This window comes from Ambystoma mexicanum, chromosome 4q (assembly GCF_040938575.1).
Source record: "Ambystoma mexicanum isolate Mex_15411 chromosome 4q, UKY_AmexF1_1, whole genome shotgun sequence".
Lineage (NCBI taxonomy): Eukaryota > Metazoa > Chordata > Amphibia > Caudata > Ambystomatidae > Ambystoma > Ambystoma mexicanum.
Genome location: NC_090928.1, coordinates 938,164,399 through 938,236,487, shown reverse-complemented (window position 1 = coordinate 938,236,487; position 72,089 = coordinate 938,164,399).

Here is a 72,089-nt window from a genome sequence, read left to right as displayed (position 1 = left end):
TAGATTCTCAAGAGCTTCAAACATTTCATGTGAATTAATGCTATTATTACTGAAGACTAATATGCACTCATTCACACTTTCATCCTGCTCGCCTAAATTTGAGCAACTTGCCATGGGTAAGCTATGCGGCATGACATCTAGAGCCAGACTGCCTGCCTTGAAGAAGATTCCTGTGACCTTATCAAATCTATTAATAGTGGCAGAGACCCCAACCACGTCATTCCTCCATTCGCTCATATCTGGAGACATGGTAGCAGTCTAATGAAGAGGACGGTCACTTTCTTCTGGTGCTTCTCAATCTGGGCATTTCTTAGTTTCTATTAGATTGTGAACTCCAACTCTTGGTTCATTGGGCACCCTGTCCAACACCTCTATAGTTTCTTGCTCCACCATGTTAAACATATTCAAGTCTATACTGGTCTCTGTGCTACACGTGCTATGTGCTAGGGCAGGATACAGAATATGTATTATAAAAATCAGGTGGAAAATGACCGAGTGTTAAAATATGAGCAGACATAAAAGAATTCATTATTTGCTGGCCACCTCTTTAATTTGAACCTCACCTTTAATGACCAATAGAAGGTATTTAATGAAGTTCATCTTTGTAGACAGTGTTGGAATGAGTTATCCCCTTGTACGAAAAGTTTCAAGGGCACAAAGCCCTAATCTTGCCAATGTTCCTGGGGAATCAAATAGCAGCCTGGGACCAGACAGCTAACAATGCCGTGTCTGGGTTTCTTGGGATGAGGACGCAGCTGCATGACCAAATAAGGGTAGCTGAACCGGGAAATCCAGTGGCGAGTGCCAAAATGTATCTCAAATTGAAGGTTAAGCAAAGAATGACTAATCACCAGGTGTGAGATTAATGCCAATGGAGAGTTAATGCTCTGACATGGATTAAAAAAAAGGTTGGGGATGACTCTCATTCTCAGAATTCGTATTTAAACAGCTCTGTCTTCAGCACGGGGTTGAGTTCTTGTACTTGACAATGATGCTGTGTGTGTGTCAGTCTGGCGTGAATAAACCTGATGTCCATGAACAAGCCTGTCTTCATCTCATAGTATGCTGTCTGAGTATTTTTCTGAGTGTTGAAAGCCCAGCAGAGCCAAGCAGAGCGAGCAGAGTCTAGCAGAGCCCAGCAGAGGTGCAGAGGAGCAAAAGGGGGGTCCCAGGACCTCCAGAACATATGGCGAGCCAGTCCAAGAGGGATAGGATGATGAACGACCGTCTCTTCAATCCCAAAAGAACCTGAACATTCAAGATTAAGGTGAGCTATACTGTTCTGCCAAGATGAGAGTGGAGTAAAGGGAGCAGGAAATAAGATGGGGAGAGGGCAGTCTGCAGCTGCCCTAGCCGATAGAAAAGAAGGGATAGGAAGGCAGAACAGTATGGCAGAAGGGGACCATATATTTTTAGCAAATTTTCAGGGAAAAATAATGTCAGAGTCCAGATTTGGAAAAAAGCCAAGAAATCCAAATAATGTGCAGAAAACACTGTGGGTCTTGCAGTCTTGCAGGCCTGATAACATGACAGAAGGCCTTGCCACCTGGGGATAGGGGAAGAAACTATTGGGGTACCCCCATGGAAAATGTTGGGGTACACCCCAGAAATTATTGAGGTACACATTTTTTGGGGGCGCATTTTGGGGGGCCACTGTTGGGGGGCCATTTTTAGAAATCATTAGGAGACCACTTTTAGAAAAGTATTTTTCAGTTAAAGTTTTAACAGCTTTTTAGAAACAACTTTAAAGCATTCATGGGGAACCCCCTTAAAAGGTAATGGAGGGAGGTGGGACATACAAAAATAACAACAGAGTAAGAGTACAATTTATATACAATGGGAAAATATTGACTCGAGGATACCCGAGAGATAGAGAAAATAACTAGAGGATACCCAAGAGATAAAGAGAGATACCGGGAGGATACCCGAGAGAGGAATATACGCCCAGATACCTAGGTTTTAAAGTACTGAATTAATAGGACGATATAGGAGACCAAAATGATTAAAGACATTTTGAAAGAAATGGGCTTACGTTCCATGTTGGAATAACAAATAGGGGCATGATGCATCCGAGAGAGATGGCATAAGAGGTGCACATGTATGTTGCAAGCCGAGTTTGTTTTTGTTTCTTGTTATATGTCATGTTGTTTATTTGATTTTGTTTATGTGCACTGTATGATATTGTTTATGAACAAAAAATGTATTTTCAAGATGATCCAAAAAAAACTTGGCTTTTAGCCAACATTTTAAAGCGCTCAAAATTTTAAAAAAAATCAGATGGCTAGATACTATAATTCAAAGTGAACAAAATCATCGCAGTCCTACTTTAAAAGAGCCAAGCATGTCTGAAATAAATGAAAAATAACTGTTTGCCTTTTAAGCCATTATAAATGAATTAATACCAACAACTACAGAGTTACATTTTTGACTTCCTAACACTAGGCAAGATAATTAATGAATCACGTCAGGAACAATAGAGGTTTGCATTCAAATAACTGAGTTACAGTGATTTAGAGAAGTGCTGTCGTACATGAGCGTGCAGAAACTGTGCAGAGTTGAAAGGCAGAAAGAGAGTTCAGCACCTTAAGAAACTTTGTGTGAACAGAGTATCGTGTTGGATTTACAGTGATTTATGACTAAGGAATTTAACTCTGAAAATATGAAGTGCACAGTGCTAAAGACATTTGATCAATAACATTGTGATTTTTGAAGTAGGCAAACTGGCACACGAACAGCAATTATGTTTTCGTTTGTTGCTCAGATGAAGGGGCATTAGACAGGAATGCACAATGTTAGCCTTGAGATAACATTGCAGAGTTCAGGAATTTGGCCCATTTTGAAGGAATGCAAAATGTGCATTGCGAGGCTCATTTTAATCACGTACAAACCAGTGCATCACAGACAGGCCTCAGTTATCAAAAGCATGTTCGAATGCAGATTATATATGTGAAGACTTTTGTTTTCTGAGTATTTTTGTGCATTATGGAACCCCTGCAAACACTTGAAAGTACAATAGTTTTGGAAGCATTTATAAGTGCGGTTACCCGAGCATGCCAGATGCTACGATTTGGTTATTTTATTTCGTTTTGCAATTTGTAAGCGCTGTATGAGTCAGGCTTTCTAGGAGCTGAAAGATTTTGTGACACAATGTACTGGATATATAAGGTTTGTTTCCCCATTAAGGAAAGATGGGGTAAAATAATTTCTCAAAAGGCTGTTGCCCATGAGGAAATTGTGGTAAACTGACGAGCAAATGGGAAGACATAAAAAATGAGAATTCTGCCAGGGGCGCAGAAAAAAATGCATTGTCAGGCAATAAGCAAGTTCATGAATGTTGGCATTTTGAGAACTTGTTTGATGAATTCCATAGGGGGAAGGGAAGAAAGGACAATTTTCCTTTCTGATGGTTTTTTGAGAAGTAATCAAGTCAGTCGAGAGAGATGGTGTTGTGTGGTGCGTGGGTGCACCATGTGTGCAGCTGGTTTAATTGTTGGATGGGAGCTGCTTTCTAGCGATAAGTGTGGTGCTGGAGAAGTCAGCTGGATGTGTTCAGTCAGGTGGCTGGATACTCAGACTGGGTTCTGGCTGCGTTAGGCTTGAGGAACGCCTTTGTGAGCATATATGCTGGAATGTGCTCAGCAAGTTGTGTTTTATATGTTGCATTCTTTGTGTGAAAATAAAGTGCATTACATGCAAAATGAATTTGTTGCAGAGGACAAGTAAGTAAGCTTACATGTAGGCCCAGCAATACTAAACACAGGATACACAGAGACACAAAGGAATAAAAGGTGTCAGCTTAAAAATAAGGAATACTTTTGCAAAACAGAAGAATGAATGGTTTCACAGTAGGACAGCCTCATAGGGTGACCTGATGTGTTTAGAAGTGTTAAGTGGCACTAGGGTTTTAGAAGTGAAAGGAGAAATATGGCAAAAAAGAAACATTGTTGGTCTAATGATAGACATTGGGACTGTATGTCCATAGAGCAAAGACAGAAAAAAGGATGCATAAATATTAAAAGGCTGAGGACAGCGTTTTAAGATTACAAATGTGGTGTTGTTTCAGCAGTTTTTGGGGAGAATGTGTTAGCCATGGTATAGTTGCAATAGGCACTTAACAATGGTGGTTATGTAAATGTATTGAGCACACAACAGCCCTTAAGCATTGTGGTGCTGTTACAAAGAATAGACTTGCAGGTTACAAAGAAAGTGGAGTACATAGTGGTTGCATGCCACAGCTTCGCTTATGGTTATAGGACAAAAAATATACAATGTAGTTACAGTGGATTAGTTACATGTTTAGCTTACATTGGATACAGTAGCATTTGAGTAAATACATGGCATGGTGGTTAATTAAGCAGCAGGGGGAATATTTACAGATCCTGCTGGGAGGACTCATAGGGTTAGTTGAACAGGGTAGGTTTGAGGGTTTTGTGAAAAATGAGGAGGGATGGTAATGCCCAAAATTTGCTAGGGAGAACATTCCATAGTTTGGGAACAACGTGGGGGAAGCCTAGACCTCCAGCATTAGCTCTTTCAATTAGTCGGACTTGCAGTTGGTTGGCATGGTGACTTCTTTGGGTCAGGCTGAACTTACTCTGTTGATAGTATCAGTTAGATATGCTGGTGCTGTTTGACTCATGCATTTGCGAGTAATGGTTAGGATTTTGAAATTAACGGTTCCTTCACGGGTAGCCAGTGAGCAGCTCGCCTGGCGTGACTAATGTGTACTCTTTTGAGAATGCTGAGAGCTGCACGCAGCATTGCTCTGCACTATTTAGAGCCTGTTGAGATTTTTGTTATGGTGCTTGCAAGGATGGCAGTGTAGTAGTCCAACATAACTCTGATAATGGCACAGGCGATGTATAAGCAGTTTTGTGGGGAAAGGAAAGGTTTGATGGCATTAATGAGCTTGGAGTGAGGCTGAGGCTGAGTCAATGGCACTTAATGATAAGTCAACGGAAGAGATTGTAGCATTTAACCTGGCATGACATGGACAGGGCGAGTCAAGGAACACTCCCAGGAGTTGTTTTTACAGCTACAGAGACAGTGTTGGGATTGAAGGAGGCATTGGTGAAGTGGTTCTGAGGGCATGAAAAAGTCAGAAGGCCAATGAGATTGTTTGGGTAAAAATGAAAGGATTTAATTATTGTGGCAAAGACACAGTAACATAGACAACTGTGTGACCTAGTGGAAAAATGATGAAAATATTTAATAAATTGAGGCGCAGGCCATGAACATTTATGAACAAAAGGAGGAGACAGATGACCTCCATGTAATTAGAGGCAGCCATACAGTAGGGAAATATGGCGAATGATTAAGGAGCTAACAAAATCAAATAAGAATCATGAAGGACAGTAATGGTTCAGATAAAAAGATTTAGGTTAAACAACGTCACAGGTGACGGCATACGTAGACAGGGCTTAATGGAATATAAATTGGTACTTTCCTTAAAGCATCACACAGTAAAAAGAAAGGAAGTTTGTTTTAGTATACATGACAAAAATGAAATGAATACTCAATATAAATGAAACACGATTAGAAAAAGGATTAAAAATGTTAGGTAGACTTTGGGCCTTGTTGGCACAGGACCAGAAAAAAAAATGAATTTGGAAAAGATGAAAATAATTGATTATCTTAAATAAAAAATGAATAAAGAGAAATTGAAGGAGAGAACAATTGGACAAATGAATTAAGGGATAGGGAATAAACCCAGAATCATAGAACGGGCAAAAAACCCAAAAATTGAAAACAAATAGCACGGATGAAAAACCTTGGCTGACAATAAAAAAGTAGCATAGAGTAATAAAATATATCAGTAACCATAGAAAATGAGGAAAAGGGTATGGTTGACCAGAAATTGGGACAACCAAACAAGGAAGATTGTGAACAAAGCCAATTGAATAAAATATATTGAGGTAAGTAAAAAACTATTTTTTTGAGTTCCTTTAATGATTTTGAGTTATGTTACAGATAACAATTGTGGATCTTGCACGGAAGCACAAGAGATGTCTTCATGGCTTTAATTAGGGAGAAAATGAAAAAGGTAAGTACTAGTTCACGCTAAAAGGGTGTGGACACACAGTTCAGCAGTACTAAAAGTAAGAGGATCCAGGTGAGTAACAGGAAAAGAGGTAGTAAGAGACACAATATCTTCAAGTGTGTAGCTGTTTTTCCCAAGATAGGTGCAATCAGGTGTGGAAAGAGTAGAAAATAGATGACAGCATGGTCATTTCAGACATCTGCAGAAAACAGAAGTCAAATTGAAGGTGGGTAATTATTTTTGTGTTCATAATGCCAAAGAAGGTTGATTTGACAGGGGTATACAATTATTTAGAATAGGCAAACATTGTTGTGTACGATAAAAATTGGAGCATATAGTAAAAATTGGTGCCACAGTCTCGAAAAACAGGGTAGACTAGATTAAGTTATGTAGGGACGGTGTGCAGCGAAACGCCTCTGTTTGTCTCAACAGGTTGAAAGTAAAGCACAAGAAGGAAAGACCATGGTCCAACACAACTGGGAAAAGGATGAAGAAGCAGAAAGCAGCATGAATTACTGCTAAGGAGAATGTATTCAGAGCTGACCGGCAAGAACGTTCTGCTAAGCTGAAGAAGCACATGCAGCAAACCAGAACACCACTGATTAAGTAATGCCAGTCCCCGAATGAACTATTGTCACTCTTTTGATTTTCTACATACAACGGGGATCCCCAAGAACATCTTCATCTGCTACGGATGTCCCTAGAAGACAAGAAAATAAGAAGACTTCCTTCTTTAATTGTTATTTTTATTTTTCCTTAGGTTTGGATGTGTCACCCTCAGCAGAAGAATGTGTCCCATGAAGGACTTAATGTTTTAAATGACAAAAAACAAACCAGGTTCCAGCAGACTGACACACAGTAAATTATGTGGGTATAGCTTGTCTAGGAGGCAGGAATGACCCAGAATTTTTTTTAAATGAAAAATGCAAAAAAAAAAATAGTTTTTCCACCTGATTGTGATCTCCCTTCCGCACAGCTTAGACGTCCCGTGTCCAGAACCTTGTCCTGATGATGGCTGTCCCAAAGATAAGGCTCATTTAGCCCAATTCTAAACGGCCGAAACACCTGGTGTAGACATACTACTCCCGGAATTCACAGCACATTGATTGCTGTTCACACATGAAAAATCTTATCTGTTGCCTCTTAGTTGTTTTACGTTGTCTTTAGAATTCCACTTTGAATTGTTTCACAATTGAACTGTGTCTGTTTTGACAAACCTCCACAGAGATTGGGTTTGTTGCACACACACCATTTTCAACTTTGTCCCGAGCATTGGTGGTAAATGGTGTTTTAAAGCATTTACTTTTATGTTCTGTTATGGTCCAACAAACCATTGATGATGTCTATTCTCTCTCTGTAAATTGTGTTGTTGTGTTTTTGACTCATGCAATTACAACATAAAAAGTCCTCTAGAGATCTTTCTCTATGATAACAATTTTGAAGAGTCATTTTTTCAAACCAATTGTGGGAGCCCTTTGTGTATGAGTACATTTGAACCTATTCATTGGTGTATTTTGTTTCTGATTTAACCCTCCTGGGTAAAATAGGTTCCATACCAGGAGCCCGAATTTTTTGATTCTGATGAAAAAAGCTGTCAATAACAAGACTTATGAAAGAACTTTAGAGGCAAATTCTGCAGGAAACAGATTACGAATTGGCAACAAACAAATCCACAATCTAAAATTAAAATTGGCCTTGAATGGACAAAATTCGGAGGTTAACTACGGCCCCTTGTTGACGCAATTTACAACACACATTTCAAATTCAAAAGTAGTTGGTCACATACACAAATATCCCTTTAGCCAAGCGACTCAAACCGCAAAGCGTATTCTTCTAAAAGATCTGTGTGAAATAAAAAAAAAGAAATTACCTAGCACAAAAGCATTGAAGAAGCATCAGCAACAATTTCGAAATTGGCAAAAATCAAACAATATAATTCGTGACCAAGAAAGGGGAGAACTTATATTGAACCTAATAATGAAACAGGATTCAAAACAGATATGGGCGATCCTGAACAAAGGAAACACTAAATGTGAGCCAACGATTGAAAATCAGATCTCAGCGGCAGACTGGGAAAAACACTTCACTAAGGTCTATGAGACATCGAAAACTGCATATCAACAATGCATGATTGACTGTGTTGAAGCATGGATTGTCCAAGAGTCGGCCCTCGATATATGCGTAATGATAGAACATCTAAAAAATTCACGGGCCCCAGGACCTGATGGTGTAACCAACTTGATGTTAAAAAAGAACAAGGAAAGTTGGGCGCAGTTCATGGAGGTCCTATTCAAATAAATTGGCTCACTAAAGACCACCCCTGAATCATGGTGTAAAGGAGTGGTTGTTCCAATTTTTAAAAAGGGTTGATCCTTCAAACTATCGCCCGATCACTCTTTTTGACACTATGGGGAAGATCTTTTCATTGTTCCTGCAGCAAAAACTTTCACAGTGGCAGACAACAAAGGAATGGGTGAGAGTCGTCAAACAGGATTTACCAAGGGAGTGGGGTCAGAGGTAAACCTCTGCATTCTAAACCTGCTCAAACTAGAGGCTATCAAAAGAAAAACAAAACATCTATCTAGCTTTTGTCGATATGAGACAAGCTTTTGATAGCATCAATTGTGAACTGTTGTAGACAAAGCTTGCAAGATGGAAATGCCATCAAGATCTCCTGGCGCCGGTGAAAGCTCTACATACTGACACATCAATCCAAATCCGCATAGAAAAAAACTTCACGCTATCTCAAGAGATAAAAACACCAAAAGGAGTAAAGCAGGGTTGTCTGCTGGGCGCCTTACTGTTCAAGTTGTTCATATCTGATATCCCTGCAGCTTTGAGTGAGGTGAGATGTTTCCCTCCAAAAATAAATAATCAATCAATAAGCTGCATTACATACGCCGACGATCTAGTCCTTCTAGATTGTACCCAGATAGGGCTTCAGTAATTACTAAATAAGTTAATCAACTATTTAGTCAAAAATGATCTTGAAATGTACCCTGCAAAAACCAAAATAATGAACTTAGGTCAACGGAACAGACAAACAAAACAATTCTTTCAAGTGGTACATTGCAGTAGAACAGATAAGTGTGACCACATCGATAAAATAGCTGGTGGTGGTATTTAATTCATCAATGATAGCAATACGTTATGAACTCGCTCTGAATTCAATGTATTGCTGGGTTACGTGGAAGGCCTTGGTGACAATGAGGAAAATGCTCTTGGCTAGTCCTGTTCCTGCATACAGTGTTTACAAGTAACGAGGAGACTACTCAGCCAAGCTTACTAAAAGTCTGGAAATGTAAATTGGACACGGTGTTAGAAGTAGCAGATATAAAAAGGAGATGCTGATCATGAGACCACAAACAGCTAAAAAAAGCTGGATAAATGGTTCTGGATCAACAACCTGGAAAAAAGAAAACAGCTTAAATCTTCACTAAACTTTGGCGCTGGAGAAATCTGTCTGAATATTCACCTCAAATATCTGGTGAAATGCCCCTCAAGATATCACAGAGACCAGTTTTTACATTTAAGAATAAATGCCTTAAAAACCAAGTAAATTATGTGGTTAAGACGAGACAAAGAAATCAAAGATAATGTATGTCAACACTGCCACCAGATAATTGAATCAATTAAACACCTGTTACTTGAATGTGTCGAAACTGTAGATGTGAGAGCGCAGATTCTGGGTGAATTTGCCCCCTTGAACAACATCATGGAAGAGTGGTGGACGTAAGCCATATTTGGGAATAACATAAAACTGCTATGTGCAGTAGTTGCTTACATGGACAAAATCTTAGAAAACCCCGTCTAAGTGGACTGAGAGAAGGAGAACTTTGTCAAGAAAGTGACTAACTCGCCTTAAATGTGAATCTGATTTCTTGTTAGTTTTTTCTTTTCCCTTCCTTTTGACCTGCATGAGACTTGCACTCCTGTTTACATATCTGGACTAGTTGTAACACCATTTTTGGAAACGTAACCAAAGTTTGCAAAAACTAAAGGTTACAATAAAAAAAAAATTAAGGACACACATGTTTTTGTTTTAAAGAGGATAATGTGTTAGTATTGATAATTGTAGGATTGTGATAGAATATTATTTAGATAAGTATCAAGGAGGGTGGACATGGGTATGGTTGAAAGTAATTGTTTAACAACCAAGAACTTTCAAGATGAAGGAATGTACAGGAGGTACCGACAACTGAATGCAGTGGGGGGCAGCCCCCCTCACATAAACTAGGCATAGAAATCCATGTGGGGTGATCTAGGCCTTCAAATATGCAAAAACTGAAATCATAGTGCTTATAAATGTGAGTGCTTTGAACTGTGTTATGTTCTAAAATGCTTTAAATCATGGATGGTGTAGTAAATAGGGCAGGATACAGAATATGTACTATAAAAATCAGGTAGAAAATTACCAAGTGTTAAAATATGACCAGACATAAAATAATTCATTATTTGCTGGCCAACCCTTTAATTCGAACCTCACCTTTAATGACCAGTAGAAGTTATTTAATGAAGCTCATCTTTGTAGACAATGTTGGAATGAGTCAACCCCTTGTATGAGAAGTTTCAAGGACACAGAGCCATAAGGTTGCCAATGTTCCCTGCGGAATCAGATAGCAGCCTGGGACCAGACAGCTAACAATGCCGTGTCTGGGTTTCTTGGCAAGAGGACGCAGCTGCATGACCAAATAAGGGTCACTGAACCGGGAAATTCAGTGGCGAGTGCCAAAATGTATCTCAAATTGAAGGTTAAGCATAGAATGACTAATCGCCAGGTGTGCGATTAATGCCAATGGAGAGTTCTTGCTCTGACATGGATTAAAAAAAGGTCGGGGCTAACTCTCATTCTCAGAATTCGTATTTCAACAACTCTGTCTTCAGCACAGGGGCTGAGTTCTTGTACTTGACAACGATGCTGTGTGTGTGTCAGTCTGGTGTGAATAAACCTGATGTCCATGAACAAACCTGTATCTGTCTCATGGTATGCTGTCTGCGTTTTTTTCTGAGTGTTGGGAGCCCAGTAGAGCCAAGCAGAGCCAGCAGAGCCTAGCAGAGCCCAGCAGAGGTGCAGAGGAGAAATAGGGGGGCCCAGGGCCTCCAGAACAAGCCTAATATAGCCATGTCAGTATTGATCTCATTCCCAGTGCCACCGTGCCTCAAACTTACATCAGTTTCTATCCTCCCCACCTGAGACTCCAAGAGTCTGGGTACCATCTGGTGCCCACACTGTGTAACCTCATGCTCATTGTTCCCCAAGTTTACCGGATGATTCAACCCATTGGAAATCAATTTGGTGCCTATACATGGCAGGACAGCACTTGTATAGTCAACAACAGCAGTTAACACTTGCTCTCCATCAATGGCTGCTCAGCATCTTCCCATCATTACCCCTTTCTTAGAGAAAAACTTGGTCATTTTAGACAAGTTGTTTTCACTTAATAGCCGAGGTGTGCTAATTGTCTTCAGTGCACAGGTTCTACTGGCTTGCTTGGGCTGCTTTTCAGCTGCATTGCCCATCGTTTTTTTTATTCTTGCCAGTGCCACCAGTTTCCTTCGCTGGAACGCGACTGGCGTGGGGCTCGGGCAGTTCAAATTCCATCGGGGGAGGGACAGAGGAACAGAGAGTTTGAGGACTTACAATTCTGTTGTGGTCTAATACTGCTCGCCGGTGCTATACTTAGCGTTCTTGATAGACAGATAGTCTACCGCACTTTCCTGTTTTGCTTAACAAGCTGGTGCAGAGGCACCGGGCCACCGCACCATCCACCACGCATCAAACAGTAAGACAGCACTTCCCGTGCACGTCTTTGTGCGTGTGCGCTGGTGCACGTGGTTGTGCGTTATGTTGGCGGGAGGGGCAAGGCTAAATCCAGCTTTAAGGGAAAGGAGATAAAATAGTATTAGATGGTGGGTAACCAAGCTTTTTTACTGTCCATATTGTCCATTGTCCATTTTGTCCATTGTGGTACAGGAAGTTATAAAGAACTTTCTGTGTAAAAAGCTAACGTGCGCCCAACACGGCAACACAATGTGTTGCAAAACTCCTCGCTCCTCGCTCCAACTCAAAGCAGACTGGCCAGCAAAACAGCCCTCCCTGGGCACTACTTTGTGCGTGCACGCTGGTGCGCGTGGCCACGCGTTGTGTAGGCAGCGCGGGGCAGGGCTAAATCCAACTCTCCAACACAGCAACACGATGTGATGCAAAACTCATCACTCCTGGCTCCAAGTCAAAGGAGACTGGCCAGCAAGACAGCACTTCTTGTGCACAACCCACTTACAAAAATGTAGCAACTCGATTTGCTTCTGGATGTCCTCAGTATTCAATGCAGCACTGAAACAGCCACCGTCCAGGGGGTTGATGACACTCTTCAGATTACCAACAAAGTAGATTTGTGTATGCAAGTCCCCTTGGATTTCTCAGCTGCATTTAACATGGTTGGCCATCACACACTACTCACGCTCATTGCTCGCGTGATGGGCTTCTCTGGCACCAACTTAAAATGGTTCACATCCTACCTATCGGACAGATACTAGACTGTCTACATGGCCTCACTCAATTCCAAACCCCCTCTGTCACCTGTTGAATCCCTCAGATTTCATTCTCTCCCTGATCATCTTAAACCTCTTTATAAAACTGCTGGACTCCTTCCTAGTTGACCCCAACAGCGTGATACATCCGTACACAGATGGTATGCAGCTGTATCTAAAGGTCAAGGGTCCACAGGATATCACTCAAATTTGCTCATGTCTTTCAACCATTCAAATATGGATGACAAGTGCCTACTTAAGGCATAACCCCACCAATAACGAATTTGTACTATTTGTACTCCTGCACCACTTCTCCAAGCAGGTGGCTGCATGCAATGTAGTTGTATGGGTTTAACTCGACTTCACCCACTCAGCAAAATCCCTAGGCCTCATTGTGGATATCAATCTATCCTTCCAATAACACAGAAAACAACTCAAACTACTTGGTATCAAAGCTCTCTACTTCGAACGATAAAGCTCTTCGTCCCACCACAGCACTTCTGAACAGTGGTGCAGGCCCTAGTGATTTTGCATATCAATAGGGGTAATGCCTCCTTGCAGGACTCTGGGCTGTTCACCTGGCCCCCCTCAATGTGGCCCACCATGCCACAGCTCACCTCATCAATGGCTCTAGCAAATTTGACCACATCACCCCCACCATGAACAAATTATACTGGCTCCCAGTAACAGCATGGATCTGATTAAGAATGCGTTCCTCACCGATAAGGCAACCACCATCAATATGCCGGCATACCAGAAGGCCAAAATAGAAACATTGTGTGGCACACAGTGATCGTGTAGTAAGGCTATCACCAGACTGTAAGGAATACTGGTCCACAAGGAAAAAAGTAAGAAACAGTCCTCAAGCTATGCTCCAGTCTTCTGGAACTCCATCCTCGTGCTAATCTGGACTGCTACACATCTCGTTCAGTTTAGGAAAGAACTGAAGACCTGCAACCTACATTCCAGATATCTTGTGCACCCCATTTCAGTATATTTTATTGTGATAAGTGTTACTAATGTTTACTTGATGACTTGTTAATGTCTAGATACCGATGTATTGCTCTATGACCTGTACAGTGCTCCTTTGCTGCCGAGCTAGGTTTGTGCTATGAAAATGTCTAATAAATAACTAAACATTGCTAGATCATGAACACACATTGGATGCTATTAGGTTGTAACCATGCACATATGTGGTGCAGCAATAACGACTTGTTTTTTGTTTTGCCTGATTGATGGTGGAAGCATCAGTGGCCAACCATTGTCATTGTTATGGCCAGAAGTGCATTTCATGTAAAGTTATGTGAAAAGATACACAAATACTAAAGAGTGAATATAGGCCCCCTATCCACAGTGTACGTGGTGCTGCATCCCCGCACACACCAGGCAGACTAGAGCTTCAGCTAATTATTTGTGCCCCCTGCATGGTACCCCATTTTCTTTCTACCTGATTCCCTTATCATTTCAGTGCTTCCAGTGCCCTGTAGCAAGTCTAGAGAACTAGGAAGGAGACCAAGGAGTGCATGGTGCTCCATTTTCGAGCCACACCACAGAGCATGCCTGTCTCTCCTGGTTCCATGTGAATGGTAGCAAGGCCCAGGAATTGAGTGAGGTAAGAGGAGTGCATGGACATTATACTCCAGCTTTCCTGTGCACCTGACCCTCTCTCTCTCCCTTCTACTGCTGTCCAAGACAACAAGAGTGGGCAGTCTGGGGGAACCACAGTCCAGTGTTCCTGAAAAGCTGAAACTCAACCTGCCTCCCCACTAATAATATTAAATGCAAGGATTCTAAGAAAGTGGAAAATGGGGTGTGCAGGGATGCCACACTCTAGCATCCCTGTTCAACCCCCACCTCTCTTTTTCTGTTGTCAAAGGCCAGGGAAGTGGGATGGCTGGAGGAGCAATAGCACATTCCACATCACTAATCAATGGTGTCACATCTCCCATCACTGTTCTCATCAATGATGCATTTGATGTTGATCCATGGTAATGGTTTGCATACCTGGGCATGTGATGGCCACCTCTAGCAATAGTGTGAGTATGATATGATATGACATTTATAGCGCGCCTATACACAAGTGTTTCAAGGCACGATAAAGCAACGGAGGGGAACAAAGGGAGGATAAGACAAAGATCTTACTAGGCCAGGTGAAATTGAGACCGGGCAAGTGCAGGGGAGAGGGAAGGGGAAAAGTGCCAGGGGGAGGGGAGGAGGAGCAAGTACAAGACATAGGATCAAAAACATTGATAAACTAGAAGTGCGACCAGCAGGTGGCAGTGCAGGGGTTACGTGCAGACACCAAGGGTTAGGTAAGTGCCGGTAGGGGGACTGTAGGGTTGTGTATACAGTCACAAGTGCAGGAGGCAGTGCAGGTGTGCAACTAGGAAGGCAGCGACCTGTGCCCGTGGTTCAGAGGGTAGGCAGGTAACCAGTGCATTATCAGACAGAAGATCAGCATGGAAGAGGAAGATAGAAGGCAGAAGCAAAGAGTAAAGTCTTGAGCTGCTTCCGGAAAAGCAGATGGTCCTGCTCAAATTTCAGAGAGGCAAGGAGGCTGTTCCAGAGGGAAGCGCCAGCCGAAGAGAGAGATCTGCCCCCAACTCATTGCTTGGAAAAGCGACTGACCCTCAAGGAGTTGGAGGTGGAGGAGCGAAGAGCTTGAGTAGGAAGATATTTCCAAAGAGAAAGCTGGAGATAGTTTGGTCCCAGGTCCCAGGTCCCAGAAGGCCTTGTGGACAATGTAAAGGGTCTTGAACTTGATCCTTGAAGCCACTGAAAGCCAATGGAGAGATTTTGGTGCTGGAGGGATACAATCCCTAGGTTTGAGACCAAGGACAAGTCTTGCAGTCCTGTTCTGGCTGAGTTGCAGAGGACGGCGAGTAGAAACTTTTACAGTAGTCAAGCCTAGAGAGAACCAGAGCTCTGAAGACAGTGTGCTTCTGGGGGAAGGAAAGGAAAGGAAGAATACCTCTGAGGTGGTGCAGTTGGTAATTTGACTTCTTAGAGACATCAGAAATGTGAAGAGAGAAGGAGAGTGTGGAGGCAAAGATAACCCAGAGGTTCTTAGCCTCACAGGTGGGAGCAGGAAGAGGGCAGAGGGAGGCCAGCCAGAGAGTGGCAGGAAAGAGGGGTGCAGGTGTGCTGATGAGGAGGATCTCCGTCTTACTGGCATTCAGGCAGAGATCATTGGTGGCACACCACTCCTGTATTGCAGACAGACAATCCGGGATGAGAAAAGGAGAAGAGGCGGCAGAGGGGAGCCTGAGAGCAAGCTGGGTGTCATCCGCATAGCACTTGAAGTTGGAGCAGAGAGCAGCAATGCAGTGGGTGAGAGGTGCCAGGCATGGCAGAACAACCAGGGAGAGAGGTTACATCCCTGGCGAACACCACAGGTGGAGAGAGAGATAGAGGAGAGGAAGGACCCAAGTTAGACCTGCAAGGGTCGGTCAGAGAGGAAAGAAGTCAGCCAGGCCAGAGCCTGATCAGTGATACCCATGTTATCATGGAGCCGGTTGAGCAGGATGGCATGGTTGACCGTGTCAAAGGCAGAAGAGAGATCAAGCAGGATGAGGACAGAGAGGAGATTAGAATCAAGGTTAGAGAGCAGGTCTTCATGGATGTTCAGGAGAGCAGTTTCTGTGCTTCTGGCTTCTCTGAAGCCAGACTACTGGTCATGGAGACAACCAACCGATTCAGTGTGAAGAGTAAGCTGGGAGATGGCCAGCTTTTCCAGGAGTTTGTCCAGAAACGGAGTGATAGAGATCGGGCGATAATTAGGGTTTCTTGAGAAAATGGTGCACAAGAGAGTGTTTCAGGAGGGAGGGAAAGGTTCCAGAGGCAAAAGCGTGGTTGCAGTAGTCAACCAAAGCTGGAGCGAGGGTGTCAATGTGGTCCATGATGGTAATCGAAGAACAGGCAAGTACCTGTTTTGATGAGGTTTTCATAGATCAGACTTGTCTAGAAACCTTGTATGGGGAGAAGAGAGGAAATGCTGAGAAGGAAGGGGGGATGGCCACAGGGGGCCGGAGGAAGAGGAGAGAGAGAGGAGGGAGAAGCAGGAGAAGCTGAGAGGGTGAACAGGGTGTCTCGGGTTCTAGAGATTGGTTCTAGAGATAAAGTGAGAGCTGGGGCCATAAAACCATGTAAGATCCCACTGTACAGCTTAAAGATATATTCTTGAATTTGCTTGAGCTTTCTGCAAGAGTGGTCAACTGTGGTTTACCTGTAGTTTCCTGCTCTTCCAATACCTAGAGTGCCTGTTTCTCTGCATTAACTGAATATTTCCTTACATATGTGGATTGTTGGTGTTTTTAATAGTTAGTCTGTCCTTTTAGTTAACTTAGGTCTTATTTTTGTAGAATCTTGTTTGGACATTTCTTTTATTGTGGCTGTTTTGGATTCTTGCATACTTGCTCACAACCTCTTGAAGAGTATAGCCTGCCTTCGGCTCGTGCTACCTTAAAGAGGTAAAAGAGGTATACCATTCATGTTGTACCTGCTTCAGCTTTATAACTGAGATCACTGTTGTTCTATTGGTAGTGTGGGGCTGATAGGAATTTGGAAACCACTACTCATCTCACTGCTTCTATAGGTAAGTAGTCATTTGCCACACTGGTGGCAATCGATTAGTATCCAGCACAAACTGCGCCTACAGCTTAGTCCTACAAAATTAAAACATAAAAAAAACGGTACAGGTAAGGTACGAAACAGTGGCAGGATGTTTTGTAGAATGGAGATCAACATGGATTCTTTGAAAGTTTTGGATGTCAGAAGACTTTGTAATTGGTGGTCACCATTGTGGAAGTAGCATTAGTAAGCCTGAAATGCTAAAGATCTCCAAGCTTTGGAGAAAGCAAGAATGGCTCAGGACACCCTTGAAACTTGTAGTGATTTCGAGCCACAAAGCAAGGTAACCATTTCAGTGGGGGCTTTGCAAAAGAAGAATCGTATTTCAGTTCTCACATCCAGAAAACGGCTCAGGGAAGCACACCCACATCATTAGAGAAGGCTTTTGAGTAAAATAAATCAAGCAAGGAGAGTAAGGACAAAGGGTCTCTCTCCTCTAGCAAAGCAAGAAAGGCCCCCAAAAATCTGAAGGAAGCTCCCTATCACATGGCGTGTCTGCTTGCACAGAAATGAAAAACCCTGGCTCCTCTAACATTGGAGCACCAGATTAGTTGTTCCTCAGTACCACATGAGGTTCCTCCTAGACCTGGCCTTTGACCAGCGAGACATCTGACAGCTTGTCAGCCGAATTGTACCAAAATGTTGGCCTGACAATTACGACGGCCGAAAATGCTGATTTTTATTTACCCCCCTTACACCACACATATATGTGTGGGGGGTATAGAATATAATATTAATATGGGAGGGGCTGCGGGGGGTCCCCCCCGCATATATATGTGGTATAAAGGGGTTTAAAAAAAAGTCTGCATTTTCAGCAGTTGTAATAATCACATAGATCCGTTGTCAGATCATGTTTACAGATCCCTGATGGGTGTAAAAATAAAAGAATATGTGCACTCCTGCCCACCATAACAAACTTCTGGCAAGCCAGGTGGGACAGCCCAGGCCCCATCATTCCACTACCAGTGGTTGGGCAGCTATTCAAGAGAATAGTTATGGATATTGTGATTTCTTTTGATCCCTAATCGACATCAGGTAACCAGTACATTTTAGTGTTGGTAAACCATGCCACATTGTTATGTTATGTTATGTTATTTTTCTTATACCGTGCCAAAGCCCGTAGGCATCTAGGCACCGATGCTGCACCCTGAAGTAGTCTGACCGAGGATCCTACTTCGTATCTGCCTATATGAAGACAGTGTTGGCAAAATGTGAAGTGATGTACAGGTTTTCTACAGCTTTCTGTCCGAAATCTAGTGGGCTTGTGTAGAGGTATGAAGACCCTGACAGGCATGATGGGTGGCTTGGAAGAGTACCTGAGGAGAAAGCTGAATGTTCTCCGACCATGTTTACTGTTTTCCTACAGGGGAAGTGCCACACACCAGGTTAGGGCCCCCTCCGTTTGAGCTTCTGTTTGGTCACCCTGGTCTCCTGAGAGAACAACTGGAGGGTAATCCTCCTAAATCCTACTTACAAAGTAGCAGGTTATGTGCTTGAGTTGTGGTCCTAAAACGACCCAATACATGGAACATTTTTAAAAGTTTTTGAAGGCCGTCACGGATTCCACTGCCATAACCAGTTAGTCTGGAGAGTGGTGCTTGTCAAACACAACGCACCACAGGATAGTTGTACTGAGTTAACTACGTCATTGATGTAAAGACCTATAGGCAAGTGCATAGGATATTTCATATGAACTGGATAAAACCTGATTACAGTAGGATAACTTGGTGCAGACTCTGGTGACTGACAGTGAGTCTGAGGAGGAGACTGAGTCCCATCTATGCTTGCTACACACAGACGCCACACAGACGGTCAATGGAGGGGGGTTAAAATCTCTTCTGTTCTGACAGACCAACAACTGCAAGACTGTCAGGGGCTGCTAGGCCATTTTGCAGGGTTGTTTATACTGATTTTAGGTTGCACAGACTTACGTGTCCCTGTCATTGACACAGCAGACAATACGCCTTTGAAAAGCAGAATTCACCAGCTGTCTGACAAGGTAAGGAACACCCTCAAAGAGAAAGTCTCCAAAATGCTGGCCTTTGGGGTAATTGAGCCATTATGTAGCCTGTGGGCTAGCCTCACTGTCCGGGTACCTACAAATACCAGCAACAGGCACATTAAAACCCGCTGAGTTGATTACAGATGGCTCAGCTCTGTGATGAACACAGATATGTGTCCTATACCAAGAGCATATGAGATCATTGATAAGGCAGACATTGCTGAGCACATGTGTACCTTTGACCTCACAGCCAAGTACTGGCAGATTATCTTAACTGGCAAAGTAAAAGAGACATCAGAATTTTCTACCACAGAAGACCTCTAGTAGTTTATAGTTTAAAGTCTCATTTTGTTTAGATCATTGATTGGACATTCCTTTTATTTTGGTACCTATAGTAATACTGTTGTTCTAAATACATCCTTGCTGGCTCACAACCTCTTGAAAATTATACTCTGCACATGCCCTATGCTACCTTAAAGGGTGAAGGCACTTCAATGTGTGCCTGTTTCACCTTTATGATTAAGACCATTGCTGGTTTAGAATTAGTGTGAGGTTGAGGAGGAGGTTATAATGCACTACTCATCCCTGTACTCCTGCAGCGCAGTAGTCCTTTCATCACACGTGCAATTATGATTTTAGTTTGATTTTGATTTTCTTTTTCTTAGAAACAGGGCAACATTTTCCTGAGAATCTCATGGCACAAAGAGAAAGCATATGCCATGATTATAAATGGCCAGATAATGATTTGACCATTGAGAAGATATGAGAAAGAACCAAACCGAGAGATTAACAAAAAACTGTTGAAAAGCCTGATCAGCCTGATTGTACAAGAGCATCACCTCTAACAGAATTGTTGAGTTCTGCAAAGCCCGGTTAGGGAAAAAATCAACAATTCGATGTTGGACCAAGTCATCTAGAACAGTGTTCTGTGGGCTCACTCAATGCACAATGGAAAGAAACTTCACAGTCTTTGTGTGCTCCTGGTTTTGTAGAGCTCCCCAAGAGAGTGGCTTCAGTACGTCAGTGAGAGTTAAAAGAGAGAAGCATAGTCAGAATATGCAGGACCTCACCAGCCAGCAAGCTAGGTCTGAAATACTGCTGGTGGAGTAGGGGCTGACAATACATGATGTTGCCATAAATCAAATCTGAATCACTGTTAAGCAAATAATAGAAGTAGTGAGCAGCAGTGGCAATGATCATGATGGCCATGATAGTGCTTGGACCATGGTAAAGATGTGTAAGTGGTTTCAACCCAGCACTCCAACTTAGTCAATGCCTAGCTGTAATGCCCACCTAGAACCCTTATTTATTTATTTTTATGTCAAAAGTTATTTTATTTCTGTCTGATGTGCCCTTATATAACGCCCCTCTCTTTGAATCCCCCCGGTCTCACTGAACCAAGAAGTAGGTTTGTTTTGCAAATTAAAAGATTTATTTGATGAATTGAACAATATATATATTACACTTTTATGAATATGAATAATATCTACATATCACACTTATTAATATTTCTACAATGATCAGCAATGGGTAGTATTACATAATCAACAATCTCTTTAATCCATTAGGAGTAGGAATAGGAAGAATAATGTAGCAGAGAATAACTTTATGTGGGTTCAATGAATGCAATCAGATGAAATTAATGCAGCACAGAATAAACTTGATATAAATTCAATCAAAGACAATGTAATCACTCTTTCCCCCTGTTACTACTCAATCCCCCCTAATATGCAATATGAAGAGATGGAATGAGGTCACACAGGTTTCACAAATAACAATCAACACTTGCAAGTTCAATCCCAATTCCCCCAGCAAGCTTAGAGAACAGGAATGATTTTAAACAGGTCAAATGCTTTTGAATGCAATATGAAATGATGGGAAAAATGCTAAAATGACTTTAATTCGCTAAATTGATTCAGAACTAATGAGAATTGCTTTGGATTGGTCCAGGTAGACACTAGCAATGATTGTTGAATGATTATCAGATTGAAAAAGAAATTCAGAAGTTGAAAGCAAGAAATAGCTATTTTTATGTGGAGTGAAATTGAGCCAAATGCAAATTGCGGCAAACTTTTCAGCACGTGAGAAATGCGATTAAAGAAAAACTATAAGGAATTGGAGAGTGATTCTTATTTCATTTGAAAGCTGAGGATGTTAGCTTCAAAATGACAGATACATTTTGTTCCATGTATGGTTCAGAAGTTACAGAGATTTTAGTAAAGGTAGATTTTTCTGAAAAGAGTCAAGATTTCAAAATGAAAGATGCACTGCTGAAGATTTAGAACAAAGATTGGCTTGCACTAAGAGGCTATGAAGATGCAAGATACCCGAACGGTCAGCTACAAGAACAGAGCGCCTCCGCTCTGACTTTTGCCCGCCGAGACACTTGTCTTTCTTCAGAAAATATATTTAGCGCAAAGATGATTATCACTACAATTATCACAGAAGTATATGGATTAGAGAAGGATTCAGGATAGACAAAAGAGATTCTATAATGCAGTCTGGATTTGTTGGAATGGGTTGGATTGGATTACATAATACTGAGAGATTTGCTATGGACAGTTCTATGCTAAATACTCACAACTATGGCTTTGGAATGGAATAGGCCCATCAAAGTTCTGGTCAAAGGTTTGGCTGGAATTCGCTCGCCACCGGACAGGTCTCAGGCGCTTGGTTCTGCTCTCAGCAAGGTACTCTGGTCTGCATGGCCTCTTGGACTGGATCAGACGGGTTGGTTCTGGGTACAGCTCTGCTCTACTGATCTGGATCTCGGGGTTCTAGCAAGGGTTCTTAGCGAGAAGCAGCCAAAACAGCACAGCCAGGCTGTTGAATTGGTTAGGCCCTGTGGAAGTTTGGGGTTAAATCAAGTTGCAAGATTTCAAAGGCCAGCTGAGAAGGGTTCAGCTTTTTGGATTGGGCCTTTGCTTCAGGGTTCTGGAGTCTGGATAGTTCTGGAGTCTGGATAGTTCTGGATTCTTCCTGCAGGGTGCTTCGCCAGTGGATCAGTTGATGTGTGAATGTGTGTGTGTGTCTGTCCTCAGCAGTCCCTATTTATGTATTTTCCAAGGGGGTGGGTAGGCTGATTATACTATGCCCAACACTCTAAGAATCTGATAGGTCAGAGAGTTCCCTCTCCCCTGACTTGAGAAGGAAACAGTCTGTCATAATGTGTCATGATGTGTCAGAGTGACACTGTGTTTATGGTCGAGAGAAAAATCCTCCCCTTTGTTTCTACCCAGAAAATCTATTTTTCATAAAAAACATATTTCCAATATCACAAACTTGTTAATATTACATATTTACATTACAGATTACTTAAGCTACGTTTCTGTTTAAGTCTCATCTTCCTACGAGTTTTGGTTCACAGGTGACAGTTTTTCGTGCTTTTGGTTGGTTACACATTGTCGGATCTGTACAATTTTTTTTACATACATGCACATGACATCCGAGTATATTCCTGTACATTTTTATATTCCTAACATTATCACAATAGCTAGAATATGAACATTTTCGTGGTTCAGTCTCTGAACATCGCACAGATTCCAGATTAGTTTTAAACTGTGAGCGATCTTTTCATTTTAATAACCTCTAAATTTCATATTTTTACCAGTTCAGCACAATTAGCTTTAACTCTTTTTCTCAAACATACAGTTACTTCAGTTTCAAATACACATTTTCAGTCTGGCCCGCCTCCAAGGCTTGGCTGAGCCAGAGAGTAACATGAGCTTGTTCCTGCCTGGGCTGGTTTCTGCTGACGCCCTAAATTAGCATTTCCTTTCAGTTCAAGAAACCCATTGTCTCTTTACCAGAGCAGCAGAGCAAGTCTCCTCCTCTTCTCATTAGCATCCAAATGAGAGATCCTCTCCTTTTGGTGGGAAAGAAAAGGGTGCTGTGTTCTCAGTGGGGAAAAACCTCTTTGAAGTTTTAGCTGAATCAGGGTATTTTACAGTAAATTGTGACATTGTTCTTTGTCAAATTTAAGTTACATATTTAAAAATAAGCAACATATCTTCAATTCCAGTCTTTTTCAACATGAAAATTAAGTAGTGGCAACCTATCTTGCCTTTGATAGGAAGTCTCTTCTTTCCCCACACTTAGATTTTTAGACACAAGTTAACATGACAGGTTTAGAGATCGCCAGCTTCTGACACAGGCGAGTAGCGGTATTGCGCCCATTTTCACCATATTTTCCAAGCAAGCATCTTTAAATGTGGATTTTCTTCTGATAAATGTACTTCTGCTAACATTGTATTTATGTGGATTCTTGAAGTAGAATGGTGTTTAACACCCAACAAGGAGGTTGCATCTTTTGTGTGGTTTGTGAACCATGATTTTTGAAAATTTGACAGCCAAGAAAAACAGATTTTCAAACAGCTCTGTGTTTCTTTTGCCATGCAGCATTACTTTTTCTTTTCCAGTAGTTTCCTTTGACTTTGTGGGTAGCCAAATGATAGGTTGTGGCAGTGGTCTTCTGTGTTACCACTGACATAGGCAAAGTGGATTGGCGGCCGATTCTTCAGGTTTTCCTGTGCACTTCTGGGTGATTTTTAGGGTGCATAATGCTTTCCAGCGGCCATTCTGATATTTCTGATGCAAACAGCGCACAGTAATGTTGCAGGGCATGGACTAGTGGGTTAAAACATCCCACAAGCCCCCCTCTTTTGCGATTTGGCCTTGATCGTCCATTAATGGGAATTCGCAAGACTGGGATTTCAGTCTCATCTCTTTTGATTCCACAAATGGCAAAGTTCATCATCTTTTCCTCCATCAAGGGTGGATCGATTGGTTCTCCTCGCCCAGTCCTGATGTGAGTATGGAGCGATACTCTGGGCCCCTTGGATCTTCCCTCCGGTCCCTGGGTAGTCCTCCTTGGTCTTAGTTTCTATGGTTTCCAATCCTTGGATGACAAAGCGAAAACATACTAGTAGACATTTCCCCACCACTATTAATGTAGTGGGTGGACACATACATTTCGATAAATCAGGACACAGTTTTATATTGTAAATCATGGACTATAAATTTAGTATTTTATAGTTTGAGTTTTACGGAGCTGGAGTGACCCCCTCTGGGGTTCCAGAAGAATCCTCCAGTTGCTGCAGAGTGTGCCTAGGATGGCAACACTTTAGTTGGTTAATATGGACCCACTTATCTTCCCCCTCTGCCAAACTGCCTTTGGGGATGCAGACTTTGTAGGCAACTGGTGAGATTTTGTCTACAATTTCAAAAGGACCCCTCCAGGTAGGCAAAAATGTGTGCTGTTTGGCCTGGTTCCTTTGGAAATTGTATAAGTAGACTCGGTCTCCTACATTGTATTCTTTCCTGATAGGCTTTACGTCATGGTGGGTCTTCATGCTGTCTGCTGATCTTTCTAGATTTCGCTGAGCATAGGCAAAAGCATGTTGAAGATGTTTTCTTAGATTTTCAATATACTCATGAGTTGTGGAAGAATTGATCAATGGGTTCTGTAGAGCAGATGCTGGGGAAGCACCATTCTGCGTCCAGTCATCAGCTCAAACGGTGACATTTTGGTTGCAGATGAAGGGGTAGATCTGATGGCCATTAGGACAAGAGGTAATTGAATATCCCAATTTGGCCCAGAATCTGCCACAAACCTTTTTAATATGCTCACAATTGTTTTGTTGTATCTCTCCACTGCACCACTAGAGGCTATCCGGTAAGCAATGTGTAACTTCCTTTTTACTTCAAGTATCTCCCACATCTTTGTCATTTCTTCGCTGGTGAAATGGCTACCTCGGTCTGACTCGATCCTTTGGGGTAGTCCAAAACGCAAAAAGATGTGGTTGATCATCAGGGCAGCTGCTGTTTCTGCCTTGCAGTTTGGGTCCGGGAGACATTCCACCCATTTAGTAAACAAGCACGTCATGGTCAACATGTACTTATTTCCCCTAGAGTAGCGAATCACGGGCCCTATGAAATCGACTTGTAAATCTGACAATGGCAGTATCATCCCCCTCTTTTGGAGAGGCGTACGGTGTGTGAGGGATGTTGGCTGAAATTGTGCACACACAAGACACCCCTTCAAGTATTGGTCGAGGTCCTGCCCCATGTGTGGCCAGTAGGCAACCTCTCTTAAGATTTCAAGTGTGGTATGACACCCCTATGACCGGCTGTGGCTGCTTCATGGGTGTGACTTAACATAAGGCTTCAGAATGAGGTAGGGACCACCCACTGATAATGGCCAGCTATGGATCTCCTTACCAACAAACCGTCTTGGATTCGGAACATTTTTGGACATTTCATCAACACTCTGAGGTCCTCTTTCCCCATGTAATCGGTATCCGTCAGGGGAAAGTTCTCAGGGTCCTCAATGTGTTCATAAAACTTACCAATTATTGGATCCCCTTTTTGAGCCGTAATCAAATCAGCATCTGGGGTCTCCTTACTCCATTGTGCAGTTGAGAGATCATTGTGAGCACTTGTCTGGGACCTAGTGATAGCAGTGACCTGGATTTCCCCCAACAGGGACTCGATCTCTATTAGATCCCCTTGGATGGCCCCGGTTTTGGCCAGCTGATCAGCTAAGTCATCTGCTCCCTATTCTTTAGAATGACCCTTGATCTTTTTCCAGTAGATGGTCATCCCATTCGAGGTGACCAGATCATCATTATTTTGAATTAATTTCCCATGTTTCAAGGGTTTGTTATTAGCACATAACATGCCTCTGGTTTTCCAGTTCACCAGGTGCTGCACGAACCCGTTCCGTACATAATCCGAATCAGTGATTATGACCCGTCCGTGGAGTTGATGTTGGACAGCAGTGAGGATGGCTTGATTCACAGCCATCAACTCTGCCCTTTGACTACTTCGGGGATCAATCTTGTACCCAGCAGAGGGTTTTGGGGTCTCATTCACTCATGCATTCCCTACGCCGGCCACAAGTTCTTTTTCCCTGTTGCTGTCAACATGGTAAGAGCATCCATCCACATAGACAGTGGGCATTCCCTCACACTTGTCTTCTTCAAAGGCTTTGTGTGGGGAATTGAGGTATGCCTCCATGTTGTCCTTGATTTTTAGACTTTCATCCTTGAGACAGTTTTCTCTAGCACAATCATGCAAGTCAGCCAGACCTTGCGCGAGGGGACTATTCTTGTTTTGGCCATATCTGACCTCCATAGGAAAGCCTTGCATTGACAGAATCCATAAAGTAATTCGGGAATTACTCGCATTTCTGTCACTTTGGAGATATTGCAGAGGCTGGTGTGGAATCTCCACTATGATGTGTTCCCCCTGGATAAACGGGCAGGAATTCTTCAATGCCCACACCGTTGCCAGGAGTGCATTCTCACAGTCGTTGAATTTTTCCTCCACAGAGGATAAAGTATTACTCGCAGAGGAGATTACGTTATTGACCTTGTCATGCTTTTGGTATAACACTGCAGTCAATCATGTATTAGAGAACCCTGTCTCCAAGAAGAACTCCTTGTTTCTGACAGGGTAAGCGAGACAAGGTGCTTGTGAGAGGCTTCTTTTGAGTTGTCTTACTGCCTTGGCTTGTTCTGGACCCCACTCCCACTTGACCCCCCCTCAAAAGATGAATCAGGGGTCTTGTGATCTCTGCATAGCCCTTAATGAACTTTCCACTGTAATTAGTCAGACCAAGGAGGCTCCTTAGTTCCCGCAGAGTTGTGGGGTCTTTCAATTTCTGGAGTGCTTCCACTTTCTTTTCCTGGGGACAGAGACCCTGAGGAGTAATCTCATGCCCCAAGAAATTGACATGGTTTCTACACCACTGTGCTTTTTGAAAGGAAAGTTTTGCTCCGGCAACCCTCAACTGCGTCAAAACATAACAGATCTCCGCTATGTGTTCCTCGACACTTGAGCTTTTGATGAGAACATCATCTACATAGGCCAAGTTACCCCACTCACCCAGGTCGGGCATGGCCTTATGTAGAAAAATGTTGAATTCATTGCCGGAGTTGATGTATCCGAAGGGAGTCCGGGTCCATGTGTACTGCTGCCCCCCAAAGGTAAAGGCCAGCTTGTATTGGTCCTCCCTACTGACAGGTACAGTCCAGTATCCCTTGGTCAGGTCTATTGCGGTGAATACCTGTGACCCCTGGATCTGGGCCAGCCCTTGGTCAATGTAGGGAAATGGCCATCGGGAAGTATGGACCCGTTTGTTGAGCTCCCTAAGGTCAGCGCAGAGTCTCCACTGGCCGGTTGGTTTCAATATCCCCAGCACCGGATTATTGAAGGTGCTGTGGACTGGACGGATTATCCCACGGGAAACAAGGTGCTTAATTATTTCAGTAAGGGACTCCATTGATGCGAGAGGCAAGCGATATTGCTTCACAAACACTGGAGTCATGCCAGGGTCCGTGGGAATTGTTGTTGTGTGGATGTCGGTGCGACCAGAGTCACATGAGTCCACCGCAAAGAGATCTTGAAAATCCAAGAAAACTTGTTTCAATTTTTGCTTCTGCTCCAGAGTCTCACAGGCATCTGCTAGGTTGACTCTCTCTTCAACCATCTGCCTGAAGCCTGGAAGGACTTCTGGTTTCGCTATCTCAGCAGCCTCCTCCAGCTGGGTGGAGAAGTCCCTAGTCACAGTGCTGATTTGAACTAGTGGCTTCAGGTGGGGAAGGCAGCCCTCATGGACCTGGAAAATTACATCATCCCTCCTGAAGTCACAGGTCACATCTTCCTTACCATAAGGGCAGGAAGTGTACACCAGGAAGTTCCCCCCATGCCGGATAAAGATCCTGTCTGGTGTTGTGTTGTCATCACTATCACTGTCAAAACAGTCCTTGGGGATTGGTCCTAACAGTTCATTGCCTAAATATATGGAAAAATGTTGGTCATCAACCTCCATTCCAATAAGGGTGCCTGCGGCTAGAGTGATACTCTTTAAGTTGCTGTTATCCACCTCTATTGGAATGGTGTCATGTTCTATATTAACTAGTGGTGTTGGTTTTACCCCCAACTCTTGCTGTTGGAGAGAAGCATTTAGATGAATATAGGCATCAGGGTTTTTCAATTTCTGTCCTCTTTTAACTTTCACTTCGAGGGAGAATTGCCGGGTCCTTTCTGGGATGGTGACTTCCTCTCCAATTTGAATTTCAACTGCATAAGGCAGCAGTTGAGCTGACCTAAATGCTTTCACTGGGTCATCAAAGCCCATGGGATTATCTGCTAATTGGGACCAAGCTTTGAAGTTTATTAGGTCCAAACTAATGGCAAAGCGATTGAGATTGTCACTGCCTAAGTAAAAGGCGGCAGTGACGACTCGCACGACCCAACAATAATGGATTAAGCACTTGTTGCCTACGGAGATTTTGAGCATACACCTGCTTGACAGGAGATGTTTTGAATTAGGTTTTTTCAGGTCCATTTCCCATTTGTCTATGAGTCTAAATGTGGGAATGGCTGGATCTTTTGGGAGTCAGCGGAAAATGGCTTCGCTGATGAAGCTCTTACCGTTGTTCACACCCACTGTGGCGAGAACAGAGTCCTTCCCTTCATTTATCTGAACAGGGATGAACAACTGCTCTCCAATTTGCTGAATATCAGCCAGGTTCTAAGCTGATTTTTCATCTTTCTGGACTATAAGAGCGGGAACGTCTGATTGTGGATTGATAAATAATAATAATAAGGTTCATTTTCAGAAATAGAGAGGACCCCCCATCACCAGTTTGTTGTCCTACTGCTATTACTCTGACGTCTGGGATTTGGTTGTTCTGGAAGTGAAATTCTACTTGGTCAGATTTTTGTTCAACCATGTGGCAGGTGCCGTTTAAACTAATATGGTTGACACTCTGTTTTAATTTTATTGATCGGCTAGTCTGGGTCCAGAGGACCTTGTTTACGCAATCTATTAGGGGTGACAATCTTTGAAGGAGGTCATTCCCTAGTAAACAAGGGGTGCCCTCTGGAGTCACAACTATGACCGGGTGCTTCACTTTGTGTCACCCAATTTTAATGTCCAAATCTGCAGTCCCCTCGATGTGTATTTCCTTCCCGTCAAAATTCTGAAGTTGTCCAGGAAGAAGGGTGAGAGGAAATTGGTAATTCTCCCCCCTTCCTGAATTCATTTCATCAAAGGCCTTTTGGGACAGAAGGGTAGCTTGGGATCCAGTGTCCACCAGTGACAAAATTGTACCCTTCCCCTGTATTTGTACCGGGGCATAGAACCTTCCTTCCTTCTCTGCAAGGGGGCACAGATAATGCCCATTTTTGGACAACTGGTGGGTTCGTTTTCTAGTTTTGGACACTGATAGAGAAGAGATTTGTGCAGAATTCTGTGGGGAGTCTTGGGAATCTGAAAGAAAAAGGTGGCAACTGGAGATGGAAGAAGTTTTGAGTTCCCCTGGTTGCGGTGCTGGGCCGCCCCACCCTTTTTGGAGGCAGTCACCAGGATGGGTTTGAACCAGGGGATTTTTATGCTGTTGGTTCTGGGATTGGATGATGGGCGGCGCTAGCTCAGTCCCCACATCTACCCAGTCTGGATTTGAATGCTGTGGGACCCATTTTTCTTTGGGAGGAGTTCTCCCATCTCTGAAGGAGAATGTAACGCTCACCTGGTATCCACGGGGACGTCACTCAGCCTGTTCTGACCTCTTACGACCCCGAACCCTTCCCTGGAGGCTATTCGACTGAAGACTGGGCCTGAAACACAGGATTGGTAGAGTTTAACTCCCTATTTTCTCTGTGTGCTTGAACCCCTTCTTCCCCGGGGTCCAACCCTTCCCTTTGATCCACAGCTCACCTTGTTTTCTTGGATAGTGTACTCTCCGTCCTGCTTTCAGCACAGGGGCGCGTTAATTGATGCGGGCTCGTTGCTGCCTAGTTACTTCACTGGAAAGAATCTGACAGGTAAGTATAATGAGTCTTTTGAACAGTTCTCTAACTTCGTTCCTTTCCTTCCTTAGATGATGGCCAGGATTCGGGGATGGCGGCATGCTGCTGAGATGAGTTAGCGCTGAAGGTGAGTGAGAGCGGGATGCGCGATGCACCCCTTTCGTATTTGCATTGAAGTGAGTTCTTTTTCTGTGTCTTTTAGGTGCCGCAACGTTTTCAGTTTGGATGCCAGTTATGAAGAACAAATGCGGTGGGTAAGCGCGGTATGCGGCGCCTCTAGATGTTTCCATGCTAACCTGGAGTGTCTTTTCCCTCTTGCAGATGGATGAGACGTTCCGGAGACAGAGTTCCCCCAGAGCGGCTGGGATTCAGGTAAGCGTTTGCAGCTCGTACAGTATTTAAAAATAAGCAAAGATTTGCAGAAGGCTTGCTAATGCCTTTTTTTCTGTTCTTTTCACTTTTCCTTAGGAAGCGGCGAGTCGGGATGGGAATGACACCGCCGAAGATGCCTGCAGAACAGAAGGAGCGATGAATGATGGTCTGAATCGCCGCAAGGTAAGGCTGTTCCTAACAGTGTTCTTGTTCTTGCAGGAGCTGAGCGCAGAAGAAAGATGCAGGCCTACTGGAGATCGATCCGAACACGGTGAGAGTCACGCTGCAGGTGCAGAAAACGCAAAGCATGTTTCTCAGCCTGGGTGTGGCTTAAATAGCCTCTGGGTATCCCAGGTGTCTCTGGGCTGAACCACAGCCAAAAGACTAGACCGCACATGCAGTTCCCGGAACCGAAATATGTGGGGGCTTCCATCTTGTCCCCATGAATGCACTACAAGTCCAATCCCCAATGTTATCCTATGGGAGTGAGTGAGTCTGGTGCCACAAGCGCCAAGTCTGACTCCAAGTGGTTCTTTGGAGGGATGGAGAGGCCCTTGAGGGCCATGTTGGTGATTGAGGCCTTACTCCAGCCTGACATCTTGGAGGGCTGGGGACATGAGGGGCAGGAATCATGACAGCACTCCCCCCCAAGGCCCCTCTCAAGGTGGCTCTTCTGTCTGGTCCTGGTTTGGTTGAATGGTTTTGATGAAATTGTCTAAGCAAGTGAGGTACATGGATGTTCTCACAAGGCTCCCATGTTTTGTCTTGTGGACCATACCCCTTCCAGTCTACTAAGTAGTATCATTTGGATCTGACGTACTTTGAATCTACGATGTCCTTGACTTTGAATTCTGGCTCCCCGGCGACTACTACTGGCTGCGGTGGCGTTGCTACCCGGGTCACAGGTTGAACAGGTTTAAGGAGAGTCACGTCGAAACACAGGATGAATCTGCATGTTAGACAGCAAAGCTAGTCTGACCGCAACAGGAATTATCACGGAGGAGACGGTGAATGGACCCAGGTATCTTGGACGGAAAGTTCGGGCTCCTTTAATGGACACCTGTTTAGACGCCAGCCAGACTTTGTCTCCCACTTGGTAGTTGGGGGCCTTTGCTCGGTGTTGATCAGCAAACTTCTTTTGGCGATTCTTAGCTTGAAGTAGGTGTTCAGCTGCCCTTTTAAAGGTTTGAGAAATGGTCGTGTGCAAGGTTTTGACTGCTGGCATTTCCAGGGTTGTAGGAACATCCAACTCAGAAGTACGTGGGTGCCTACCATACATGGAATAAAAGGGTGTCTGCCCAGTGCTGGTGTGTAGGGAATTACTATACGCATATTCAGCTATCCATAATAGGTCGAACCAGCTTCCTTCAGCTTGGTGTAACATGCAACGCAGATACTACTTGAGCGTCTGATTTGTCCTCTCAGTTTGACCATCCATTTGGGCATGGTGACTGGTGAATAGCCGGATGTCGATCTGGGCCATAGAGCAGCATTTTCTCCAGAAGTTAGATACGAATTGAGTACCTCGGTCTGAGACCAAAACTGAAGGAAACCCATGGAGCCGTACGATGCCTTCAAGAAATACCTTTGCCAGAGTGGAAGCATTTGGGAGCCCCTTAAGAGGAATGAAATGTGCCATTTTTGTCAATAGGTCAACGACCACAAGAATAGTGTTAAACCCTTGACTGGGTGGTAAATTAGTAATAAAATCGAGGGACAACTTGTGCCAGGGTGCTGGTGGGATTTCCAATGGTTGTAATAGCCCAGCCGGTTTCTGCTTGGATGACTTGTTTTGAGCACACACTCCACAAGATAGGATGAATTGGATAATGTCTTTACGCCACGTGGGCCACCAATACTTTCGTTTTACCTTGGCTAGGGTTTTAGCGATTCCGGGGTGGCCCTCGATCAAGGAATCATGATAACCGGACATGACTTGTTCTCGTAGTTCTTGGTTTGGTAAGAATAAACGATTCCTGAAGTAGGGCAACTGATCTTTTATCATGTCATTTTCTCCTTGTGCACTCCACGCTTGTAATTGCTCCGGACTCATCAGGTTTTGGATTTCTTCATGTAATTCTTTCTGAGTTATGGTTGCTGTGATTCCTAGGATCTTGTCACTCAGGATGATTGCTATTGGGTCAGGGGTCTGATACCCTTGCTCTTCTACCACCATACGGGAAAGGGCATCGGCCTTCCCGTTTTTCAACCCTGGTCGAAGTGTAATCACGTAGTCATATTCAGCAAAAAAAGAGCCCAACGTAGTTGTCTTGAGGATAGGGCCTTTGCCATTTTTAGGTACTGGAGGTTCCGGTGGTCGGTTATTATGGTGATTGTGTGTCTGGTGCCCAAGAGGTAGTGCCGCCATGCCCTAAAGGCTGACTTAATGGCCAGGAATTCTTTGTCTGTGGAAGCGTAATTGAGTTCAGGGGGTGTGAATTTACACAACCAGAAGGCAACAGGGTGTAACTGGCCCGTTTCGGGGTCCTTTTGTGAGAGGACGGCGCCCATAGCATGCTTGAGGCATCCGTTTCCACCAGGTATGGGAGATCAGGGTGAGGGTGGCGTAAGATTGGGGCAGATGTGAATCTTGCTTTGAGATCCTGGAAAGCCTCCTCGTCTTCTGTTTTCCACTGGAACTTTTTGTTGCTTTTCCTCAGTAATGACGTGATGGGATGCACGATTTGCGAAAATCCTGGGATGAACCGGCGGTAGAAGTTTGCAAAACCCAGCATACTTTGAACCCCCTTGAATGAATTTGGGGATGTCCAGTTCAGGATAGCATCTACTTTGTGTACATCCATTCGGATTCCATTCGGGCTGAGAATAAAGCCCAGGAATTCCACCTCAGAGACGTGGAATGAGCACTTTTCGAGCATGGCGTAGAACTGGTGTTGACGGAGTTTCTCCAATACGGATCGGACGTGTTTAACGTGGTCCTGCTTTGATGCAGAATATACTAGGATATCATTGATGTACACTAGAGCACAGACATCAATCAATTCCCGTAGGACATCATTCATGAAGTATTGAAATGCAGCAGGCGCGTTACAAAGTCCAAAAGGCATTACTTGATATTTGTACAAGCCGCATTTGGTGCGAAAAACAGTTTTCCATTTGTCCCCCTGTTTTACGCGAACAAGGTGATATGCCCCCCTCAGGTCTAGATTTGTGTAGATTTGGGCATCTTTGACTTGACCAAGCAATTCAGGGATCAGTGGCAAGAGGGATTGATTTTTTAACGGTAATCTGGTTCAGTGCGCGATAGTCGATGCACGTTCTCAAGTCTCCCTCCTTTTTCGGTACGAAGAATAGAGGACTGGCTGCTGGAGACTTTGAGGGATGGATGAACCCGTTGGCCAGGTATTGGTCAAGATAGGCCGTCAGGTGCTGGTTTTCTGGTTCCGTGAGTGCGTAAATACGCCCACAAGGGATTTGTGCGCCAGGTATCAGGTCGATTTGGCAATCGTGTGGCTATTCCGTGGCAGGGTATTAGCCTGTTCTTTCTGAAAGACATCTTGAAAGTCCTGGTATTCAATTGGTAGGGTGCCGATTGCCACAGTCGGAAGCGTGGAGGTTCTGGTGTCTATTGGTTGTTTCTCTTGGCGATAACATGTGTGGGCGCAAGTCTCGGGAAAGGCCAATTTTTTTGCTCGCCAATCGATTCGAGGATTGTGAGCTACCAACCATGGCATTCCCAAAATCAACCGGAACTGTGGTGCCTTAATGAGGTTGAAAACAATAGATGCTTAGTGTCCATCCTGGCACAAAGGGATAAAGCTGCAGTGCATTGCGATATTGGACCAGAAGCTATTTCCGTGCCATCGACAGTGGTATCAGTGTCGGTGGTTGATTTAGGGCGTAACGGAAGCCCCATCTTTGCCGCAAGATCCTGGTCGATGTAATTCCCAACGGCTCCACTGTCTATGTTTGCTCTTACTGCGTGCATCCGAGATGGTTGCTGGTGATTGATGAAGACCACAATGCAAAATGGGAGCTCTGTAGTTCACTTTCTTCACTCGACAAGTGGACCCCTACACTTGCCGGGCTGGGGTGTTTTCCGATTCCTTGATGGTATCTTCCTTGTCTGTGGCCCTTACCATCCTCCTCGGTGGCTTCACAGGGCACTCTTTAAGGAAATGACCTGACCTTCCACAGTACAGACATAACTGCTGCTGTCTCCTTTTATCCCTTTCCGCTTTAGTCAAGGTGGATCTGTCCTCTCCGATTTGCATTGGTTCTACTGAACCTTCCGTTGTTCGGGCAGTATTGTCCTTTGAACGCACATACATAAGGCGAGGGTCTGGTCTGGTTCGATCTGCTCTTCGGTCCTGCAACCTATGATCCAGTTGAACAACAAGGTCAATGAATTCTGAGCAGTCTTTCAGGGGGGTTCACTACTTGTGCAAGATCATCCTTGAGCTCCCCCCGCAACCCCCAATGAAATAACGTGGCTCTCTTCTCCACTGGCCATTCTGCTTCAACTACTATTGAACGTGGCTATGTATGTTAATAGGTCTTGATTGCCTTGGCGTAGGGACAGAAGTTTGTTGTCTAATGCCTGCCCATGAGTACGACGGGCGAACAGCTTTTCCATCTCCTGCTGAAAGCCCCTGAAGTCATGCAGCAAAGGATAGTCTTGGGCCACAAAGGGTACAGACCAGTTGCGGCACTACCACTCAGGTAGGATAGCACAAAAGCAGTCCGTGATTGGTCATTTGGAAAGGCCCCTGCCCTACAAAGGAAGTGCAGGCGGCACTGGTTCATAAACGTTGCAAACCTCTTGGGATCCCCCGTAAATCGTTCAGGCGGGGCCAAGGGAACTGCCCCAGGAAGGGTTATCTGAACGGGATTGGCTGATGGCGCTGGTATCGAGGGTACGCTTCCCAGGAATGGTGCATGACCTGCTTGTGACTGGAGAAGTTGCCGGCTTAAATCATCAGTGCGTTCTTTGGCTACTATCAGCTCTCTCCTCAGGGTGTTCGTCTCCTGCCTTGCTGCATGTACTTCGGAACATAGCTGCCCCAATATGTGGGCTAACTGGTCGGTTTCTGACTTTTCCATGACGCCCTGGTGGATTTTGATGTGAGTCTTTGCGTTCTGTAACGCTCACCCGGTATCCACGGGGACGTCACTCATCCTGTTCTGACCTCTTATGACCTCAAACCCTTCCCTGGAGACTATTCGACTGGAGACTGGGCCTGAAACACAGGATTGGTAGAGTTTAACTCCCTAATGTCTCTGTGTGCTTGAACCCCTTCTTCCCCGGGGTCCAGCCCTTCCCTTTGATCCACAGATCACCTTGTTTTCTTGGATAGTGTGTTCTCCATCCTGCTTTCAGCGCAGGGGCGCGTTGATTGATGCGGGCTCGTTGCTGCCTAGTTACTTCACTGGCAAGAGTCCGACAGGTAAGTTTAATGAGTCTTTTGAACAGTTCTCTAACTTCGTTCCTTTCCTTCCTTAGATGATGGCCGGCGTCCGGGGATGGCGGCGTGCTGCTGAGATGAGTAGTGCTGAAGGTGAGTGAGAGCATGATGCGCGATGCATCCCTTTCGTATTTGCATTGAACTGAGTTCTTTTTCTGTGTCTTTTAGGTGCTGTGACGTTTTCAGTGTGGATGCCGGTTATGAAGAACAAATGCGGTGGGTAAGCGCGGTATGTGGTGCCTCTAGATGTTTCCACTCTAACCTGGAGTGTCTTTTCCCTCTTGCAGATGGATGAGAAGTTGCGGAAACAGAGTTCCCCCAGAGCGGCTGGGATTCAGGTAAGCGTTTGAAGCTCATACAGTATTTAAAAATAAGCGAAGATTTGCAGAATGCTTACTAATGCCTTTTTTCTGTTCTTTTCCCTTTTCCTTAAGAAGCGGTGTGTCGGGATGGGAATGACACCGCCGAAGATGCCCGCAGAACAGAAGGAGCGATGAATGATGGGCAGAAGCGCTGCAAGGTAATGCTGTTCCTAACGGTGTTCTTGTTCTTGCAGGAGCTGAGCGCAGAAGAAAGATGCAGGCCTACTGGAGATGGATCCGAACACGGTGAGTGTCACGCTGCAGGTGCAGAAAACACAAAGCATGTTTCACAGCCTGGGTGTGGCTTAAATAGTCTCTGGGTATCCCAGGTGTCTCTGGGCTGAACCACACCAAAAAGACTAGACCACACATGCAGTTCTGGGACCCAAAATATGTGGGGGCATCCATCCTGTCCCCATCAATGCACTACAAGTCCAATCCCCAATGTTATCCTATGGGAGTGAGTGAGTCTGGTGCCATAAGCGCCAAGTCTGACTCCAAGTAGGTCTTTGGAGGGATGGAGAGGCCCTTGAGGGCCAAGTCGGTATCGTGGCCTGGCTCCAGCCTGACATCTTGGAGGGACAGGAATCATGACAGAGAAGATCCTTTTCCCAGGATCTTCTGAGGATCCTTCTCCTTCAAATTGGAAGATCTGTACCTCCTCCACAAAATGGGTCTGTTTGGGTTCTTTGTTTCTCCTACCCCCTCTCTGCTCCTTGGGTGCCAGACTTTCAGGGGCAGGAGATTTTGGTTCTGGTTCCTGGGTTTCCAGGGGCTTTCTACAAGTGGCGAAGGAAGCTTCCTCCAAGGCTTTATACCCCCCTTCCCCTTGTGCCTCCTCCCTGGGAACCAGTGGGTTGACAGGGTGCTGCCCTGTCATTGTTCTGGAGCACCAGGTCCGGAGTTTGAGGCATTCTGTGCCGACATGCTCATCTGAAGGTTCTGCTGAGCCCTCATTATGCGACCCAGATCCTGTACCATGTTTTGGACGTGGGGCTCTAGCTGTGACACCCGCTCAGGCTGATACGAGGTTCTCATTTCTCCCCTGGGCTGATCCTGGGAAGGGTAGCTATCCCTTCTCTGATAATACCCCGGGTTTGGAAGATTTGGGTACCCCTCCACCCTTGGCCTCCCCTCTCCCGGATAAGGTTGTCTGGGCTCAGGAAATTGGGGAAAGAAGGATGGACTGGTCTGGGGTTGAAAACTTTGTGGATACCTGGGGAAAATGTTCTGCCCACGATGTGGGGAATTTCTGCCCTCCTGTGGAAAGTGAGGAGGGAAGTTCCCTGGGTTCGGTGCTTGGTTGGATCCCCCCCCTTGGGCTGGAGGAGTCCACACATAACCCAAGATGGGTCTGTTCCCCTTGTTGTGGGGACTTATATAGTCAGGGGAGTGAGGGATCCCATTTTTGGGACTACCTCCTTGGCTCTCTGTCTGTGACTGGCCCGAGGGCCTTCTGGGCTTGAAATTGCTCTGATTTTGTGCAGGCGGGTTTTTAGGCCCCCCATCTCCAAATCCAAAATGGGGGCAACCTTCACCTCTTCCACCTTAGCAGCAGCAGGGGTGTTGGTTAGTTTAGGGGTTTTAGGATTATTCTTGTTTTCTATGGGCTTTTGTACCTCATAGATTCGGGTGGCCTGTTCAATGACCCAGTCTAGTGATCTTTTCTCATGAAAATCTCGCACTAGCTTGGTCATGATGTACTTTGGTAGAGCGTGGAAAAAAGTATTGACATATTCTTTGCTGTCCATGCACACCCTTCTGGTAGTCTGCGCAAAGGCACGCTTTAATTTCTGGACACATTCTTGTGGGGCCTGATCCTCCCCACATTGCAAGTTGTAGGCTGCCTTGCGAGCCTCTTGGGGATTTCTGTGAACAGAAAAATGCTTCAAGATGGCCGCCCTATATGTGGACCATCTAGAATGATTTTGGTCCTCCAGCCCCGCAAAGAAGCTGGAGTATTCCGGTGAGAAGGTCCATTTCACATACTGAATGCAGCTTTTGCTGTCTTTTAAATGGAAAGTTTCCATCATCTGCTCAAAGAGCTCTAAGTGCTCCCAAACAGAATACTTATCGTTCTTATGATAAGGCGTGATGACGCTCCTTATCGCCTTGATTTGTTTTAAGGGATCCTTAAGCAAGGTCCTTTTTGCCTTATTGGCCTTCTTTGTTCGGGTAACCCTGGTCCAATCCTCCTCTGACTCAGTGGAACTGCTCCCAGAGGTGCCTGTCTGGTCTTCTAGGTTCTCTCGGATTCTGCGAGCCTGGGAATGGCTGGCAGAATGTGGGGACCTAGTCTCCTGTGTCCCGGGGCGCTCAGAGGAGTCTTCTGATTCCTCCTTGCTCCCAGGATTTGATGGGTACCCCCCACTGTCCTAGTTGGGCAGAGGTTTTTAGGATGCCTTTAGTGGGCCTACCCTCATGTGGTTCCCCGCTAAATCTTACAGTACTTGGGAACCCATACCCAGATGCCCGCCCATCCATTCCTGGAAGGTGCTGGTCTATGAGCCCCATACTTCTGATTGGATTGCAATCTGCCCTCCCCGTGGCCCTGGGCTCATGTGCGCCAGTGGACAAGGGGGTGGCAGAGTCCAGGGACTGGGAGAGATGAAGGCCTCTGGTACTGGGGTTCCTGAGGTTATGCTCAGGTGTCTCCCTTTCCCAGCGAACCTCATCTCGATTAGCCCCTGCTCCCTGTTGCCATGCAAGAACCTGAGCTTTCTGTTCCTCAATTAAGGTCTTACTAGTCTCTATCAGTCTCTCTTGCCTGGCTACCTGCAAGTGGAGCCTGTCATTGTTCTCACAGAGAGCCTCATTTTCTCTCTGTGCTTACTGGGTTGTTTTTGAGTACTGGGCCAGTCTTTGCTGCAGGAGGGTTACCTCCTGAGTCCTGTCCAGACTGGCCAGTTCCTTCCTTGCCAGAGCAGCTTCCACCCTCCTGGTGTGCTCTAACAATCTTTCATGCTCTTTTTGGAGGTCACCCAGTCCCTGAAGAGCCAGGTGATTTTCTTCTACTTTCCCTTTTAGGTGACAGACTTCCTGGCATAAGTTGTCCCTTTCCTGAGCAAGAGCCTGCCTCTCTGCCGCCAGGTCATCCCTCTGTCTTTGAAGGGCACCAGCTTTCTGGCGCTCTTCATCAAACTCTGCCTGGATATCCAGGGTTTTCAGAATTAATGTATTGCTTTCCTCTTTCTCTCTATCTAATTGGCTTTGCAGGGTGACTACCTGCTCTGCGCATGCCCTATTAAAGTGTATTTGTTGCTCCAGCTTTTTCTGGCTCTGCAGTAGGGAGTCCAAACTTTCTGCAAGGCCAGAATTCTGATATTCTGTTCTGCCTTTTCCTGCTGCAGGATCCCCAAGTCCTCTTTTATTTTGACTATATACTGCCTTCTCTCATTTTCTGCCTCCTGCCTCCTCTGCAACCTCTGCTCAGAAGAGTCCAGATCAGTTTGGGCCTTTTCTAATGCCATCAGTTGCCTACTTGCCAGATCTTGGCCTTCAGCATATTTATCCTGTATGGCTCCAATAGATAAATATAGATATGCCGCAATCTTATTTTGGTTATCCTTGGGTTTAGGGGCCATATATAGTTCACTGAGGGCCACATGTAAGGGACCCTGGTCTTTCCACGTATCTAACCCTGTTGCAGTGATCTGTTGTGTGATTGCCTGCAACTACACATTCTGATCCTGCTCTGTCTATTCACCTCTCACAAATAACTTATGTAAAAGGTGTTCTCTAGCCATATTGATGTCTCCTAATGTCGCCATTCCGGAAATATTAATTTCCTTCCTGATTTACAGAAGTTTTCTTTTATTTTTGCAAAACAGACAGTTTCCTTAGAGCGTTCCCTTTTGAGGGGTGCTTTTACAGTGTAACACAGCGTGGTAGCCCAACAGGATTTATGTATCCTATTAGTTATCACACTGTGTTAAGCTGCCACAAGTGGTATATCTAATCCAGAAATCCCACTACGAGCCCCCAATCTGTAAGTGGTTTCAACCCAGCACTCCAACTTAGTAAATGCCTAGCTGTAATGCCCAGATGGAACCCTTATTTATTTATTTTTATGTCAAAAGTTATTTTCTTTCTGGATGATGTACCCTTATATAACACCCCTCTCTTTGAATCCCCCTGGTCTCACTGAACCAAGAAGTAGGTTTGTTTTGCAAATTAAAAGATTTATTTGATGAATTGAACAATATATATATTACACTTTTATGAATATGAATGATATCTAAATATCACACTTATTAATATTTCTACAATGATCAGCAATGGGTAGTAATACAATAATAAACAATCTCTTTAATCCATTAGGCGTAGGAATAGGAAGAATAATGTAGCAGAGAAGAACTTTATGTGGGTTCAATTAATGCAATGAGATGAAATTAATGCAGCACAGAATAAACTTGATATGAATTCAATCAAAGACAATGTAATCACTCTTTCCCCCTGTTACTACCCAATCCCCCAATATGCAATATGAAGAGATGGAATGAGGTCACACAGGTTTCAGGAATAACAATCAACACTTGCAAGTTCAATCCCAATTCCCCGAGCAAGCTTAGTGAACAGGAGTTATTTTAAAACAGGTCAAATGCTTTTGAATGTAATATGAAGTGATGGGAAAAATGCTAAAATGACTTTAATTCGCTAAATTGATTCAGAACTAATGAGAGTTGTTTTCGATTGGTCCAGGTAGACACTTGCAATGATTGTTGAATGATTATCAGATTGAAAACGAAATTCAGAAGTTGAAAGCAAGAAATAGCTATTTTTATATGGAGTGAAATTGAGCCAAATGTAAATTGCGGCAAACTTTTCAGCGCACGAGAAATGCGATAACAGAACAACTGTAAGGAATGCGATTCTTAGTTCGTTTGAATGCTGAGTTGTTTGCTTCAGAATGACAGTTAAATTTCGTTCCTAGCATGTATGGTTCCGAAGTTACAGAGGTTTTAGTAAAAGTAGATTTTTCTCAAAGGAGTCAAGATTTCAAAATGAAAGATGCGCTGTTGAAGATTTAGAACAAAGATTGGCTTACACTAAGAGGCTATGAAGATTCAAGATACCCGAATGGTCAGCTACCAGAACAGGGCGCCTCCGCTCTGAGTTTTGCCCGCCGAGACACTTGTCTTTCTTCAGGAAATATATTTAACGCAAAGATAATTATCACTACAATTATCACAGAAGTATATGGATTAGAGAAGGAATCAGGATAGACCAAAGAGATTCTTTAATGCAGTCTGGATTTGTTGGAATGGGTTGGATTGGATTACTTAACACTAAGAGATTTGATATGGGCAGTTCAATGCAAAATACTCACAACTATGGCTTTGGAATGGAAAAGGCCCGTCAAATATCTGGTCAAAGGTTTTGCTGGAATTTCGCTCAGCACTGGACAGGTCTCAGGCACTTGGTTCTGCTCTCAGCAAGGCACTCTGGTCAGCACGGCCTCTTGAACTGGATCAGACAGGTTGGTTCTGGGTACATCTCTGCTCTACTGATCTGGATCTCGGGGTTCTAGCAAGAGTTCTTAGCCAGAAGCAGCCAAAACAGCACAGCCAGGCTGTTGAATTGGTTAGGCCTCGTGGAAGTTTGGGGTTAAATCAAGTTGCAAGATTTCATAGGCCAGCTGAGAAGGGTTCAGCTTTTTGGATTGGGCCTTTGCTTCAGGGTTCTGGAGTCTGGATAGTTCTGGAGTCTGGATAGTTCTGGAGTCTGAATAGTTCTAGATTCTTCCTGCAGGGTTCTTCGCCAGTGGATCAGTTGATGAGTGAATGTGTGTGTGTATGTCTGTCCTCAGCAGTCCCTATTTATATATTTTCCAAGGGGGTGGGTAGGCTGATTATACTATGCCCAACCCTCTAAGAATCTCATAGGTCAGAGAGTTCCCTCTCCCCGGATTTGAGAAGGAAACAGTGTGTCATGATGTGTCATGATGTTTCAGAGTGACACTGTGTTTATGGTCCAGAGAAAAACATTCCCCTTTGTTTCTACCCAGAAAATCTATTTGTCATAAAAAACATATTTTCAATATCACAAACTTGTTAATATTACATATTTACATTACAGATTTCTTAAGGTACGTTTCTGTCAAGGTCTCATCTTCCTACGGGTTTTGGTTCACAGATGACAGTTTTTCGTGCTTTTGGTTGGTTACACATTGTCGGATCTGTAAAAATTTTTTTACATACATGCACATGCAATCCGAGGATATTCCTGTAAATTTTAATATTCCTAACATTATCACAATAGCTAGAATATCAACATTTTCATAGTTCAGTCTCTGAACATCGCACAGATTACAGAATAGTTTTAAACTGTGAGCGATCTTTTCATTTTAATAACCTCTAAATTCCATATTTTTACCAGTTCAGCACAATTTGCTATAAGTCTTTTTCTCAAACTTACAGTTACTTTGTTTCAAATCCACATTTTCAGTCTGGCCCGCCTCCAACGCTTCGCTGAACCAGAGAGTAACATGAGCTTGTTCCTGCCTGGGCTGGTTCCTGCTGATGCCCTAAATTAGCATTTCCTTTCAGTTCAAGAAACCCATTGTCTCTTTACCAGAGCAGCAGAGCAAGTCTCCTCCTCTTCTCATTAGCATCCAAATGAGAGATCCTCTCCATTTGGTGGGAAGGAATAGGGTGGTGTGATCTCAGTGGGGGAAAACCTCTTTGAAGTTTTAGCTGAATCAGGGTACCTTACAGTAAATTGTGACATTGTTCTTTGTGAAATTTAAGTTGCAAATTTTAAAATAAGCAACATATCTTCAATTCCAGTCTTTTTCAACATGAAATTAAGTAGTGGCAACCTATCTTGCCTTTGATAGGAAGTCTCTTCTTTCCCCACACTTAGATTTTGAGACATACGTTAATATGAGAGGTTTAGAGATTGCCAGCTTCTGACACAGGCGAGTAGCGGTATTGTGCCCATTTTCAACATATTTTCCAAGCAAGCATCTTTAAATGTGGATTTTCTTCTGATAAATGTACTTCTGCTGACATTGTATTTATGTGGATTCTTGAAGTAGAATGGTGTTTAATAATTAACAAGGAGGTTGGATCTTTTGTGCGGTTTGTGAACCATGATTTTTGCAAATTTGACAGCCAAGAAAAACAGATTTTCAAACAGCTCCTTGTTTCTTTTGCCATGCAGCATTACTTTTCCCAGTATTTTCCTTTGACTTTGTGGGTAGCCAAATGATAGATTGTGGCAGTGGTCTTCTGTGTTACCACTGACATAGGCAAAAGTGGATTGGCAGCATATTCTTCAGGTTTTCCTGTGCACTTCTGGTTGATTTTTAGCATGCATAATGCTTTCCGGCGGCCATTCTGATGTTTCTCATGCAAACAGCGCACAGTAATGTTGCAGGGCATGGACTCGTGGGTTAAAACATACCACAGAAGATGTCATCAACAGGAGTGTGCCGGAATTTCTTGTGGTCTCTTTTGCTCCCATCTTAATCTGACAACTTCTGTGACCATAGTGTTGGCTGCAGGGTTCTTTGCGGGGCTCCATTGCACTTTGTTAGCTTCCCTGGGTCACACCGTGGTTCACTGTTGCTAATCCTCAGTGGAGAAAATATATTTGCATGCCTTTAGGTCTGCAGCAAGGCCCATGGCATTCATGCCACCTTCACCTCTGTTGCTCCACACTCCTCTTCACCTCCAAGTCAGTTCTTCACTGTACATTGTCATCTCCTCCAACACAATGAACTATGTTGACATTGGAAATCTGCAGGGAGACTTTGCTTACACTCTCTATAAGACTTGTGAAGTAGTGTATATGTCAAACCCTAACATGTAGTGAAAAAGGTCTCAAAAAAGGAAAAGACTGAAAAACAGCTATTAACTTCAGATGTCTGCAAGTAAATATAAATAGCAACACAAAATTACCATACGGCAAGACCCTGTAATGGTATGAATGCAAGTACTGGGACGCAGGCACGCAAAGCACTGGGTAGGAATATAGCAGTGTTAAGTATTTCAATCAGGCAATGTACTCTGGTCTCAATCTAGTATACAGTGCACAATCAAAATGCTTATTTTATTTTATATATATATATATATATATATATAGGTTCAATATTTTGAGTGATACAACACTCATATCACACCCCTTTTCAAATACCTAGGGTCACGATGGACCAGGAATCCGGCTGGTTGGTAAAGGTAATATTTATTTATTTAAAATTCAAATCAAGCATAAGCTTTTTAATAGGGAGCAGCAATCACCAATGTGGTGACAATAACAGACAAGAAGGCATGTAATTCACTTAAACTCACTCTTTAGCAACACAAATGGAAAACACCAAAGAAAAGAAAACTTTTGGCTTGTTTGGAAAGATAGCACTTCATTTAGGATTTCCCCCTGCAATATTCCTCAACACACAAATAAGTAATTCTAAATAGATATGAGGAAGCAGCAGGTAATCAGGAACAAGGAATAATAAACAGAATTCGAATACAACCTTCCCTCCCCAAACAAGAGAGAAAAACGGATTTGAAATCTTACACTGTTTAAATTGAGATTTCGGAAATGGCTGAGTAAAACAATAAATATGTGCAAAAATCCTTAAATCAGTACAAATTTCTATGGGAGCAACATTGGAAAGATACTAGCAATCAGGAGCAACAGTTTGAATTTGAATGGAAGATTGAAAATAATTTAGAATAAAAATCACACGTGTAAAACTCGGCAAGAATGTTGATTCCTGCCTAAAATTAACTGAGCGTTTTTTAATGAAAATGGGTTAAATTTTGATTTTGAATGTGGTCGGGATGTAGTTATATGTTTTATGTACACTCTGGAATTGAAATGAAGTCTCTAGCTATTAAACTGAGGGAGATATACACTGTAGAATGAGAGGCATTTTTAGAAAAATCGGGTAGTGAAAACGGAAAAGAAACTCAGTTTAGACAAGAAAATATTTACTATAGTTTTACTCTAGACTAGAGCAGGCAGGCTAGAATACCAAAGAGGGACACAGTAAGCTATGGAGTTGATTCATGACTTTAACCCCAGATCCCCAGCGCCCGCTCTGGCCGAACCAGACCCACCACTCGAAATAGGATTGATAGTTTAGGATTTACACAAGATAAAAATGACTAAAGAAATGGCGCTTAGCAAAATAAATCAAGACAAGATTGCAATAAGGATTCTGACAAGGTCACAGGTTATTAAAGTAAGGATAGGATGGTTTAGAGATTGGGATAGGACAAGGCAGATCAAGGTATGCTATGGTTTTCTATGATTCCTATTAATACTTACAGTCCATTTTAATTTAGGATTTTGCACTGTCAAGGGTTCTGATCATCACACGGCTCGGCCTAACCAAAGACAGCTGGCCAAAACTGGCAGGACAGGATCAGCTGGGCAAATCCGGTCACTGGACTGCACTAGACTGGCACTTCTGGTAACTGGATATTACAGATCAGTGGGATGCCAAGTTTGGAGCATCCATGCATCTTGTAGCAGCAAGCTAGGCTGGATCAGGATGCTTCCCTTGGGTTTTTGGGATTTGTTTTAGAATTTGAGGCCTAGCTGTAAAGAGGTTCAGCAATGCATAGGCCTTGGCTTTGCAATGAAGATCTGGAATCAGGATCAAACAGGATGAAGAAATCAGGAACAGGACGCAATACAGGAATTCAGGACGAAAGTCAGTAATCAGTGTCTTTTTGTGTTGTCAGGTGCCCTTATTTATCATGCCAGATGTCATCACTACAGTATATGGCAGAGGCAGGCTTCCTACCCACACCCATAATGCTAGGATTGGGCCTGAGCATAGTTTCTGCCTTGCCCACAGTTGATTGGATCACAGAGAAAGGATGTCATGTTTATGGGGTTATTTTTACAATGTCTAGAAACCTCCCCTAGCTACTGGAACCAAAATCTAATTTTGCCAAAAATACATATTTATGCAGTTATCACCTCTGGGAAAAAAGGATACACAGGTTACATATTGTGTGTATCATATTTTAATTCAAATCCCAAGTCTGCGACTTGGTTTTGCCTTTCTGCTACATTTTGGCAATTTTAACCATGAAACATTTGGCTAACATTTCCCTATTTTGTACACAGATGTGCTTTTACCCCTGGAATGTGTGTACAAAATGTTATGTTTGCATCATCAATACTTTCCCCACAATCTGTCATTTTTTACAACTTATGTTCCTTATGCGGTAGTGAGTTCTACCAAGTTTTCAAATAAAGAGCATAAAATTAGATTTAGAAGTATAAACTTTTCATATTTTTCCTAATTCTTCATGTAAAGTTAAATGTCTTTAAAGTTTAGTTACAAAATAGCCTTTAAAACCAAATGTCACTTGATCCGTTTTTTTTCTTTCCCTCAACTGCAAGCAGCTGTCAGTTCCTTTGAAGCAGGATGAGGGAACTCTCTCTTGATTGAAGAGTTTATTGCCCCTCACACTTGACAGGTGAAAGTCTCAGCCTTTTATTATCCCAGCCTGGAGCACAGACAAATGTCTGATGAGCTGGGGAAGTCCCTTTGACCCGGTGCATTCAAAGTCCTCCAAGCTAGCAATTAGCGCTTTCCTGTTCTAGATGTTTATGAGGTGTCACCCTTTCTCAGGGCTAGCAACTGGCAGAGCAAGCTTTTTTTATATAGTTTGCCAACTTACATTTTACATCTTGACTTAAATCTGGGAAATCAGAACAGTTTATAGATGTACTTTTACCAGCAACAAATCCTTTTACATTTCTAAGTAAGCAGACCTTTACACAACAGTGTACTTTCAAATAGGCGATGTTCTCTCTTCAGTCAGAAAAAGCACATTTTACTATTTCTTTAAATTCGTTTTTCATCTCCAGCAAATACACACTTTCTGCAGCTATAGTTTGTTTCTTGAGTGCTGGAGTTGTTTTGCAGCATGGACACATTTACAGGCATCTTTTAGAGCCTTCCTCTGAACAGCTGATTCTTGATACTTTTGCAAAGAAAATAGACGTGTTTCCCGTGTAAAATGAAAACAAAGCCCCTGTTTGAAAATACTTTTTACAGCAGCTGTCATTCAAATGAGGCCCGGTTCCTCTGAGACACAATGAATGATCCTGGGCATTGCAGGGCCTTTTAATCACAGGGGTTCATGGTAAATGGATGGATTTAGTGCCAAGCAGCACTTTTAAGGTTGAAAAGGTGTCATTATAAAGAGGCATTTTGGGTTTTCAGCAAAGTAATGCTGCCTCTTTCACTTCACTCCATAATAAATGTTGCAGAGCATACTGGCACATTCCTGCAGTGAGTACTCTGTTCCACCCCACCTGAAATGTGTGTGGCAGGGTGATGCATTTTCTGGTTGTTGCAAAAACGCAGTTTAGAGATCTTGGCGTGCACAGGAGTCAGCGTGGCCATTTTGCTGTTTCTGGCACCACTGCAGCAGAGTGATGTAGCATAGCACAGCTGAGTGGGTCAAAATATCCCACAGCAGTGTTCACTTGGATGTCATGAAGTGGCAGAAAACGAGCCATGAGGCTCCAAGACGTGCATGTTGATGTGGGGAGGGGCACTGCAATGGGGGAGCTCATTTGGGGAGTAATGGTTGATAGCGGGGTATGAAACATTTAGGTGCGGGGGTACCCCAAAAGTAGAAGGAGCTGGTCAGAAAAACTGGCAGCAGACTGATTCGGCAGCATTTTTACATGAAACACACAAGGGTGAGATTTTTTTCCAAGTGCTATTCTTGCCACAAGAAAGGCATAGATCACAATTCATGGCTTTAGAACTTGTAAGAAACTTCCTCAACTACTCCCGAGCTGTACATGCACCTCAGCATAGTAATCAAAGGTGAGCAAATCTACACCACCTGGTAATGATCACTTTTTGCATAGGCTGGAAAAAGATACTTTTGATTGCAGATATCTTCTAGGTGTGGTGTAGTGTACTTCCCAGCATCCTGTGATGGGAGAGGGATCCTGCCCCAGCTGATGTGAGTAAGGCGAGACGATATAAATAATAAAGGATGCACGTGCGCCAGAAACAGACACAGTGCAATTAGACCACTGACCAAGAGAGACTGCATGTTTTGTTAGAGCTGAGCTATCATTGAAATGCTGGTCCAATCTGGCCACAGTTGCAGCCTCGCAGAGGGAACTGACCCGGAAGGATGCACCATGGGAATGGGGCGAAGAACAAGAAAGGGCTTTTAAGCATATCAACGACTCAATATCAGGGAAAGCAAAGATGACGTTCTTCAAGACTGAGCTGAGCCAAGAATTATTGGTGGATGCTAGCCCTGTAGGCCTGGAAGCTATTTTGACCCAGGTAGACCATGAAGACATCATATTCCCCATCGAGTTCGCAAATTGAGTGCTCACAAAAACAGAACAAAACTATGCGCACATTGAGAAGGAAGCTCTGGCAATACTTTGGGGGTGCCAGTACTTTCAGGTGTACCTCCTAGGTCAGCCAGCCAAAATATTCACAGATCACAAGCCGTTGATCCAGATATTCAAGGGATCAGCACCACACCCACCAAGTAGATTAGAAAAGTGGATGCTACAACTGCACCCATTTCACATAGAAGGTACATACCAAGTGTGTGCAGAAAACCCTGCAGATTATTTGTCCCAGCACCCACGACCCACAATACAACAAGAGTGAGAACACGCGCAATAGACTGAAGAACACGTGTGCCATGTAGTAGCCTATGCCAAATCAGTGTGAACTTTTGCACAGTATCAAATGAAAGCTATCTACGGTAGATGAATTCAGCCAGTGTCTGAAAGTAGAACCTGTGAAGTTCACTGATGCATCCTCACCTGTCATAACTGCCACGGAGGAAATGTTTGTAGTGCACGGCCTACTGAGTAAACTGAAGAGTGACAGCGGACCCCATTCACCAGCCGGGAGCTGCAGAACTTTCCTGAGAACCTCAACATATGCCACCACAAAATTACCCCATGCTGGCCTCAGGTTAACAGGGAAGCTGAGAGGTTCATCGGGTCATTAACCAAAGTCATACGAACTCCCAAGGACCCGTGTATCGTTTCTGCTGGTCTTACCGGCAGACACCTCACACTGCCCCTCCAATAAGCCCAGCGGCACTGACATTCGGAGTGCCAATCCAAGCAGAACTGCTCCTACACCCGAACTGGGTGGTGCCAGAGATGGACATGGAGCAAATAGAGAGAACACGGAGCAAGCACATTGCGAAGGAGAGCCGGGCATGCCAAGCACAACACTGAGAACTCCAAACAGGAGACACAGTCTTAGTAAAGAACCAATCTCCACCTAGTCATACGAGTCCCACCACTCCCTTCATGGGGACTGACCACAGCCTGGTGACGGCAGCCCGGGGACGAGAGGTGGTCGCCCGCAACATATCCCACGTCCAAAAAAGTACCTTTCGACAATGTGGAAAGAGAGCGTGGCAGAAAACCCAAGGAGCAAGGAAGTGCTTGTCCATCCAGAGGAAGCCCCAGGTGGCAATGAAATGGCTGACATGGATGACACCCGGACGGCACAGGAACCCCCAGCCCTCGCACCCCAAGAAATGAAGAAGCTGACCCCCGAGAGGGAAGACAAGGATTCCACTATATGCTGAGAGAAAGGCCTCAACCATCGTCCCGACTGCAAGGGTATTTACCGAATGGGGTTTACCACCGGGAGGAAGTGCCACAGTGATGGGCATGTCAGAGACCCCATGATACCCATCCCCAAACTGTAGAGTAATTATATTATTGTTTCACAAATGCAAGTTTTTGAGGAATGTGGTGTAGTGCACTTCCCAGAATCACGTGATAGGAGGGGGAGCCCGCCCCATGTGCTGTGAGGAAGGGGATGGAAAGAATAAAGGATGCGCGCGCACCAGAAACAGACACTGTGCGATTAGAGCACTGACCGCGAGAGTCTGCATGTTTTGCTAGAGCTGAGTCGGGGCCGGCATATCATTGAAATGCCAGGCAGCCCTGCATCACTATAACATCACACCAGGGCGAAGGGTCTTTGCTCTAACACAAACTTTAACCATGTAAGTAGTCTCACACATGTTTTTCATTTTAATAAAATCAGTTGCTATAAGAGTTGTGATCTTTGTTTCTGTATGAATTATTCGTTGTTTTAAATGCCCTCTCTGTTAGGAAAGTGGTAACCCTTGCATGCGCTTGCAGTGTTGGTCATTCAACCGCATTCTCTTGTCATATTACACATTAACACCTCATTAATCTCACTCTCGCAGGATCTGTCGCAGAACATTTTGTGCAAGTTACTGTATCAGTTTACCACAGGGGTTTACTCTGCTACACGCAGACCATCTGCTGGGAATCCGGTTAATGTAATTGCCTTCATAAAAAAACCTCACCTAACTTATCAGTTGTCGCTCAGAAGTCGCAGCGGTTTTCGCAGAAATGATTGCATCCAGTGGCAAATGAGGTTGAAAGAGCAGAAGGTCAGCTCTACAAAAACACAGAAATCCTGCCAGAACGTACACATCCTGCACTTTTCTTTTCATGAAAAAGGACACGTCTGTGATGGTAAATATTGCAAGGCTCCCAGAAGAGTAAACACACACTAACTATACCGTCATCCTGTGCACATCATTAAATTATTGAAAGTGAAAAAGGCTGTTCGGATAAGCCACGACCCTGATAGAGGCTTAATTATACGAAGAAATAAACAGGGAAGTGAAATTAACAGAAGAGATGCTAAATTGGGTAAACGCCAGACCAGAAGCCGTGGGTAAACGTCAGACCAGAAGTCGTGAAAGTATGCAAAGTGACCCGGCCATTGGCAAGAAGAGGGTTAGTCCGCGACGACGCGTAGCTCTGTTGTTTTTGCTTCCTCTAATGCTTTAGTGCTGTGGTTTTAGCTGGGTCGATGCAGTGCTGTATCATGCATAGGCACAGTGACTGCTGGGCATAACTCCCTTTCAATGAGGCCGGATATGCTGTTAAGTGTCACCGTTGTTGCCCGACTGCTGATGCCACCATATGCAGCCACGTCCTGTTATTTTGTTGTACCTACGGGACTGGCTGAAAGGTAACGTTGGTCACTGAACTACAGGGATAGAACAATATAAAATGTAGGACTAATTAAAGAAGGAAACAGAACCAACATAGTATATTTTCTATGTTATGTGAATGACAATTTATTGCACAGGGCTTATGCCCAAAACAGGGATGCTTTGGGCTTTTTTTAGTGAGATTGTGCTTAACATCGTATGGGTGTGGTTACCTCACCTGCTGTGTTCAGCAATGTTGTTCTTTGAGACTGGCCAATGGTTTAGTCCAGAGTAAAGCAATGCAGCCAATAGTGGTGGTGGTGGGGGTGGGGTGGGGGTGCAGTGATCCACCATTCACTCTTTAACACATTGGCTTACTCTATCGGAAGTTATGGCAGCTATAGGACAGTGATTCCAACAGTGACCATGAAGTCCAGAATATCTAGTTAGTGTATGGTTCTATTATGACCTGGTTAAGGAAGAAGAGGCCTGCTCCATGATGTAGGGGAAATGAAAATGAAGAACTATGAATGAATCATAACAATTACAATTGCTCTCGACAGTCTTCCAAGCCACCTGTGTTTGGACTATGTGTTATTATTACAAAAGGGAACAATCCATATCAGGCTTGGTCTCACTGCAAAAGAGTCAGTCCAGTCTGAACTGGTAGGTCACATCCCGTCTGTGTGAGATCACAAGCAGCCCAAAACATGTACAGGACTCATTGGTTGTCATTAGTGTAGTTTGCTTTGGAACTATAGGCACAAGTAGCTCAGGGCCCATGTCTGGGCATATCTATGACACCTAGAACAACTTTGCGACACTAATGAGGCATGTATTGAAATGATTGAATTAATCATAACAACTAGTAATTGATTTGGGCAACCTTCCTAGCATTTGTTTTTCAAAATGATTGGTTATTTAACAACATGTTGTTAGGGAGACACAAAATGACAAAACTCAGGGATTCATTTCAAAAGGTTTGTTCAAAACTAAAAAATTGTAAAAATGTAAAAGAAAGTCTTGTTAGTTTAAAATGGATCTTCAAAAGAATCTGCTGGACTCTCCCCATTGTCACTCACAGCCCCTTTTACAGTGTTGCAGTGTTTTCAAAGATGGGCGAGTGGTTCGAATAGATTCTGGGGAGAATATGGGCAGACGATATCGACCATAAATCGATTCTATAAACGGAATCATGAACGGAAGAGTAAAATGTATACATACGGTCAGGAGGATGCAATGCTTTCCAGACATCTAGCAGTTCCAAATCATTCATCCCCTTCCGCAGCGCTCGAGGCGCTTTGGTGATACACCTATATCTATTAGTGCAGTGGTCTAACTCAGTGTCTATGATGGTGTTGACGTCACCCTCACATATCAGAGTCAAAAGCCTTGTGTATGTCACGCGTGGCTGAGACCACTTGGGCTTTAGGATATATTTGTGCCATTATATTGAATAGGCATTGGGCCTCATTACAACTCAGGCGGTAAGGGGTTTACGGCAGCGTTAACAGCGCCGACCCTTACCGCCTGAGTACGAGGTCCCCTAGCGCCATGGTGCTTTTAACACCTGCTTTTAGCAGGTGTTAAAATCAATGGCGCTAAGGGACCATGGAGTTAATTACGCCACCGTAATTTACGGTGGCGTAATTAACGCCTTCCCCACTCCCATTATGCCCTATGGGGCAAAAAGGGGAATGGGGAAGGGTAAATGGGGATTGGGGACTTACCGCCCCGCCTAGGTCGGAATGGGGCGGTAAGTCCGCCAACCACCATGGCGTAAACGTAGTTTACGCCATGGTGGTAAAGTCACGGCCCAGGCGGTAACTTACCGCCTGGGTCGTAATGAGGCCAATTGTAAATTAAGAGCAGGGGAGCACCCAGAAATAAACCCAGACTGGTCCGTGTGTACCATACGGGTTTTAAGAGGTGCGAGACGATTAGCCAGAACCTTCACAAATATTTTAACATCTGAGTTTATTAGTGATAGTGGCCTCATTCCTTCTCATCTCTCCTCCTTCTCCTCTTGTAAAATTCCGGCTCTTCCAGAAATGTCGTCAGGCCGAGTACAGTAGTAGCCTGTCTGTTTCCCATTCCTTCTTATTTGTGTCTTTGCACTTGCTCTATCTCAAATGTCGCCAGGCCGAGTACGATAGTTAATTTCACATTCTTGTTGTTCATGGCCTGTAAGAATGTCATTGGGCCTCATTACGACCCTGGCGGAGAACCATGGTGCAATTTGCACCATGGTCCATGGCGCAAAGCTGCCAACTCCGCCATGGTGGTTGGCGGACTTACCGCCCCATTCCGACCTTGGCGGGGCGGTAAGTCCCCAATCCCCATTTACCCTTCCCCATTCCCATTTTTGCCCCATAGGGTATAATGGGAGTGGGGAAGGCGTTAATTACGCCACCGTAAATTACGGTGGCGTAATTAACAACAAGTCCCGTAGCGCCATGGATTTTTCCGCCTGCAAAAAGCAGGCGTAAAAATCACCATGGCGCTACGGGAACTCGTAGTCAGGCGGAAAGGGGCGCCATGGTTTATGCCGGCGTAAACCCCTTTCCGCCAGGGTCGTAATGAGGGCCATTGTATTTTTCCATTGTTCCCTCCCTTGTTCCCTCCCTTACAGCAAAGCGCTTTTAAACACATTGGGGGTCATTACGACCCTGGCGCTAAGGGGTTAACGGCGCCGTAAAAGGCTGCGGCACAGTTAACCCCTTAGCGCCTAATTACGAGGTCCCTTTGCGGGACCCGACCTGAATGGCTGGTCTGGACCAGCCGTTAAAGTAGGGACCCGCAAAGGGACCTTCGAGGTAATTACGGTACCACAATTTGTGGTATCGTAATTACCGCCTTCCCCAGTCCCATTGAGCCCTATGGGGCAAAAATGGGAATGGGGAAGGGCCAATGTTCAATGGGGAATTACCGCCCGCCAAACTTGGAATGGGGTGGCAATTCCCCATTGAAAATTGGCGGACTCGTTACAACACTGGCAGCAACCATGGTGCTAATAGCGCCATGGGTTACCGCCAGTGTTGTAATGAGGGCCATTGTGTATCGGCGCTATATAAATAAACTATCCTATCTGTGTAAACCACAACGTTCCACCGGCTAACTGAGTTTCAAGAGAACAGTTATGATGGCCTCCTGTATGCGTGTAGGTAGGAGATGGGAACCCAGGGCCTCATCCCACACGTTAAGCAAATATGGGATTAAAGACAGTTTATAGTGCTTGTAAAATCCATCCATCATACCGTCCGATCCCGGCGACTTCCCAGTGGGCAAATCATCAATGGTCCGGATGATCTCATCAGTTGTTATTGGGATGTCTAATTGAGTGCTAGCATTTCAGGACAGTTGCATATGAGGGAGGCCATCTAAAAGCGCTTACTTATCTGCAACAGGACATTTGTGATCCCTCTGCAATTTAGAGTTATAAGTCTGAAACACTGTATTGATATCAGCACTCATGTGTACTGGATTTCCTGCGCTTACCTTGATGAGTTGTATGCAGTTGTTCTCCCCTTGCCTTAACACGCACGCCAGCAGTCTCCCTGGCCTCTCACCTTCCCTGTATCGTCTCGGCACTGCTGCTGTGCTAAAAAGTGGCCATTCATTTCAGCGTTGCCCCTGAACCTGTCCACTGCCGCTTTGTAATTGTAATTGGTTATTTATAATGTTCTTAATACCCAGAGTTTTCTAAGCACAGACCCGGGGATCAAACATGTGTTGCTCGGCGTTATCTTGCTTTCAAGGCAAACGCTTTGCCCCTGAGCTATTCTCCCGGCCCTTTCACTTGTGCATACATATCTGTGGGAGGTTTCATTGCTTGATCTTGTTCCAGCTGACACAAGTCACCCTCACAATATGTGATATCATGTCTGTCTTGAGGATTCCAAACTTCGTTGACATGGCAATGCCTCTCATGTACACCTTGAACGCCTGCCATAGTGTGCTCATTTTCTCTACTGAACCCGCATTTGTGTAACTTAATATGATCTTGCAAATTGGAATGAAATACCACATCTTGCAGGGCCAGTGATTTCAACCTCCAGCAATAAAAATTAATGGTGACACCAGTCAGCCACAAGGTGACAAGGAAGGCGAGTGCTTCAAATAGGTTCTGGGGAGAATCTGGGCAGATGATATCCCATTCATAAGGGTGGTTGAGACCAACCATAAATTGATTCTAGAAAAGGAATCGGGAATAGGTCAAAAGACCTTTTTCTTTTTCCCAAAAGGAAAAAAGACAGATTTAGAAAGTCTGCCCTGTGGTGGGTGAGGAGATGGGGGTATGGGTTGGTTAAACCCCCCGCCCCCGATTAATGAGAGAATAAGCGGGAGAGGGTGGGGGTTGGGAAGGAGGGGGGCAGTATGTAATATTTCCACCATTGAAAGCCATCCCAAAAATGCCCCCAAAAAATCTGTCTTTTTTTTGTTCAGTCTTTAAAATGTGGAAATATGACATAGAACCAAGGAATCATGAATGGAAGAGTAAAATGTATACATACGGTAACGAGGATGCAATGCTTTCCAGACATCTAGCAGTTCCAAATCATTCATCCCCTTCTGCAGCGCTCGAGAAGCTTTGGTGATACTCCTATATCTATTAGTGCAGTGGTCTAACTCAGTACCCATGATGGTGTTGAAGTCACCCTCACATATCACAGTACCATGGAATAGGTAGCCAATATTATCAGTGATACGTACATAGAATTGATGTTCGTCCACATTGGGCTTGAACCAACAGAATAGCCATGCCTGCCAACATACCAGGGATGTTTGAATGGCAGATACCTGTGTACGAACATCAGAACCCCTCGGGTCTGGGAGGAATAAGAAGTATAATATCTATTGTTCCCCCAACTCTTAGCAAAGCTATTGCTATGCACTGCCACTGCATGCCTCATCTGAAGAAGCAACATTTTTGCGCCATGTCGCTTATTTTGGAGAAGTAATTCGAGCATCCTGGTAGGGCTGCTCAACCCTCTAATATTCCAACTAATACAGCTTATCTCAGCCATCCACTTATCACTTGAGACACACGTCTGACAGTATCATGCTCATCGCAGAATTACCAACTAGTAAATCACCAAGTACCCGGCATCCTGAAAATGTGTGCAATAACAGCCAACTTTTTTACCCAATAGACCCTCACCACCCTAGAAACTGTGGCAGCACATCCTCCAACCTTAACAACCCAAATAAACTTGAAACTCTTCATGAGGGTATCTTATGCTAAGGACGTAGCACAGACCTTAATAATTGACTATTAGAAATAACATACTGTAACATTCATATGTACCCTAACATATTAGGGAATTCAATGCTGGAAATTACCTGGATTGGGGTCAAATCATCGTATTTTATCTCTGGCCCAGGTAGGAGCAAGCAGCTTTATTACCCCAGACTTCAGTGAGCAAGTTAACACATCATGCAGCGTGATGGTTCTTCTTCTTAGAGGCTGCAGTGTTTGCTTCAATGAACTTTATGCCTTCCTCAGGTAGCTTCGCTGCCACAATGCATATCTTGTGTCCTTCTCGTGTAGCAACTTCTTCACCCATAAAATGTTCTCCGCTCCTGTTGCACCACCACAGAAAAATCGAGATAGATATGTTTTCTGATGGACCCCAACATGCGATCTACCTTTTTCCTTGTGGCATGCAAGATGTGTCTCTGTCTCTGTAATTAAGTATGCACGCTATTATTGGGTGAGATGGCAGAGCTTAAATGTACTTTTAGAGATTCGTTGAAAAAAGTAAAAACAGGTCAACGATATGCCCAAGCGCCAATTCCTTATTAAAACTGGAAAAAGAGATCAATTCCGAGATTCATTTCGGGTAGCATATCTATTTTAAGAATAGACACATGCCACCCGTTGATAGTGCCACACATAGACTTGTGGTAGCAGTTTTTGTGTTAATACTTCAGTCGTACCCTCTCAACAGCCGTACCCTATATCAATAACAGGAAATTTGTCAAATTCTTCCTGACTCTCACCTGAATGTTCAGCAGGACTTAGCTAAGCTTCTTCCTTCCCTCAATTCCTCCCTTTCTTCTTCTTTCTGGTTGTCTTGTGTTACTTAATTATAAAGGGTCTGTTCCTCTCAGCAGCTACCTTGCCAGACCGGTGTATACCACAGTCAGGACCGCTGTTGAAAAGTGTTTCCAGTAAACAAGGAAATGTCATAAAGAGCAGGACAGAAGACTGAAAAGTGATGGAAATGCCAAAAGGATAGTGTGTACAGTAGTGGAAGAAGAGATCCAAAGAGCATTACGGGATGGATGTCAGAAGGCCGGAGGAGCTGGGTTGCAGGAGTAAGAATGAGCAGAACAATCACTGGAGGCTGGAGGAAATTTGGCAGTGGCCACGTGAAAACAATGAGCAGCAGCAAGAAAGATAGCCAAGGAGCGGCAACGCAAGGTGGTAGGTAAGGCGGAAGGTAGAAGGCATAAAGCGAATAAGCAAAGAGGGGAAACTGGAGAGGGAGCACAGGTGAGCAGAAGAGAAAAAAACATGCAGCATAAATTACCCAAACCTTCGGAAAGGGTTGCAACACGATGCGCAGGAATGATATTTAATCCTGCGCACCACCATGGGGAAAAAGAAGTAGAGCAATGCTCATGATATCATATCCTTGTCAGAAGAGATGTTGATGTTCCAACTTTTCTCCGTGAATCAAAGAATAGCGGAGTCATAAGAAGGCTTTTAATTGCCATAATTGAACAGATTGTGCAACTGCAAATGTGACTGAAGAAGTTGTATTAAACATGATTCAGGAGGAAGAAAATGCAGTTGCAGGGAGACTAGCAGTTCAAAGAGAAATTGCATGGCACACAAAAAACCTTTCTAGACTCTTATGCCTGATATATATATATATGCATAATAATAATAATTTAGCATTTATATAGCGCTACGAACCCTCAGGTATCTGAGCGCTGCTTATTATTACTCACGGTGTGTCGTGCTCATTTATCGACCTCAGAAGGATGAAAGGCGAGTTTGGTCCTGCCGGGATTCGAGCCTGCATCAGCAGTGTCTGCATGGATGCCAAAGCAAGCACTCTACTCGCTGTGCTATTGGACCAGCATGTGCTTTCTCTTTTTCTTTCTGTACCTTACATTTCAAAGTCTTTATCCTTCTGATGGTTCAATTAAAAACACAACAACTGTGATCTTTCCCAGTATGAATACACATAATGATAATTTCTTTGACCTGTTTGGGCACGTCTGACATGAGGGATGAAGAAGAAGATAACCAGGGGATAAATACTTATCTTGATAATTCGGCTTACTTGGGGAATTATATGTGGTACCAACATAGGGGAAATGTGGGGAGAGAGCATCTGATGAGAGTTGGTATGTCTGCTCTCTCATCACCTATGCCATGAGTACAGTAAGAACATTCATTTAAAAAGAGACATTAGGCATGATGCAAAGTGCCTTATCCATCTAGCAGAATGTACTACCAGTAGACAGTTACAAGGAAGCTGGGGATCAAGACAGTAATTCCCATACCAGGATGATTATAGCAAGACAACACAAATGGAAAAGGAGCCTGGATGGACAGACAAGATGCTTGTGTAGCAGTCCATGGGACTAGACAAAGTAATAGTTGAAGAAATGACCAGGATGAATTGCTCTGACAAAACTGAAAGAACTGGAATGCCTGGATGCTGGGAGCACTCACAGCTGTTGATCTATGGACAAGTGATTACAACCAAAGGATGGGAAGATGGGATGATGTCCAATGCAGCTCATCTACTAAGGAAGGAACCAGTGTACGAGGTACAGAAAGTGATTGATGGGTGCCTAAAGTCATGGGCCAAGAACTCTAAATTGTTGACATGGGTGAATGACGAGTCAGGACCAATGGCTGTAATGCCCATTGATCAATATAACAATGTGCTTTCGAAGCAATGGTGAAGTTCAAGTTCGAGAAAATAAAGGGTGGAAGAACATAATTGATATCCCAGGAATTAAGAGAGGGACTGCTGTTCTAATGGATTGATATTGGGCCTGTGGATCCAGTGCATATATGAAGTTGCCCAAGAACTGGAGAGGAGTTTGTTCCATTGTACTCATTCATGTTCCAGCCTTGGTGATTCCTCACAGCGACCTGAATATCGAGGGTTTTCCCAAAGTGGATGAGCACTTGAGAAAAAGAAGGCCACTTACACTCTGGTGGATGAAGAGAGAGAATTATTTCTCATCAAAATCAATGAAGGCGTATGAAGACATTCCTGATGAACACAAGTTGTTCAGCAAGTCTGCTAATGACATCTCTATTTAAGCTTGGGCTCCAAACAGTAGTGAATGCCAAATGGCTGCAGATTGACAGGCGGGAGCTGTTACAGACAATGAATACCATTATAAAAGGATTTAACACTATAAAAACAGAATTGAGGGCAATATGGTTAATAACCCTCCAGAACAGGTATGTCTTTGACATGATCACAGCAATGGCAGGAGATGTTTGCGCCAAGGTGGGTCCTTCTTGCTGTACATTTACACCATCTGATGAGGGTGAGAATGGGACTCTGGCGGATGCCATAACCATGTTGACAGAACTGCACACGTAAATGGAGGAGGAGACAGAGGCTATTGGAGATGACGATTGGTTCTCATACCTGTTTTCATGGATCCCGACTGGATGGCGAGTATATTAAAGTTCCTTGGAGCAATATTGTTGATGATAATGTCCAGATTCTGTGTCATAAGGATAATAATTGGACAATGTCAGAAGACAGCAAAAAAGGCTGTGGGAATGAAGATTATGATTGATGTGAAGGAAGAAACAGAAGACAATGTGCAGACTGAAAGTGCCATTAGAGACTGCATAAAAGCAAGTAATTATGTGGGATGTTGCATCTTCTGTGCCCCAAGTGGAGAATGTAATTACATGACCTGGAGTGTGGACAAGCACATAAAAAATGAGGGCACGGGTGACAAAGATATGGATACCAAAGAAACCTTTCTTCAAGAGAAGATTCAAAGAAGCAGGAAAACCTGAGGAGGTGGTCAAGGACTCGACCAGAAGGGGCAATTTAGAGGAACAGATGTACATATCTCAGGGGATCCTACCCTCCTACCTCTTTTGTATTGGAGCCATGAGACCATACCCTGTCTAACCTCAGCTACTGTACCAATAATACAACAAGTATATGGAAGAAGGTATCCATTAAGACGACCATATCGGATGTACCATCGAGTTGATGACAGCTCCCTGAAGGAATATGACCAAGAGCTAAGAAAATGAACTGATGACATTATAAGAAAGAATGCACAACGTCTCAAGATACTGAATGAAGACTATGGGCCTCATTACGAGTCCGGCGGTAACTGAGGCAGTAAAACCACCTGGTTACCGCCGGACTCGTATTACCATTCCGCCTCCGTGATTCCTGGAATTACCGGGCATTACAACCCCGGTTTTACGGGAATCACAGAGGCGGAATGGTGTTAATCCCCATTCCCATTGAGTCCTGTGGGACTCAATGGGAATGGGGATCATGGAAACACCGGCAGCATCTCGTAATGCTGCCGGTGTTTCCTTGTCCGCCTGCAGGCGGGCGGTGTTAAACCCGCCAAGTCAAACCTGGCGGGAACATCACCTCCCGCCTGCAGGAGTCAGGATCAGGCGGTCCGGAAACAACAGTGGCGGCGGGTTTACCGCCACCGTTATTTCCGGTCCGCCTGATTTGTAATGAGGCCCAATGTATGGATCCGAGAAGAGAAAGGACAAAGTGAAGAATCAAGTGAACTCTCAAGTATAAAGGAAGAAGATTACACAGTAAAAAGTGCTACAGAAATCCGAGGCATGAAGAATGTACAGATGCTGAAACGGAAGATCGATCAAGTCATTGTATAGGCTAGCTACAAGTAGCCAATAGAATGCAGGTGGAGCGGCCATTGTACAGAGCTGGACATTGGTGTCAAATAACCATGGAGAAAAAATGAAAGGCTGTGTCACAGTAGAATAGCAGGTTATTGGAGCTGTGTTGGGAGGCTGTCTGGCCTGAAGTCAAGAACTGAGAAGGCAAAGTCAACTATCTACGCTGAAGAAGAGCATGTGTGGGGAGGATGAATCCTCTAACGTTAAGGTGCAACAAAGAACACAAAGGATGCCAAGTCTACATTTATTTAAAACGTTTAAAAGCTTGCAGAATGAGCCGAATCATGGTCCCTTGTTACACGAGTCAAGGATGGAAATAGGACTAGAAGTTGGAGTTCCAGATGTGACAGTGAATGCCCTTACTAACTTTGAATTCCCAGAACGAGAATACACTGCAAGGCAAAGGACAAAGAAGATTTCATGGCAGAAGGCATGGGTGATGAGAGATGCTGGGCTAATTGGTGGGTAGGGCAGCCTAATTTCCTATTTACTTGCACCTGGGTCTTGGCTTACGTGCTGCTAAATGAACCGAATGTTCCAGACATGGCACAAGCATGCCAAACCAATTGTATTAGTCCATGTAACAAAGGACCTTATAGCTTAGAAAATCAATGAAATGTTGTGTAACTGATTTTTCGTAAATTACACCTATGAAGAGGTAGGCATAAGGTGTCGACCTGATATCGGACAGCCAATAACAAACCTAGCTCCTATATGATTGTATATCTAGATGTGTCCCTTAACCAATCCCAACGCTTGATAGGTTTTTCACCATTGCCACGTAGTATGACTTCACTGTGATGCAAAAGAAGTATATCATTGTATTTTTTGTGAAAATCACTGTGAGAAGGAGCATACGTCTGCTGATGTCCCTTGTACACTACCTGTTTTAGATAATTGCTAATAAAACAGAACATTTCCATCTTCTTGTGTTTGTCCGGTTATTTGGACTCAGAATGTTTCTGCTGTAATCCCATCAAGTTATAGATGCACATTCCAAGGGCAGCGAGCTGAACAGACTAAGAAAGGGAAGACAGCTAAAATAATTCATGCCTTCAATAAAGAAAATAGTACACTTGCAAAGTAAGGATTGGGCATCATTCTTACAGAAGTGACACATTTGTATGCAACAATTTACCCCCAGATAATGTCTAAAAAGTTCATTCTAAAGAGCACAAAGCAGTGTCATGAATTTGCATCCAGAGATTTAGCTGAGGTGATACACATTTTGGGTAGCACTTTATATATTCCTGGTACAGCTAATTTTTCTCAAGGTGTGTGTGAGAGGCATGACATTTCCTCAAAGTTGCCTTCTTTTTTAGATTCACTATTGCATTTCCCTGGATCTCATAGGATTACCACTTAAAATCCATGAATTTAATATTGTGTCACAACTATCTCCACTGCTTTGAAGAAGGCAATCCTCACTTATTTAGTGCTGTTTTTACGACGCCCAATAAGGAATTGTTTTCTCAAAAACGTATCTTTAAATACTGAAACATTGGGCCTCATTACAAATCGCCCGGTATGGAAACAACGGTGGCAGTAAACCCGCCGCCACCGTTGTTTCCATGCCGGGCGATCACAGCTCCTGCAGGCGGGAGGTGATGTTCCCGCCAGGTCTGACCTGGCGGGTTTAACACCGCCCACCTGCAGGCGGACGAGGAAACACCGGCAGCATTACGAGATGCTGCCGGTGTTTCCATGATCCCCATTCCCATTGAGTCCGATAGGACTCAATGGGAATGGGGATTAACACCATTCTGCCTCTGTGATTCCCAGGAAACCGGGGTTGTAATGCCCCGGTAATTCCGGGAATCACGGATGCAGAATGGTAATACGAGTCCGGCGGTAACCAGGCGATTTTACCGCTGCGGTTACCGCCAGACTCGTAATGAGGACCACTGTCTTCACCATTGCTGTAACATAAATATATGTACGGCCTCATTTCACTGTATTTACTTAGATCAGAAATCCATGAGATAAACCCAACAATGATTTCCATAATATTTCTCTCAGGTTTGTCTAACAGCTCTCTCTTACTTAGTTCTGATTTCAACACTGTGCATTCTTACTGGAATGATTATTTGTTTAAAGTCCTGTATCAGTAGTCTTAAAGAAATACCTCCACAACAAGCATCACAATGTTTTTTTTAATCTTAAAAAGAGCGACATGCCCCTATACTGGATATATGTATTAAAAAAAGAATAGGTCTTTGATGTGGCAATGAGGAAACCAAGATAATTTTCTTCAACAACCTCTTCTAGTTCATTTTAATTTTATGTGTTGTTAGTTTATAAGGCGCTTAACACCAGCGAGTGGTTTCTAAGTGCTGAATTGGGATTCGAGCCTGTATTGCAACAAACACGTTGCCCCGGAGCTATCCATCCTCCTCCAAGTTGTATTGTGTTTAAAAAGCAAGTATAAATACAATTTCGTATGTGCTTATTAGTACATCTCATATGCTTACCTTTTTCAGTACGTATGACTAAAGTGTCTAAGTAGTTATAAATAGCTGTTAGGCAACACAAAGCCAATCTGAGTATGGTGAAAGAGAATTATATTGTCGGCAACCAATATGTACTGGTATTACCAAGCTTAGGCGGAAAGTTACTGTCCCTCCTGCCAGACTTGTTATAATACCCCTTGTGTTTAATTAAACACATTGGGCGTGATTCACAGAGCCTGTTTCAATGTGATTGTGCCATTATAAAACACTACTGTGAATCAGGCGGATTGTGTTCAATTAAACGCTGCCTACCATGAGAGCATGTCAGACAGTGTTTACAATTGCAATTAAATGCTGCCTTCCATGCTCACATGGTACGCAGTCTTTAACTGTAATTGTCAATGCTGCCAGCCATGCAAGCATGGCATTCAGTGTTTACTCATTTGCATGGCGGAGTGCATATGTGCCGTGCAAAACGTGGCTACATGAGTGCATGCTGGCTTTTGCCCTGTGTGTTTGCACTCCACCATTCAAAAGACCAACATTTGGTGGTGGGAACCCATCTAAGTGTATGTTTAGAGATAAAGGCTCCCTGCCCCTAAATTACGCGCAAGAGCAAAATGAGTTCCAATATGTGTTACCATTTCACCAAAATAACTCTTTTTCTTGTAATGAATCAATCAAATCGTGTAATTCTGCTTAAGTATATTCCTCCCAATCTTTACATGTATTGTAAACATTCTTTATTTCCTTTACATCAATTGTTTTTGTGCTAAATGGCATAATCCAATATTATTCTCTCCCCTTTCCTGGTAACTCGATCGATGACCAATTATGTTAATCTCACTTCCTATGTATTAGACCATATCAATTGCAAGAAATACTTGGCATTAGTCTATAAATGTAAATTGTCTTCAAAAACGAAACCATCCGGATCCCACTATTGACAAAAATATTACCCATATGATGAGACTGCAAAGTATGGTCACCTATATGTTTCATTCTTAAAACAACCTGTGATCTCTACATTCTATTGTATTAAAATGCAATTACATCATTTTAGCATATAGATTGGCTGTTAAAAACATAATCAATAGTGGTATTTACCCTACCATCAATCAGGCCATGTATGTGGGCAAGGTATACCTCCTTTCATTCTACCATGTATTACAACCAAACCCAATAGATGTTACAAATCAGCCCAACATCTGTCGTTTTGAGTGACTGTTCTATGTTAATTTCACCTCTGGTTCATGGTAATTGAATCACTTTTGCTTGTAAATCAAGCTTAATGGTGACTAGGATACAGTTAGAAGCCTAGGCATCTTATTGTAATGAAGTGGACAACTAACATTTTTCTTCACATATCATGGTCACATAAATAACCTAATTTAAGACCTTTACTTAGAAGTGTCTTGTAACCTATAGAATTTCAAGATTATCACCTTAACTGATTTTGGGCAATGTAAGGGGGCAAAATTGACCTTTTTTGAAGCACAATAAGGAGCCAAGACCAATCCAATAATAATGTATTTCCCTGTTGTCACCTAACTAAGCAATGCTCCACCCCCCCACCTCCCTCCAAATCAGAGTTTGATACCTAAATTGTGCACATTCTTAAGGTGAAATTTAGGGTCACAACTAGCATGGACCTTCGATACCCTCTCTACTTTAGATAATTTTCACTGTGCTTTGTTGGCCAGAACAGAATTATTTATATATTAATTGGACCCCAGTGGACACTTGATTAGGTTATTCTGACTTTATTGGCAGCAGGCATGTTGGTAGCCACAATATTGGACGATGTAGGCACAGTAGAAACTGCTCTGCTCACTCTGAATATTTGGCCGGTCCAGGGTCTGTGGGACAAGACCATTGACTCTGTGTCAATGGATACGGCTTGGCTGACTGGTTTTTAAAGTAGGGCCTTTATTTCCAATGGCAGACATCATCAAAGGGGAGAAGGCCAATGCCCCTCACCTAAGAAGTATGTCACTGGAAGTACATCACCAACGCCAGATTTACAGGGAACTGGTTAGTCACCTGGCTTGTTATGGACAAGGACACAAATGAGGCACTATCCCAAGAAGACAATACAAATTATTGTTTCAAGTAAGGCAGAAATAACAGACTGAAAGGTCTCATAAGTGCTTTTTGACGTCATGGGGTCAATTGTCTGGAGCAAACAAAAGGAGCTTTTATGCTTGACAGAACGTGCTTGTTGGGTGGGAATGGGTTAATGCTAGGATGCTGTCTGTTTTGTCTTGCAAGACCAAAACTGTAATAAACATTTTAAAATCATCACAATAAGAGAAATTAAGACATTTTTTTCTGGTATTCACAGATTGGTGCAGCGACACAGACCTGTCACGCAATGCTGTAAGCACCGGAAAGGAAGACCGCTTCCTCCCGAAGTCCACGCTGTGAACACCAAAATAAAAGTTCAAGTCCTTATTAAAACTCCATGGGATTTATAGGGAGGAGGTAAAGAGAACACATGGCTGCCAGGCATGCAAGGATACCAAGGGAAGCTTAGAGTTCTTCCAACATGGGTGAGTACAAAAGAGATGTACTTAAATGAACCTACCTACCCACACATGGGGTAACTTTTTGGATCACTTATTCATCTCCACCTCTCCCTCAGCCACTATTACTGCTCTCACATCATCTATATCTGATCACTCAAATGTTGACACTACCATTTCCTTTCCACCCTCTGACATTTCCTCACCACTTGCTTCACCTATTACTAAAAGGAAATTTAAACATTCAGCCAATCCACCCTTTCTCTCTGAATTACAGTTCTCAATCTCCTAATTCACACCGATACCTCTCCCACCAACACTGTGTTCTACAGCTTCCAATCCCTACTATATGACTCATTCTCCTCTCACTTCCTACTCCTTACTTTCACCCCCAAGCCTCAGCATCCTCAACCAGGGGTCACCCCATTCAAACACTCGCTCCGCACAGACATGTGTCGGGTGCTACGCAAATGGATGCACACCTACTCACAGGAGGACCTGCAACTCTACCTCTCTACCCTGAGCTCTCTCAAGTCCACTCTTGCAGAGCTAAAAGGGAATTCTACCTAACCCTCATTGACTCTCACTCCAACAAGCCTCGTCGGCATTAGGAAAACCTAAACTCAGTCCTCACTCCTCCTAAGTCTATGACTATTAACTCCACTGAATTGAGATGTGGCAAGCATACCTTGATGACAGGTAGTATGATAGTTAAGAAGATAGACATAATTGTTTCCAAGTGGGAGGAAGTTAAATCAATTAAGGGTGCACAGGAAGAAATAAGTGATTCTGGCATAGAAACGCACACTTAAATGTAACAGTAATCAGTGTCCAAAACTTGTGGACACTACCGTTCCATGCACACCTGTTTTACTGAAGAAGACTTCAGTCAGTGTGTTAATGATACTTCTGAATGATCATTTAGTACATCATTTGCAGACAGTCCTTTGTGATAATACTGAGTGGAGTCAGTGTTTTATTTACTTAGTAATCTAAATAGCATAATCCCGTTTTACATTCATAAGTGGAAACATCATAGTAAGAAATAATAACAAATAACAATTTATAAAATGATAAAATGAGCTCTATGCGTTTTGAGATATCCATCTCTTCTTCGGGTGCTAGAGATCAACTCTTCTTCAATTTTCTACAGTGTAATTCTATAAATAAATTTAAGAAAACATGTCAGAAACCTTGGCCTCACCAGAGTTATTCTGTTTTTTTTACCAAAGATAATAAACGTTCTGTACTTCACCTGATTGTTTTGCTTGGCGTGAGTATGTGGTATTCTGATTGCGCAATACATCTGTGTTTCAGAGGTGCAGTATTTTAGCAAGTGACGTGTGGAAGTCACATTCGTAAGAATGATCTGAATCTAGGTTTTGATTATATTCAATATTAAGAAATTCTACATAATAGATGGTCATACCTTTTATGCCTCTTTGATTGAACGTGAATGTAATTATTTCAAGATTGTTTAATCTTCTTAAAGCCTTCAAGTGGCGAAATTTCAACTGTAAGGGTTTGCCTATGGGAAGGATAATACTCATTCAGCGGACACATGGGTTTAGCATGTGCATGTATTGACTATAAGTAAAAAAAAATACTTACAAGTTAGTTCAGCTTTGGTAGAATCGCTGTACGCTACACTAGGCACTGTAACAAAACCGGTTGCTATGCCAACGATCTGGCAAGTCGCAGATTGCTGTCAAGCATGAGTATAACACTCAATATATTTGTATGATTATGTGTGGTAAGATAATTATTGAGTGTTTGTAGAGACTTACGAATTTTAGAGTGCCGGGTTGGTTGCATGAAGGAGAACGCTGCCAGATTATGTCATGCAAGCATCACTTGTTGTTTGGATGTTGTAGTGGGTTGTTGCTAGTCGACGTTACGGGTAATACAGGACGTCATGATATCTTGACTGTAGCGTGCCGCTACCATGGAATATGTAGTTTCTAGTTGGCAGAACATTCCAATGTGACAGGAATGTTGCAAAAATAATGAATTGTTAGTTTGGTCATTTTAAGCGAACATAATAAAAGTTGGTGGCAGTCGGTATCAGTAGTTCAGTATCTGAGTGTTAGCCGGTATGACCGGCGTTTAGTTAAATGGAATCTCCATATGCCTTAATTCACGGTTCGGTCCCCGTCATTGCATATAAAGAAATATACATGCTTTTAGGTCTCAAAGACTAGTGATGTCTTGTTATGCAGTAGGTATCTGTATAGAGCTATTCAGTCTTGAGCAGAATTGTTTAAAGTAATGATAATAGCAATGGCATGATAATGGTCATATTGCTACCTCTTTCTAATCGCAGTATACCATAGTTTGTGGTTTAATGCAATATCACTGTGTAAATGTATAGTTCTGCAGATGCGTGCATCAGTCGTTTTCACAGCCAGTAATGTAACTGTGAAAATTCTACTTTCTAAAGACTAGTACTTATAAAGTGTTGATAACCAAGACAAGTCTAGTGGTTTGCACATTCTATTGATGGTATGCCAGTAGTGTGACTGGTACAGGTATCTTAAATCGTATATATATTAGTAAACAATCATATACATTCGAGGTTGATCTTAGAGGTTTTAGAATAACAATGCTTCTGGATTTCATTCATTACAGTAATCTACAATTATACTTGACCTACGTCATTACTGTGCAGTGCTTAACTATTAAGAGGATATATCACAATTGTATTCACATAGGTCTATGTTTCTAACAAGTGTGGATATAAATGATGATTCAGCACTCATGTGTAGACCATCTAGGTCTTGGATACTTGATGGTGATGCGGTGTGTTGTTATTCATAGACGGCGTACATCTCAGGCGGTTGCTTTCATAGACGAGAGAGAAGGCTCGTTCTGGGGATCTATGGCCCTGTAGTTGTTGGCTTCTTCCGACTGGACCCCACATCGTCCAAGATTCATGGATTTTGATTATTCTTTATCCGTATCCATAATTGAGTCCATTGCGGTTATGATCAGTGTTGGAAATATTCAACATTTTAAGATGTAAATTTACTTGCATCATCAGTCCTGTTTGAGTGGCGGATCGAAACTAACACATTTTTCGGCACCACTTTTGGACCAACTTAGGGTTAACGTCTCTAAACAGACTTCCAGATCTACAATCAAGCCCTCATGAATTGTACAAAGTTTTACCTGTGAGAACTACTGAATGATAGACAAAAATTCAAGCATTAGTATGTTCCAGGTTCACATTTGCAATATTCAGTGCGCCCTGAAGAAGGCGACTACTGGCTCATTTTATTGAGCCAGATAGGTTGATTTCGCCGAAACTGTTATGATATTTGAAGATCATGTATGCACAGTAGGCACCCAGCACTTTTTTGCATTCGGCACCTTGCACTTTTTTGCATTCAGTACTTTATTCCTTATTAACAATTTGGTACTTAGCACTTGGTTACATTCAGCACTTTATCCAACTGTTAACTATTCGCTTTTTCCACAGCATTTCCACTATTTGAATGAAATTTAAAAATGAGACAGTGGTATTTTACCTTGAGTAATACGAGGTTATGAACTGTGGCAATCAAATTGCGATTGAATGGTGTAAAGCATTAGATTTGATAAGTACTTTATACTACAAATTAATTCATCTATTTTATTTTTTGTCGTGATGTTTGCATATTATGCTATTTTATAATGGTAATAAATTAAAAATGAAAACGTGAATATGTATGACTGGGCTTCCTTCTCTTTTTCGCCTCTAGTCTCCACAATTGAGTACTCAAATTAATATAGTACTCTTCCATGTGAACTCCTTTTTTCCCCTTTGGGATTTTCTTGTGATATATTCATAGAAATGATGTCAGGGGGAATTCTTCGTTCATTTCTGATGGCTCTAAGAGTCAAGTTTATGAATCCAGAACATCTCTCTGTGTGTAATAAGATCTATTATATTACCACCTCATGGTGGTGTAGTAATTGTTTCTAGGATTACAAATTTGAGCTGTGCTATTTTGTGTTTTCGGAATTCAAAATGTCTATAGACTGGGGACTTAACATTCTTTGTCCTGATGTTTGATTTGTGTTCCGACCGTCTTTCTTTCATTTTCATAGTTGTCTGCCCCACATAGCATTGACCACATGGGCAGATGAGTCCATACTTGACAAATTTGGTATCGCATGTTGCATAATGTTGGACTTTAATTTTTTGCCCTGTGCAGGGGTGTCTAATGAGATCACCCTTTTGTACATTGCTGCAATGGCAGCAATGGAGGCATGGGAAGGTGCCATACGTTGGCCTGTTCATAAATAATTGTTTGCGATTGTCAGTCCTTTCAACTTTCTCTAGACCGTCTTTAATGTTTCATCCTCTCGTATATGCAGTTAGTGGTGGTTTTGGAAATATTCTGCACAATTGAGGGTCAAGTCTGGTAATTTTCCAGTTCTTTTTAAGTATGCGTTTGATCTGCATACTTTGTTTTTAGAATGTGGTCAGATAGATGAGTAAGGGGTCTTGATTTTTTTGATAGTCTTCATCAACAGCTTTTTCACTGTATTGGGTCTCGTCAGAGATGATTCTTCTCTGATGCACCTATCTGCAGAACTTTACATCTACACAGTGATATTGCATTAAACCAAATAGCATGATGTACTGCATACAATATCATCATTATCACACCATTGCTATTATCATTACTTTACACAATTCTGCTCAAGACTGAATAGCTCTATACAGATACATACTGCAGAACAAGACATCATTATTCTTTGAGATATAGAAGCATGTAGATTTCTTTGTATGAAGTGACAGGGACTGAACCGTGAATTAATGCATATGGAGATTCGATTTAACTAAACGCCGGTCAGACCGGCTGACACTCGAATACTGAACTACTTATACCGACTGCCTCCATCTTTTATTGTGTTGGCTTAAAATGAGCAAACTAGCAATTCATTATTTTTGCAACACTCCTGTCACATTGGAATGTTCTGCCAACTAGAAACTACATATCCAATACTACTGGCACGCGACAGTCATGATCTCATGACGTCCATTATTACTCGTAACATCACCTAGCAATGACCCACTACAATATGCGAACAACAAACAACGTTCGCGCTCGCATGATAGAATCTGACAGCATTCTCCTTCTCAAGTCTCTACGAATATTCAATAATTATCTTACCACACATAATCATACAAATATATTGAGTGTTATACTCATTCTTGACAGCAATCTGGGACTTGCCGTAATGTTGGCATAGCAACCGGTTGTTTACAACGCCAAGTGTAGCGTGCAGCAATTCTACCGAAGCTGCAATAACTTGTAAGTATTCTTTGACTTATAGTCGATACATGTGCCTGCTAATTCCATGCGTCCACTGAATGAGTATTATCCTTTCCATAGGCAAACCCTTACATATGAAATTTCTCCACTTGATGCCTCTATGAAGATAATACAATCTTGAAATAACTACAGTCACGTTCAATCAAAGAGGCATAAAAAGGTATTCCACCTTCTTGGAAGACATCAATAATAATTCCTGTATTTAAAAAGGGTGACCGAACTGTCCCGGCAAATTACAGACCAATTGCGCTGTTAGACGCCCCTGGTAAAATCTTCACAAAACTAGCCCTTTGCAATTTTAATACCTGGACAGGAATTAATTAACATCGCAACACAAATCAAACAGGATTCATGGCTGACATGGGCACCAACATTAATCTGTTGACTTTAAACGCTTTAAAAGCCCAATGCCATGAAATTAAGCAACAAGTTTTTTTTGCTTTCATTGATTTAAATGCCGCTTTTAATTCTGTAAATCGTTACCTCTTATTACAAAAGCTTGTAAGAGATAACTGCCCAACAACTTTAATTGACATTATTCATTTATTACACCATGCCACTTCTGTTCAAATATGCATCACTTTAAGATGGCATTCTAACGGAAAAAATTCCCACTCATCGTGGTCTCAAGCAAGGATGCTCGTGAGCATCTGCGGTGTTTAATTATTATATCCACGATATGAAAATCCGTTAGGTTATGTCATCTCAGATTCTCCAAAATTGAATGGTCAACAAGTACAATCCTT